This window comes from Capricornis sumatraensis, chromosome 19 (assembly GCF_032405125.1).
Source record: "Capricornis sumatraensis isolate serow.1 chromosome 19, serow.2, whole genome shotgun sequence".
Classification (NCBI taxonomy): Eukaryota; Metazoa; Chordata; class Mammalia; order Artiodactyla; family Bovidae; genus Capricornis; species Capricornis sumatraensis.
In genome coordinates, this window is record NC_091087.1 from 11,566,173 (window position 1) to 11,627,120 (window position 60,948).

At 41.1% G+C, this 60,948-nt stretch overlaps 1 protein-coding gene across 1 annotated transcript; it reads right to left on the reverse strand.

Annotated features, from left to right (window-relative positions):
- Nucleotides 1–15,968: 15,968 nt before the first annotated feature.
- Nucleotides 15,969–57,484, reverse strand: ASB7 (ankyrin repeat and SOCS box containing 7). Its single transcript, XM_068991458.1, has 3 exons — nucleotides 57,249–57,484; nucleotides 29,384–29,989; nucleotides 15,969–16,108 (listed from the first exon to the last, which is right to left on the reverse strand). The coding sequence occupies exons 1-3, from the start codon at nucleotides 57,457–57,459 to the stop codon at nucleotides 15,969–15,971; spliced, it is 957 nt and encodes a 318-aa protein (XP_068847559.1). The 5' UTR covers nucleotides 57,460–57,484.
- Nucleotides 57,485–60,948: the final 3,464 nt, after the last annotated feature.

Sequence of the window (60,948 nt, forward strand, 5' to 3'; positions counted from 1 at the left end):
GGGCTGTATCAGTGAAGAAGATAGGCAATGCCATTGATTTCATGGGGTTTGCAGTTTAACGTAGACAATTAAAACACACATTAAGCAAATTTCAGCCAGAGAAAACAAAAGCTCTTAATGACATAGTGACTGAGAAGCAGATTGGATACTTTGATTTCTAGAAAGAAATTAGCAAGAAACAGACAATACAAAATAGTTTCTGCTATAACTGCAATCCCTGAAGAAGCACCTGGCACATGGAAGGTGCTTAATATACATAAATGGAAAAAAACTGAATGCAGAATTTTATTAAGCCATTAGCAAGAATTAGGTACATCTATATATCTACATGTGGTAACATGAAAGGGTCTCTATGAGTAGACATAAACTGCAGAGAGATCATTTTTGTAAAACTATATTCATAGGGAAAGAGCTGTTAGAATTCATACTGCATAGTTACCACTGGGAGGAAAAGAGAAAGGACTTCCAGTTCTTACTTAACACAGATTTATTGTTTACATTTTAAGGGTGTACACTCATTTTGAAACACCAAGGACTTTTTGAAACATACACAAAATGATTGTAGGCATCAGGAGGGACAACCTGGAAATGTAGCATGAAAACTGGTGAGTAATTTGACCCAATCATGAAAACTTACACCAGATAGTCACTTTACCAGTGAGGACTCTTCAAACTTTTGGGTAAGCAAGCTCACCCACACTCAGTGCCATCAGCCAGGCTCCCTGATGCTCCCCAGGGCCCATCATGTGTTCAAGAAAATACCAGTGTGGAGCATGGTGCACTTTCTACACATGCATATGTGCTATCTCAGAAAAAGGGAGCAGAAAGCACAGTGTAAAACCAGAAAATAAAGAACACCATTTCAAGTTTCAAAGTACAGCATTTGGGTGGCACTGTTGAAATGAAATTGCCAGGATATACTGTATTTAAATTATCCAGATTGTCACCTTGAAGGAAGACTAGAGACTTCGATTTGATGAACTCTCAATCCAGGTGAATTCTCTTACGAGTTTACAACAAAGAAAGACGGGAAGGACGAGGCTGTCCGTCCTGGTTTCTCGGTATAGAGAGACCTGCCGCGTGGTGGGAATATCAAACACCTGGAAACAAAGGCATCTCGTGCCTTTTTGTGGAGGGATTAAAAAACTAACAAGCATGCGCTCCATAAATTCTCCTGTGCAGCGGTGGCCCAAGAGCCCCACCACGGACAGCTGCACACAAAAACGGGTGGCTGGGATGCCGGCAGGAGAGTGTCCAGGGGTGAGGGCTCCCTGACCCTGGAGGCTGAGCAGGGCAGTCACGGGGCTCAAGCTCCTAAAAGATCCTGTAATTTTCAGTTGACTAATGGGGGGGAAATCAACATGTGAATCACCTTTCAAGTATTTAATTTAATTAGACAAGGAAAATGAGGCTTCTTTAAAATTCTTACTTGGTATTAACTTCTGTCACAAAGCAGCCTAGCGTAATTGGTAAAAGTGAAAAAGTGATTACTGAGGCTTAAGCTTATTTATCACAGCTGTTGCACTTTTACAAAGTGAGTTTTATGGTGTTAAACCCTTCACCAGAGTGGTTCAGACCCCAGAGCATGGATTCCAGTGTTTTCAGAAAGCACCTCTAAGAAGCTGCAGTAAGTCTGGGTGGGGACGTGAGACGAGGAAAGGAACGCCCACCGCAGGCTGCAGCCCACGGCCGCTCTGTCGCCTGGGTGCCTATTCTCCCCGCTCTTGTCTTCTCTGCCGTTTTAGAATCGTGGCAGGTGAAGGAGCTCTCAGCTCGGTTCCTCTATCTTTGGCAAACAACTTGCCTAGGATCACACAACCAGTCACCAGCAAAGCCAGTTAAAGGTAGGCCGTGTGACGCCCAAGTCACAGACCTTTTCTGCTTCCAGCAAGCTAATCAGAAAGAAAGGGCAGCAGCATCTCGAGAGGTGAAACCAGCAGGACTCCTCCCCGGCGCTCTGTCTGGGGCTTTCCTGTGGCCTCCCTGCTCTCACTGCACTGGTCACTTGCGTTTCCCTCTTCTCCCCAGAGCTCTAAACATCGGGAAGGCAGCTTCCTGACCCCCTCCCGCTTCGATCACTAGAGGGCTGACTGCAGCGGTAGGAGGCACCAGGTCGAACTAACTGTGTGCCAAGAGAGACACCTCTCCACACTAACAACTGAAGAATTTTAGGAGGCACTTTCCTCAACTCAAATGGACAAAAACTTCCAGTAACGAGTGGTTGTTAGCAATGAGCCAGTCTCTGTGTGGGAATCCAAAAACTGAGGACAAAACAGACAGACCCAGTCTGCAAAGAATCTACCATCAAGGGGGCATGAAAATGACTTTTCTTTTTGATTATTTGGTAAAATGTTAAATGAAAGCTCAGGGAATAATAGCACAAACACCCATGTACTCATGACCTAGACATCTAGATTTTGTCATATTCATGTGGCCTCTCCCCAAGCCAGATCCCAAATAAATAAAACCAATATCACAGCAGGCCAGGGTCTTTGTGACTCTGGACCACGAGGCTGGGGATTCCCCTGCGTCACCCTTTAGGAAAAGACTAGATTAGACATAGTGGGAGATACAGGGGTTGGAGATTAGGACTTGTAAAATCCTTCCAAGAATTCAAAGGCCCTGTGTATTTCATGAAGCCTCTCCACCTGATACAGGATCTGGCCCTCTAATTCCACCTCAGCCACTGCACTCTCCTTAGGAGTCCATGCGGCTGGTAGGGGCCAGGCTGCCTGCAGTCACTGTCCCAAGACCTGCCCAGCCAGGGTTCAGAGGACGGAGCGGGCTGAGATCCCCTCGGGGAGATCCTCACTGGGGACACCACTCTGCGCTGTCCTTGCCTCGTGGCTTCCAACCTGTCTCTCCCCCCGACGGCCGTCCGCTCCTCAGGGCGGTAGCCTGGGCCGCTCCTTGCCTGTCTGCAGTGGCCTGTCACACTGAGGAGGCACTTGGGACATTTCCTTTCCTTCAAGTTCTGTTTTTCCACTTTCCAGTGATAACAATCAAACCTATCATGTTGTAAACAATAAAATGTGCAATTTTTCTATAATAATTACACCTCGATAAAACTTTTTTTTTTTTTTTTAAAACGTAACTGATTCTTCCTTTTAGCAGGCAGAGGACATCCCAGGATGACTCCATGTCGGTGGCTCTGAGTGGCTCCTGGGCCGGCAGCAGCCCCACTGGGTGCAAACCTACACTCATTTCCTAGCTGATTCGTTTGATTTCCTTTTTTAAAGCAGGGAACAACAGCTTAGCCCCCAAGAAGCCCAAGCTGCATCCACGGGCTGGGTTTCCCTCGGGCCACCCTGGGACCTCAGGCTGCACCCAGCCACCTGCCATCAGCACTTCGGAAAATGCTGCTTGTCCTCACATCTGTGAGACGCACCGCTGGCCGCCTGCCTTGTGGGCAGTGCCGAGGCGCATGCTGGCCAGAGCAGCCAGAGGCAGGCAGGGCTGTCATGATTAATGCTTGGCAGACATATTACCTACAAGCTGCTAAACTAGGCTGAAGAATAATAACGGCAGGACAATAGAACTACAGGCTACTGGTTTTGTCTGTGCCCAACTTAAATGAGGCAGTTGCAAAAGATAATGAGAGACATAAAGGCCTAGATGTACAGCCAGCTTGTCATGTGGTAGGAGGGATTTGTAGTCTTTGATCACATAACACACAGAGAGCTATGCAAGGCTACCCATAAGCTGGGTTGTTGTTCAGTCGCTAAGTCACGTCTGACTCTTTGCGACCCCATGGACTGTAGCACGCCAGGCTCCTCTGTCCTCCACCATCTCCCAGAGTTTGCTCAAATTCACGTTCACTGCCCATCATAGTTCCATGTCCAGTTTTAACTGTTGCTTCTTGACCCACATACAGGTTTCTTAGGAGACAGGTAAGGTGGTCTGGTACTCCCATCTCTAAGAATTTTGTTCATCCATTGAGTCAATAATCTTTTCTCATCCTCTGCTGCCCTCTTCTCCTCCTGCCTTCAATCTTTACCAGCATCAGGGTCTTTTCCAATGATTCAGCTCTTCACATCAAGTAGCCAAAGTATTGGAACTTCAGCTTCAGCATCAGTCCTTCCAATGAATATTCAGGGTTGATCTCCTTTAGGATTGACTGGTTTGATCTCCGTGCAGTCCAAGGGACTCTCAAGAGTCTTCTCCAACACCACAGTTTGAAAGCATCAATTCTTTGGTGCTCAGCCCTCTTTATAGTCCAACATTCTTACATCCATACATGACTACTGGAAAAACCATAGCTTTGACTAGACGAACCTTTGTTGGCAGAGTGATGTCTCTGCCTCTTAATATGCTGTCTAGGTTTGTCATAGCTTTCCTACCAAGGAGCAAGTGTCTTTTAATTTCATGGCTGTGGTCACCATCTGCAGCGATTTTGGAGCCAAGAAAATAGTCTCTCACTGCCTCCACTGTTTCCCCATCTATTTGCCATGAAGTGATGGGACCAGATGCCATGACCTTAGGTTTTGAATGTTGAGTTTTAAGCCAGCTTTTTCACTCTCTTCACCCTCATCAAGAGGCTCTTTAGTTCCTCTTCACTTTCTGCCATTAAAGTGGTATCCCCTGCCTATCTGAGGTTGTTGCTATTTCTCCTGACAATCTTGATTCCAGCTTGTGAATCATCCAATCTAGCCTTTAGCATGATGTACTCTGAATATAAGTTAAATAAGCAGGGTGACAATATCCAGTCTTGTTGTTCTCTTTTCCCAGTTTTGAGCCAGTCAGTTGTTCCGTGTCTGGGTCTAACTATAGATTCTTGACATGCTACAGGTTTCTCAAGAGGCAGGTCAGGTGGTCTGGAATTCCCATCTCTTTAAGAATTTCCCCGTTTGTTATGATCCACACAGTCAAAGGCTTTAGTGGAGTCAATGAAGCAGAACTCCCTTGCTTTCTCCATGATCCAGCGGAGGTTGACAATTTGATCTCTGGTTTCTCTGCCTTTTCTAAACCCAGCTTGTACATCTGGAAGTTCTCAGTTCACGTACTGCTGAAGCCTATAAAACAAGGGGACTCATTTCACATGTGGCTTCTAAAAATCACTAGAACTTCTCTACACACAACTATGGACAAGTAGGTAGGCGGTTTCTGTAACGTCTCATATTAACTGTCAGATTTTTCTCATTCTCTCCCATCTGCCATGGAAGAGCCTAGATTTAATACTCAAACACAGTGGTTCTAAGGGAGTCTCCAAACCAGCAGTATATACATTATCTGTATTAGAATCACAGAGTCTCAGGCTCCATCCCAGCCCTAAGGCATCAGAAACTCTGGAAGGCTCGGCAATATTTTAACTAGCCCTCCAGGGATGATGCCCATTCAAGTTTGAGCCGCACACCCAGTAATGCACACAGTGGCACACCAGAATTCCACACTCTGGAAATTGTGCACATTTTGAATTTAGAACGTGGAGGTCCTCAGTCACCCACAGCCCTACCCAGTCTCCACACACCTGGTCTCCCCACCACAGCCCCGCTTCTTTCTGCTCCCAGGCACACTCCTCATCATCTGGGCTCCCATGCTGGCTGCCTCTGGTGCTGGCATGATGCTGGCCCCTTTCAGGTGCTCCAAAAATGTGTTGAATGGGGAAGCAATCCTCCACTGATCATTTCCAAACTTTACCTGACTTTGTAAACATCTCAGTAAAGAACACGAGGGTGGAGTCCGTGAAGGTTGTGTCAAGAACCTCGCAGCAGCACTAGGCTGGGGTTTGGCTGTGTCAGGAAGACCAAAGAACTGTTCTCAGGAGCTTCATTACCGTTACCAGGGTCCAGTCTGACTGGAGGAACAGCTCAATTTACCTATCATGTAATGATGAGCTTCTACTAAGCAGGCATTTTATTTCTGTCCATTGAATCCATTGAAACAGAAGGTGATTGGAGAATATTTTAATTTATAAAAATTTTAAATGAAGAAGGTAGTAATGGTATTAGTTAATCTCAGGTCAGATCAGATTTTTTTTTTTCTGGAACCTCCTAATAACTTCCTAAACATCAAGCATTTCCATGAAACTAGGCAGTTAATTATAGGCTTTATGAGTAAGTTGCTTGTACAGAATAATATATGGTTTAGATGTTCCATACTGGAGCCTGTGTACTTGCCCTTTTATCTTAATGCACGGAAGTGTCAAGAACAAGGGGTTACATACTTTGGGGAGCCAACCCGTCTCAAGAGTGGGAACCGAGTTGCTGTCCCCTGATCCTGCTTGCCGTGGCCCCCTGCAGGGCCCATGCTGGCAACAGGGACCCTCTGGATGGCCTCAGGCAGATGAGTAACATCAAGGCTCACCCCAGGACCCTCCAGGTTGCTCCTGTTCCCATCCCAGCCCTGAGACAACATAGGAGCCCGCAGAGGACCGAGTGCATGGTGACCAGAGGCTGGCCCAGCCCACACCCCTGCTGCCAGGCCGCAGGCAAGGCTGGCAGCCTCTCCTCCTGGGTCTGTGGGATGGAACCTCCAGGTCCCCTCCAGCTTCACAGGTCTCTCTGCCCCTCCTCACTGCAGACAGACACTGGTCCAGGACCGATATGGAAACAGTTAAGCAAGGAAATGACAAGGTCGGGGAGAAGGGCGCCCAAGGAGCAGCCCCCAAGCCCTAGCCGTCAGGGCCCGAGGGGGACTCTGCGCCTGGGAGGCAGGAGGTCTGCAGTATGCTCGTCACTGACCTCAGCGTGGCCCTCGGGCAGGACCCCCAAGGTGGTAGGCGAGCTGCCCTTGGCACTTGGCTGGCAGGGAGACAGATGCTCAGAACTGCTCCAGGGGTCAGCCAGTGTGCTGGTTCTGACACTAGGGAGCTACATATCCCTCTGAGGACATGACGGCCCAGACCCTCCTCCCCAGAAGAGTCGTGTGTGCACGCACACATCTGCACTCCCTGAAGGGGGTTTCCTAGTTCTGCATGAAGAACTTGAGGAGCAGAGGCAGACAGGAAAACAGCAGCTGGTAGCTGTGATGAGAGAGGCAGGGAGTCTGGGGAAGGGGAGCCTCCTGTGGGGAGGCTCAGGGGAGCTCCTGTAGCGAGGAGACATGAAAACCTGGGCCCAGCAGAGCTGGGGGGAGACAGGAGTGGGAGCACTCCAGGTCAGCCTCTTCACTGTGAAAACGACCAAGACACCCACCGAGCAGAGGGAAGGTGAGAACTGAGTGAGAGTAAGTGCGGAGCAGCAGAGCCCACGCAGCAAGTTGAGTGTTGGTTCCCTTCCGGCTTTCTTACCTGGCCCCAGGGCTGTGAAGGGGCTATCTACCTGCCTCCTCACTCCCCAAACACCTGGGAACCACTGCCTGCCTCCTCACAGCTCTTGGTCCTGCTAGGCCACAAAGCCTAAGGCAAGCCCAGATCCCTGCCTTCCAGACGCTTCTGGTGTGGCAGATGGACACGCAGACCATGTTCTCCCCTGGAAAGAACTGCAGGGCGACCCCTTCAACTAGAACTGGGAGGGAAGGGCATCCTCATGGCTGGGACAGGAATGTCTTGGAGAAGCTGCCCCAAAGGACACCAGCCTGGGATAGGCTGAGCGCCCAGCAGGGTGGGACCCCTCCTCTGCTCCCACCAACCACAGGACTACCAGCTCCCAGGTACTCACACCTGGTACCAGCCCCCTCCATCACCTCCTTAGCTTCCCATCCCCTCCAGACGTGACCAGCCCAATTTATTGTAAGTCCACAAGCGGCCCTCAGCACAGAAGCCCTGCTACAGCTGACCTCTCTGCAGAGGGGCCACAGGCCCACACTCCTCCCTAAGGAGGAGGGAGCCATACTCCCCTCTCTAACACATTTCTTTCACCAGAACCTAATACTGCCAAGTTCAGGCATTCTTTCTAAGCCACACACACACACACACACAAACACACACACCTCTGGGCTAAATGGCATCACACACCTGTTCCACACACACACACACACACACACACACACACACACACCTCTGGGCTAAATGGCATCACACACCTGTTACACACACACACACACACACACACACACCTCTGGGCTAAATGGCATCACACACCTGTTATTTACATGTTATGGAGCAGATATACCTAAAGACGGACTTAACAGGATTCAGGACAAAAGACAAGTGTCCTGAACAGGCTCCAGCAAAGTTGCTGCTTCCTAGGCCACGCTGGGTTAGGACACGATAGCAAAGCTGTGCAGGCTCGGGCAAGGCAGTGTCCCGCAGTTTTTAAAGGGCCCAAGGCAAGGCTGCTGTGGCTACCAGTTCCACCTGGCTCAGAACCAGGCTCCTGGTGCACTTCTCTGTCATCAGACCGTGGCCACGGATCTGGTCCACTCCTCCCGAGGGGCCTGCTCTACCCGCATGGGGAGGCAGGAGGCAAGGGGCTTGCATCTCTCCATCACTGGCATCACATCCGTGGTGGAGGTCCTAACCCCCTACATCTCACGCTCTAGAGACACCTGCCAGGGATGGGGATATGTGGTGACTTTGACTGGGTTCAACAGGAAGCTGGAAGAGAAATGACTACCTGGATACTAACGTATCCACTGTAATTTTAACCATGAGACCTCAAAATGTTCTATGATAGTATATTTGAATCAGTTAACCTTAGCCTCAAGGACTGATAAATCAGGGTAAACTAACAAATGACGGCAGCTCCACTTAGCTTACCACATCTAAACAAACAAGTATTACTTTCTATTTGCTGGAGACCATTATCTGACAGATAAACTGATCAATCAGCTTCTTCCAGGAATTTCAGCTGAGGCCTCTAGGTAAGAAACATCTATTTTGAAGTGTACACAACAACTGCTATGTAACACAAGGATATTTATTTCAGTTCAACCTTAATTCTAAGTCAAAACGCCCAAGTTCCTCAATCTACTCCTCTCTCAAGGGAAAAATACACTGTGAATGTGAGGGATCATAATATATGATGAAAGGATGGTGGTGGATCAATCTCTTAGCTGCCTGTAATGAAAACTGAAACAAAAAAGCTGAGTATAAACACCACTGGCATCTCTGTGCAGCCTCATACACAGTTACTCAACTTGCTTTGTAAACACAGAATGAAACAAAACCAGAGGCTGGCAACGCTGTTCCTAAGGGTGTCCCCCAAACCTAATTCCTTACAGTCAAGATTACTCAAAAAGGCACAGTGAAGCCCAAGATGGAACTCTCAGCAAGTGTTTTGTAGGAAATTTGAGAGTCTTCTGGATGCATGGGTTTTAAATCCAGCAGGTATAAAGTCAGAAGGTATATGAGCCCTGCCAACTCTCGCCAAAACCTATCTCATTCCATCACTGCTGTTAACAAGTGACCGAGTTCCATTCCACAGAAACACCTGACGTGAGGGCTGAGCCGCTGGCAGGCCAGGATCGCGAGGACCCGGGGCTGGGGAGCTGGAGCCGAGCCTTCACCGCCCGCCACTGGGGCAGGGCCACAGCTCCCAGCCACCTCAGTCCTCCACCCGCGAGAAGGGCTCCCCTGCCTGTAAAAGAAAGGGTGTGGACTGGATTGACTCACGTGAAGAATACGTGAGCGCCCACTATACAAGAGGACCAGGCAGGCACAGCTGAAAGGAGCAACGGTGAGCCGCTGTAGCCAGCAGGGCTCCTCCGCTCCCCAGACAGGGAGGGCATCCACGCTGCCCACAGGAGAGGGCGAGGGCACACCCGGGGTGACGGGCTGGGCGCTGCACCTCAGTCCCCACCGAGCCGCCTGGAGACGCGAGGGGGTGCAGCCGTGACCCGTGGAGACACCTCAGTGCGCTGGACTCGCAAGGGGAGGCGGGGGAGCCTTCAGAGGCTCAGTGCACTGTGGGAGGGGGACTCCTGGCGGGAAGGATGCCCCACGACCAGAGTCCCGGGGCTTGTTTGGGAGTCTGCCACGCCGGTGCCCGCATGTCACGATCACAGGGGTCTGCTGCTCAGAGACCATGTCACCAAGGGGAGGGCTGAAGGGTGGGGGCGCAGCAGAGGAAGGAACAGCAAAACACAGTCCTGGCAGGAGGTGCCCGAGATCTGGAGCTGAGAAACGCTGATGCTGCCGTCCACACGGCCCTGGGCTCCTGGGAGGCTTGAGGAAATAAAGTAACTGGCTGACGACCAACTGCCACAGGTACCTATGGCTCTTTCAGCAAATACTGTGTGAGATCCAGGCAAATGAGGCCCAGGATCGGTCCTTAAGGAGGCTGCTGTGCAATGGACTTAAAGAAAATGACTTCTTCAGAACATTGGTGGTAAAAACAAAAAAACATCGGTAATAAACTAGGAAGAAATGCAGTTTGTTCTCTCTGGTGCTACCCAAGATGGAACACGGATGCAGCCCAGACTTATTAGTCTTCTTAAATGGTATTGCACTATATTTCCTAATGATATTAAGCTGCATTTCCATCCACCTAAGGAGGGAACTAAAAAATTAAAAAAAAAAAGCAACTGGGTGAGACCATGCTTTGTGCACGTGTGTACTTCACTAAAGGGTTAAGGGGACAGAAGCAAGAGAGAGAAAATTTAGAAAACCTCTAGAGAAATATAAAATGGTCATGTACAGCAAGTCCAGCCCTACAAGTGTTTTTTTTTTTTTCAGTAAAGAGAAAGAAAATTGAGTGGTGACCTGACCCAGAACTATCAGAGGAAGAAAAGCAACATTAGTTCAAGACCGAGAAGCAAGAAAAATCTGAGTCTGTTTGCCAGATAAAATAGGAAGTATCTGCAGCTGGATTCCCTCTGTGTCGGTCACAAAGCGTCACTCTACTCATCACATAACTGAGCTTCTCAGCTTCAACTGAGCCCCTTATCCAAATGCAGCCACCTCACTTCTGATTCATAAAATACTATTTCACAGAAAGTGAGTCACTTAATGACTACATAATGTAACATAAATTACTTTTATGCATTTAAAACAATTTCCTAATTACAAGGAAACATAAAAAAAGGTTCTGAGTGTGATTTTTAAGATGCTGGAACAAATCAAGATTTAATATAAAATATAATAACTACATATGATTTTTTTTTTTTTTGAGGCCGTATCTGCAACAGAGGAGAAATATTTCACTTTAACCTGATCCTTTACTTCTAATGGTTTATGGATCTTCAGAATTGATAAAGCACTTAGCCTGTGGATGCACAACTGAAACCCAGCACGAGACACTCTGGGCACAAAGAAAAGAAAGAAAAGAAGTCGCTCAGTTGTGTCCGACTCTTTGCGACCCCATGGACTGTAGCCTACCAGGTTCCTCCTTCCATGGGATTCTCCAGGCAAGAGTACTGGAGTGGGTTGCCATTTCCTTCTCCAGGGGATCTTCCCGACCCAGGGATCAAACCCGGGTCTCCCTCATTCCAGGCAGTCGCTTTAACCTCTGAGCCACCAGGGAAGCCCAGTCTGGGCACAGGTGAGTAAGAAATGGAAACAGCGATACTTGGTAGAAGACACTCCACAGGTAGACTTCACGCACTGCAACAACACCGCCACTTTTGGGTTTTATTCACACAATGATGATCTCTCATAGGACTTGTCTTTTCAAATGGGATTGAGCATTGTTAACTGTCACTCAAAAATCAGTTTTTCTGGAAGATAAGTATCTACAAAATGTACCATGATCTTAGAGAAATATAAGACTTTGATCACTATTTATCAGCAGAGCCATATGCTGGTTGACCTTTTTGTTTTTTATCTAAGAATTAAGAGACCTTACTATAAACCTTATAGGTAATGACAAAATAATGATAAAATAAAGACAAACTGTCTTTGTATCTTAGGAGTCTACATCAACCTAAATAACAGTATCTGGCAGTGGATATTTAACATCTTGACTGGTATTGAAGCTAATATAAATTCTAACATCAAAATTTCTAAGATGTGTTATGAGAACAAAAAGCCACACTGTTACATAAATACAAAATGATACAAGTCCACTTTTTTCTATCTTTGAAACCCAACTACATGGGACGTGGAAATTGTTTTTTATCAACTAGACAATCTGTTTTATCAATAGCTAGTAAGCTATTTTTGTAAATTGTCTTTCAGCTGAAAAAACAATACACTACTTACATCATATTGGAAAAGGAATGACCTCAAAATTTCCAAGCAACACAGCTATTTTTCACATCTGAACTCCCCTGCTGATCATTAGGAATAGTTTCAAATGTCCCATTCTTGGCTTCCATTTGTGCCAAATCCTGGACAAGTCTGTAACAAGGCTATGGCTGCAAAACACTGCGTTTCTGCACGAGGTGCTAAGTCGTCTGCCCTCCCTTCTTAGCACACCATCACTCATTAGTCTGAGGCCTCTCCTAAATCAAGCTGTGCTTATGGGATACAGAGGAAGCATGAAATCAAAGTTGTTTTGTTATATCTCTTGCAAGCTAATAAACTACCTCAAATTCATTGTTTAACTGAATATACTGTTCTGTGCTTAGAGATGCTGTGGTCCAAACTCTGTCCTCAGTCAGAGGAGGCAGAGGTGAATCTGGCCCCAAAAGGCTCAGTGCCCCATCAACACGCAGAAGAAGGGATAGACAGTCTTTTGTTGGAGGGTATTTGAAGAATGCGTTAAAAAGCAGCGTGGGGCAGGGGGGGTGGGGGGCGGGGATCTTAAATGATCTGAAACAGTGCTGTTTCGTGTATCACATTCTTACCCAATTCTTAATTATCTAAAATGCTGAGGAATAAAAGACAGAGTTCACTTCCTTTCTTTTGACCAAATAGCTGGAAGTATTAAAAAGTTAAGGCAGACTAGAAATAAAACACAGTTCCACTATGTTTTAAACCAGATTTAAGTGTTTTTTTTTTTTTAATTCAAACTGACCCAAAGCAAAACTTACATTACAAAGGAAGAACAAAATACATTATGATATAACACACTAGGAGTTACATGAGAGCTAAATTTGTGGGCCAAGGGCCTCACCCCAATGACACTCTGGGCTGATGAGCAATTCTGCACCAAAGTTAGAACCTCAGTTTTTGTATGGTCCACTGTGGTAGTTAAACTACACATCCTCGTCTCGTAGGGTGTGTATCTGACAAATCAAGCTAGACTCCCTCACGCTCCAGATGTGTACTCTTGCTACTGCCAGAACACTGAATTCTCTAGCGGAAATGCTGCTCCAAGCATGACTGATAATGAATTAAAAAAACAAAATTGTCAAGTCCTCCAAACTAACAAGTGTGGATTATTCTGTAGTAAATAGTTTAGAAGTGTGGAAATTAAATAATCTAAAAAACACCCTTACTCTGCTGTACATTTATAAACACAAATATTTACACACACAAAAAACATCTTCCATTTGCAAAAGATGAGGTTTGCAGTTCATTAATGATCATAATCTTTTATGAGCTGGTGTCTTTGGTGTACTTGCCAAATATATTTTTATAAAGGTTTAGTAACAGGCTTAAATAATAAGTTTCAAAAGAAACATAGAAGGATCAGTGACAAAAGTGATACTATTCTGAACATTTCAGTCAAGATTCTGGAAAAACCAGTCGATCTTCTGAAAACACTTGTTCTCATCATGTTACTACAGAGCGCTTCTCTGCCAACCAAACTGGAGAGCAGGCCTTGCACATTCACCCCTGTATTCTGCCAGTTACCGACTCTGAGACATTTTAGTTATTGTTAAAGACGGTATGTGACTGGGATTCTGGTAACAACAAAAATAAAACATTCTTTTCAAGCTTCCAGAAAAATCAAACATCAAACAAATAACAGAATTATACACTTCTTCATTAAACAGAAATTCTGATTCCAGGAAGAGCTCTCATAATTTTTTTTTTCTTTTCTGAAGTCTAAGCAGCAATACAGAACAAAGAATTTACCTTCATCTGATCTTTTTACTTGGAATTTCCTGACTCTGACTCAATGGTGAACTTAGTTTTGGAGACCTCTGAATGGCTGGGGAAAGAAAATCATTTTAAACTAACTGAATATATTAACAGACACATGAGGAGATGAGCCCTGTGCGAACGTAACACTGCTCAAAGTACAGAATTCTGCCTGCCTTCCCATGTCCTTGTCTCCCTGGCCCGGGTTCAGGGAGCAGCAACGCCATCCATTTCTGGCCACGCCAGGTGCCCGATGCCAAAAGTGTGTCTTAGCTCCGACCTGATTATCGGTTTCCAGAGGAGGACACAGCTCAGCTCCTAGCTTCACAAGGACTCTCTCTCAGAAGACAACTTTTTGGAGATATTTTTATGGAAAAAAAGTCAGAATACCCATTTCTATCTATCACATCCCAGTTACAGTTTTTGGATGGTTGCAAAACTGGCCACACTTTGAGTGGTTCCCTGCGGAAGAGGCTATGTACCCCAGCCGTGATCCCTCACATCACCCTCTCCCCGAAGCTGCCCACTGTTCAGAAACCTGCTCCCAGCCCAGGCCTAGCAGAGCAGGTATCTGATGCCAGAGCCACTCCACATCCAAGAGAATAAATTTTGTGCTTGAGGAAATATCACTGTCAGCTCTGAAAAAGGATAAAGCCAGAGGAGACTCCTAATTCTACTTAGTTATACTTTTCAGGTGAAATAACTTTATACTTAATGACTTAAAACTAGAAATTCAGACAAGAGAAGCCCTTTATTTTGTAAACTTCTGATAATAAATTTATTACTAGCATGTAAATATTCTGAAATTTCCCAAAGCACTAAGAACAATACTGGGATAGTTTTAAAGCTTCTTCTGGAACTAATACGATGACACGTCAAGCACAGGGCTCATTTCCAAGGGCATCTCCATAGATTGCTAATATCTCTGGAACCACTGTTACTGACACTTTATCATATTTATGTTTATACTGCAAACATATGCCGATCAACCCAGAAAATAACTGTTCTGAACAGCGTCACTGTGTATAACTTTAAAATAGATAGGAAATGCTTAATTAGCATATTAGAAATTAACCAGACTTACAAATATGCACCCATTAGAAATTTTACCCTTTAGACATTTTATTTCAACTGGGAAGAAATAAACACCATAAAACCATCCCAAATTATTTATCTATTAAAGCCAAATGATTTAACAGTATTTTGGCTAGTTTTAGGGAATACTCTACCACCAGGACATGAAATTTTCTGCTTAAACTGAAGTAAAAGACAAAGCTTAAAATGGAAATTGCAACTGACTCTATGTTCTGCAATTAAAACTGAAGCGGCAGTTCCTGTTCTCACAGGCATGTCAAAGCCAGCTGTGGAATGAGGAACATCAAGTGAAATAATGGATAAAATACACCAGAAAGAGTACTGCACTGGAGGCACTATTTTAAAAACAGAATACACGGGCTTTAGAAAGTTATTTTCTTTCCCATTAATTGTTTTAAAAGCACAATTCAACTAGAGACAGAAGCTGGGACTCAGTGTCTCCGGGTAGTGTACTACAGCTGTTAAAAAAGTAAGTTAGAAACGAGCACACCAACCAAAAGCAGAGGGACTGGGTTTAAGTCATCCAAAGCTACGTTAATTAGAAAAAGAACAGTTTGAAACAGCCAATTTGTACTCATTAAAATGAATGAGGTGACAGCAGTACTTAAAAATTTCTTAGGGCATTTTCCAGTAGAGCCCGGGATGCCCTGGGTGAAATTGTGCCTCCAAACTGTAACAAGTGCTCTGCTGGTTTGTAATATTGTGCACACCAATGAAACCATAAATTTGGAAAGGGTCAATTCTCCACTCCAAACCTGCTTGTGTCATTTTGGAAAAACAATTGTTTTAAATGCAATATTGTATAGAAAGCTTGGACCTCTTAAACTTGGACCAAGAAACCAAATTAAGACCTTCAAGCATGTGGGGTGTGTGTGTGTGTGTGTGTGTGTGTGTGTGTGTGTATAAAAAAATCTCTCCCCTACAATGAAAACCAACCAAACAAACAAAAAAACCTGTAAAGTGTATACCTGCTTTCTGACTTCACAGCAAATCAGAAATTGCATAGGATATACTTTGTGCAAGGCAAAAAGCCTTTTAAGTATCTGGAATATAACTCCTAATCTCGCTCACAGTTCTCTGTGTATCAGATATCATCAAATTTGTGTTTTAAGTAGTCTTTCATGACCTTGGCAATTGGCAGTTCATCAAGTAGTTTTAGGTTTTGAAGGCCTATACACTGTCGAATTTTAATTCGGCACAGGTCCTGCAAGTTTCTGGGCTGTCCTAAAAAGACAGAAAAAAGAAAATGTTACAAAGCTGCAAAACACAACATTTAAGGAGGGCTTTAAGGTTCTGAAAGGAGTACTTTATTTCACTGGGAAGTATCTCTCTGTGGACTTTACATGCAAAGGAGCGGAGAGACGAGCTAGGAGGATGCGTCCTGGGTACCATTACATGGAATCTCACTGATCCTTTTCACAGCCCTGGATGGTGGGTAGTTTCACTTCCATTTTACAAATAGGGACACTAAGGATCAGTGATTTTAGTCAACTGCTCAACATCAGACGACCAACTGAAGTGTTTGAGACTCAGACTAAAACCAGTTCTTCTGATTCTCAGCCTGGTATTCTTACCATTACAAATCGGAATGTCAGTTCTTGTCCCAGGTAGGCCTCTATTATGCGGGTTGAACCTGTGTGAGCAAATCCCTCTTCTGGGCCTCAGTGTCTCCACCTGAAAAGTGAGGGAACTAAGTTCCTCCTATCAGCTGCCTGTCCAGGGCACGGAACCCAACCCCGGGGAGCTCTCCCAAATGAGGTGTGCCCCTCTGTTCCCCATGATTCTAGACATAGCAGAACCCTGCTGTGGGGAGAAGGGAGCGGACTGGGAGGGCAGGCAGGGAGGGGGAAGAGGCAAAGCAAGCTATCCTGAATTTCCATGTCTTCAAACAAGCCATCCTGACCATCTGCCGATAAAAACCTATGCTATAACTGAACTCAAAAAAGAAAAAGAAATTACACATTGCAATTTCTTTCATCTTTGAATACTGTGTTTCACCAAAACAATGGAGATGACCACAAACAAGAGCAAAAGTTCTTTGACACAGAGCCTCAGAAGTGTTTGGATTCACGTAAATTTCTTCTTTCATATTAAATGGCAATAATGATACAAATTAACATATGTTCAATGTGTACTCTATGCCATGTAGTCTTATAGGCTCCTGACATACACTAACTTGTTTTTATCCTTTTACGAGGGAAGTACTTTGATCATCATCCCCATTTTACAGACTGCTTGCATCTCCAACATTAAGTAACATGCTTAAAGTCAAGAACAATGCCATACTTCAGCAGTTCTCAAACTTTTTGGTCTCAAAACCTCTTTACACTTTAATTACCATGTAAGAAGTTAAAACAGAAAGTTCAGAAATACGTATTAATTCATTTACAAATAATAAAGATAAGCCTATTACATGTTAACATAAATAACATTGTTATGAAAGTAACAGTATTTTCAAAAATAAATGAGAAGAATGGCATTCTTCCAATTTTCAATTTTTAAAAACCTTTCAAGTTTTTAAAGGTCTGGATGAATGGATGATCGCTGAAGTCTCATGTATGCTCTCATATCCAATCTGCTGTGATGAAACCACATCATCCAATCTCTGGGGAAGTTCATTTACTCTCATGAAAGAAGGAATGTGGAAAAGACAAATAATGTCTTAGTATTACAAAGAAAATCATTTTGATCTCGATATCCTGAAAGGGTCTGGTTAACTCCAGGAGTCCCCAGGCCATACGTGGAGGACTACTGCTATACTTAGTACTTATTACTTGAATTGTACCTGTTTACAGGGATCACCATTATTCACAACTATAAATGAAAAAGGGTCCTTAAAACTCAGACTTCTGCACTGTAGGGCCTGTATGATCAGGCGCTTTCCGAGAGGTACTAAATACATGGTCTCTGAACAGAATCACAGCTAAAGCTACTGCTTTCCTAAGAACGGCTGTAAGCCAGCGGCAGGTATCTCCATGGATGTCCGCCTGAGGATCTGTGCAAAGCTGCTGTATGCGCTCATGGGTCTCTTGGTGAGGCTATATCCTCTTCACCATCCAGATCTCTGCTAAAAAGCCCACTTCATTAGAGCAGACGAGGTCAGGTTCCCTATCAGGTACTTTCTGAGTTCCATTTCTCTGGAGTGCGGAACGTGGCTATGATTTCACATTCACTCGGTGATTGCCCCTTAAAGCCCATCTTCTTCCTTACATGTTCCACGAGGGTAAGATGATTTCTGGCTGCCAACGCCTGACATGATCAATACTCAACAAACACTAGCTGGACAAATGAATACTTAATAGGCTTTTCCTAAGAGTATAAAACAGACAACTAACTCATTGCAAAACACACCCATGTCAACAGCAAATCATTTCTTAATCTGTTTTGAAATATTTCTCATCACCATTCATGGGCTACCTTTAGGAACAGAATAAATTGTCAGCCATTTTTCAACAAATGCTTAAACTATTTGATCTACAAATGCAAACCAGAGTATGAATCATATTTGAATCTTTTTTTAAAGAATTTGATTTTCCTAAAAGATGGCAGGTTCTTTTGAAGTACAGCATTAATGAAAAGAACCACTACAATGTATTCAAGGCAAAACAGATGAGACAAAATTGACATATATAAATATACATGTATACGTAAATGAAAACATATCATCTAACAATGTGGAAAAATTATATTATTATATTATCGGAATTTGCTTAGCTAAGGTAGAAAAGATGGAGACAAAAGGTCTTCTTTTGTGGAAGATTACACTCTCCAAAGATGACTACAATATCTCCAAAAACCTCACGCTCTTCTTTAACAACGTGACTGGATACCTCAGTGTTAAGAGACGGTATCTGGGTTCCCTCTCCTAGAAACTGGGTGAGCTCCTGACTATGGTGAAACTCATAAATCAGAGCTCCCAACTGGCTCTTGAGACATTCACTCTTGGCACACAACTATCACCAGGACATTAAGTCTACAAAAAGGAGCTAAGGTCAAAAAAGGAGCTAAGGTCACGGCCCAATAGTCCAGGCTGAACTCCCAGCCACTGCCTGCACAACTAGCCAGCCATCAGAGTGAGACATTTGGAAGGTGGAAAGGCCCCAGTCAAGTGGCGTGGCCCCAGCAAGATGACATTGCTTGGCGCAGAGAAATAAAATAATCAACTATTATCATTTTAAGTCACTCAATTTTGCAGCATTAGATAACTGAGATTCTGGAATGTGGAAGTAGGGTGTTATCATTAAAAAAAAAAAAAAAATCTAAATTAGGTAGCTTTGTCATTGGGACCCAGCAGGGGGAAGAGCTTTGATGAGGCTGATGGTCAGGGCTAAAAGTTTTAAAAATGTTACTAGAAGGTGGAGGCAAGGGAAGATATAGTTTGGCAACATGTCACACGAGGTACTGGAAATGCCCTAACAATCTAGGTAAGAAAATTTCCCAGGCACAATATTACAAGTGCCACTGGCTCTCCTCATTGGCTGTGATAAATCGCAAGAGGGCCAAGATGAGCCAGCAATTTGAATTCAAGGGACACAGCTACAGAAAAGCCACCATCCGCAAGAGATACTGGAGCATGAGCCTTTCCAGGGGAAAATGTGCTTCCTATGCCTAAATATCAGAAAGCTTTACTCAATTTGCTACTGAATTCTCTTCTTCTTAAGCAGTATGTTGTAGCAGTCTCAATGTTCGGGCGGAATCTAATCTTTTGAAGATTTCTTAACCATATGTAACTGCTGTTTGCAGAAATACCTCGAATGGGAAAAGCCACAGTTAAACCATCAACTGTTAGACCCAGTAGCTCTTGGGTGAGCTACTTAGCCTTCTGCTTTGGTTTCCACATCTATGAACTGAGGATGACCTACACAATGGGCCTTACAAGCATAAGAAGAATTACTTTTGGTAAAGTGCTTACAACAGGACCAGGCATATAGTAAGAGTTATAGAGTATCTGGTATATGTTGAATCAGTAATTTTAAATACTGGAAGGATATAATGTTTTGCTTCTCTTTCTCAAAAAAGTAGAGGGCTCCTTCTTGGAAGGAGCTCTGTTTTCCTGCTGCTAAGATGGTTAAGAAAATGAGTTGACAGTTTAATAGTAAAGGAGCATGATGCCCAGTTCTGGGCAAACTGATGGAAATTATATTCTGGAAATCACTACGTGACTTGGATTAGGCAGAGATGGGGGAACTTTGTAGAAGAACTTATGGAGTGATGAAGTGAGGGGTGTCCACAAATACACAGCTATTTCCTCACCTTGGCAGGTAGTAGCACTAGATGAAAAGCAGGCTACATGATAAAAAGTAATAAAGACTACTCATTGTAATCACTGCTATTTCCAAGACTATTTAAGGAGCCATTTTTTCCCAGGAAAATCATTTTAGGAACAGAAGATTAGGACTGAAGAAAGAAGTACAAGCGTACCTCATTTTACTGCACTTTGTAGATACTGTATTTTTACAAACTGAAGGCTTGTGGTAACTCTAAGTTGAGCAAGTCTATCAATGCCATTTTTCCAACAGCATTTGCTCACTTCATGTTTTTGCACCACATTTTGGTAATCCTTACAGTATTTCAAATATTTTCACTATTATTGTACTATTATCTCTTGATTATTATTTTATTATTATCTGTGATCAGTGATCTTTTTTTTTGAAGTTACTACTACCACTGGCTAAATGCTCAGATAATGATTTGCATCTTCTAGTAATAAAGTACTTTTTAAGTTAAGGTAAGCATGTTATTATTACTTTTTTTTTTTTAGACAAAATGCTATGTTGCACACTCGGTATACTACAATGTAGTGTAAACGTAACTTTTCTATGAGCTGGGAAACCAAACAATTTGCCTGCCTCCCTGTACTGCAGTGGTCTGGAGTGGAACATGCAATATCTCCAAGGTGTGCCTGTACTCACTTTCTTGTCAACACATCACTCAAAAGTACTGACTGAGCACCTACTATGTGCTTAAAAATGCACTGTCCCAAAGATTAAAGGGGCAAAGGAAAGAAGGAGACAGAGGAAAAGAAGGCAGAGAAAGAGAATAAAGGGGACAACAACAACAAAAATCAATACACGTACATGCTGTTTACAAGGTGTCTCCTTCCTGTGCTGTTAAACAGCAACTGCCGTGTTCACGGGATTACAACAGGGTGGGCCTGGGGGAGACATCTCACACACACACACACACACAAAGTATAATTTAAGCAGCTATAAATGCTATGGGGGATGCAGAGACACTACAAACTATTATTCATACTGATGAATTACAATGGCATTACATAACACTTCAAAGGGTTATTAGTCTTTCCACTTGCTAAAGCAGCCCATCATTAGTAATAATTGGGCTGGTATAAAATAGGAAATCAGCTTTTGAAGGGTCTAGTCTAGAACAAATTACAAAACCAGGGCTGCAGCATAATTTCAAAAATTAAACACCCTAAAGCATTAAATATCTCCTTTTGACATGACCACCTCTGCATTTGCCTTAAGCCAAAGAAAAGCACATATTGCTTTGTAACAAATAACAGAAATCCTTAGAAGGCTACACAAGGAACAGAAAGTAATACAAATATGATAGAAATGGTACAGAATAAGGTCATACTTTCTATATCAAAGAACCTTAAAATGTAGTGTAATCTGACTTAGAACTGTGTACCGCATCATCCAAGCTGATGCTGTGTAATTCTGGATTGCATCCAAGAGCAAAATCAAAGTAGCCTTTTATTTTTCAATACCGTGATTCTTATTTTGAGGTGAGCTAGCAACTACCTTTGTCCTATAAAATAAGATTTAACACATTTCATACTAAGCCTTGTGATGGGGGTTCAGGGACAAGAGCAAAAGAATAAAACGTGCTCATGGTAGGATCTTAAAAGGGAAACAGATAAAACGGAGGTACCGGGAGACCACTGCAGATGTTGACCCAAGATGAAAAGTGCTAAGTAGATAGGTTAGCCCATTATAAATGCAGTGTACCATTTATTTCTAAAAGTAATTTTAATAATTGAGACTAAATAACCTAGGAAGACTACAATGCAGAAGTGCAGCAAAATCCCCAATTAGAAGAAAAATCAATAATCAAAAATAATCTTAGTTAAAATGTGTTACACAAATTATTTCTCCAAAGAGCTATAAAGTATCACTATTTTGGTAAGTCATACTAAAAAAACAAAAACAGTCAAAGAAATTGGTAACAGAAGCATCTCAAAGGAACACAGGCGTAAGGGTCCCCAGTGCAGAGGAGCTGTTATGATCTCCTGCTTACACACCTGTTGCTGTACTGGACTTAGCTGAGAAAGTCACAGCCTAAATTTCACTTTCTTAAAATTACTTTAAAAAGTAAATTCAAAATACTTAAAAAAGTACTTGACAGATTGTCATTGCAAAACAATTTATCCAACTCATTCCCATTTACCTAATTGTTTTTCTCTCAGAAACATGAGCCCTTTATTTTTCAAATTCCTTCTGATCAGTGTAATCATTAAAGCATTTTTATTTAAATAAAATATTTTAAAATAATAAAAGTACTTAAATTATCAAATACATTAAAATTATTTAAAATTTAAATAATTAATTCCTTTTATTAATTCTTTAAAACCTACATATCAAAATACAACAAGCACTACCTTTTACATACCACTAAAGCATATTTAGTGGCTGCTTCAAGTACTGTAACAGCAACTACTAGAAACACAGATCATTACATTACCTTTGACTCTTCTGAATATTAAACACACACCCAACTGACATATTCTCTGCCTTAAGAATAATTTATGCAAGAGCCTGCCATGCTATGTAAAATAAATAGATAGATAGATAGATAGATAAACAAGGTATTTAAAACCTTGTTAAGTGGTTGACTTACTCAAGGACTCCTTGGCACCTTTGATATGCTTCTGTGCATGGAAAATCACTGAAACTGCTATCTATAATTCAGGGTACTCATTTCCTGAACTGACAAATAATCAATCTGTTTTACCCCCAAGGCATCTGATGGAATGATCACTGATCTCTCTCTACAGATCCTAAGTAACAAGTATGCTGGCATCGACCAAGCAGTAATTTAAAACATTCCATCTTATTCACAGATTGTAACTGCAAATGGAAATATGTTAGAAAATCATTAAATCCTAGAACACCAGGTTAACAGGGTGTCCTTAAAATTTTGAATGCAGAAATTGAACGTTGCTAGGTCTCAACTTTTTTAGTTTGAGGACCTCTTTGCATTCTTAAAGTTGGCTGACCTCGAAGAATTTTCACTCACGTGTGTTGTTGTGGAACTGCTAAGTTGTGTCTGGCTCTCTGCAACTCCATGGACTGTAGCCCACCAGGCAAGGATTCTGAAGTGGGCTGCCATGTCCTTCTCTATTATGTGTGTTGTATCTATCTATATTTACCAAATCTAGACATTTTTAAAATACTGATTTCTTAAAGTAAGAGTTATAAAATTCATTATCAGTTGAAATAAACTTTTATGGGAAAAAAAAAAAAAGCTGCTTTCCAAAACAAGAAAGATTTCATGAGAAGAGTGGTGCTGTTTTACATCTTTGCAAATATCTCTTAGGTCTGGCTTCAGGGAAGACAGCTGGAATCAGAGACCTGCTTCTGCATACCATGTTATAAATAATATGCTGTCTTGATTGAAATAAATGAAGAAGATCCAGACTCACACTGGTAGTGGGAAAAGGAAGGGATACTTAATGGCCTTTATAGATAAATCATGGATCTTTGATACTACACCAAAACTCAACAAGAGGTGTTTTTTTTAAGGTTAGATTCAATATGGAATCTGACACCAAATCAGTGAACTTTTTTATACCCTTTCATATTAAAATCCATTGGTCTGTTTTGCCCTTTGAAGGGATCTTTTACCCAATGCATGATTGTGTAACACCATGCATTAGTCGTTTGGAAAACACTGATTACCTGAGTCATGTACATCTTTCCAATGGTGACCCAATTCATTGCATGATAGCAAAAAATTACTTTTGTTAACAGCTCTACTGACTTTGAAAAGTTGTACATATTGGTAAACTGTCAATGTCCTAGTGGCAAATATAAGCTTTTCAAAATTCTAACTTTCACTTGAAAGGACAAAATTTGTTGCTCATCATAAATACTTTCAGTTGTTTTCCTTAAGGTGACAAGTGAACTTTATTCATTTTCAAGAAAATGTCTACCAAATACCAAAGCCTACCTCGGCTATCCATCTCATATTTTAGGTAAATATGGTTATTCCATCAAAAAAAGTTGCGGTTCAGATCAATCACAGATGTACTTTCCCTTAATTCAATCCCACTTTGTTACAGAGCAAGAACACTTTCAATTTCCATCCCATAGAATATTAAAAAAGGTACACACTGAAATGGATAAGATTTACTAAAATTAAATCAAAGACATTCCTAAATGGATCTGGAACACTCTACTCAGACTGCCTTGTGGTGAAGAACACAACTGCTAGCAGCCTCTGGGGCCACTGCCTTCATGAATGCCTGCTGTTTCAGCCACCACTGCTTACACATCAGTGCAAAGTCAGTGCAGTCAAAGAGGCCAATAGTATCTTAGTACTCTTATGAAATTAGTTTTGATCTCATGTCTTGAGGACCCCTGAAAGTCCACACCATTCTGTATGAATCCAAAAACAAAATAAAATAAAACCACAAGCAGCAGGATATCATTGCCTTTATTCCCTTTAAGAGTGGTTATTGGCAAGAATTTTTAAAAGGAGAGACCCCACAGACTCTGATTCCCCCGATTTTCAGAGAAGGCCACAGACCCGTGGGGCGGGTGGGAGACTAGGCAGCCTGCCCAAGCCTATCAGGTAAGTCAGACGCTGGGGCAAGAGCCCATTGTCTGCTCTCCCCGCCACAGGATGCAGCTGATGCAACAGCAACCAGACACAGGCCCCGCTGAGAAACCGTCAGGGTGCCGAGAGGGAGACACGGGCCTCTGAACCCAAGCGGGCAAACGCTGCTCAGCCCTAGGGACTGCGGACAGGATGATTCTCACATTGTGGGTGATTTTCACAATATAAGTGAAAAATGATAAAAACAATGAACAGACTTCTAGTTTCAGCTCCAACATAAAAGAGAACTTGAAGTAATCATAATCACTCCAGTCCTTACAAGAAGAAAAAGCTGAACTGACTCATCAAGGGCATATCTAGGACCCATCAGTAAATGGATGTATAGGGCGAACCTCCACCACCGAATCTGGAGAAAGAGACAGACCTAGAATCAGAGCTGAAATCAGTGCAGCACTTGGGGCAGAAGCTACTGGAGCCACAAACTAGTAGGAACACTTAAGGGGTCTTTTAGACAAGCGGCCAAGCTCTGTGCGTGGCCCAGCCTGGAAGTGAAAGCCACAGTCGTAGGAACCGCTCACGTGTTCTGAGCTGTCCTTTCAGGGACCCTCTCAGCTTCTCACAGGGAGAGACCCCTGGCGGCTCTGGCAGGAGGAGGGTGTGAACACTGGCCTGACGGACACTCAGGAAACGGCACAACAAAGGTTTGCTCGCCAAGGGAGAGACGTCAGCAGAGTCCTAGCCCACCCGGAGAATAAATGTTTCCCTGATCCCCCCACCACAGTCCTCTCACCAAAGTGTGGGTATTTGGCGGGGGGTGGGCGCGGGTAGAGGGGTAAGGCAGGAAACAGCGGAAAGGGCAATACGTTTCTCATGGACTTTGTCTCTCTTTCCTAAAAGACTTTCATATTCTGAATACCTCTTTGACTAGGGAAATTTACACTGTAGGGCAGGGAGCTGACAAGGGGAAAAGAGCACCAGCTTACAATCCAATTGTTCAGGGAGGTTTCCCTTATTATTGAACGGTTTCCTTAAGGGAAGCTTTCCTTACGAAACCATCTTTCTTGAAGTTTTGGTGTTGTACCTCCGTTAACATTTTCTTGTGCTTGCCATTTATGCATAAATGTTAATTTTTTTCTTTTGCACTGAACAAACATTCCTACAGTCTCCGCTCTTCAGCTAGAGAATTTTTGCCCCTTCCTATAATGCCAGAATTTCCATGATCCTCTTAGTTCTATAATGGTGTTTGTGCAAACTACACATACAAATTACTCTAATTAATGGCATGCACTGGCACAACCCTCAGAATGAGTGTGCTCAGCAGGCCTCCGTAAGGGGTCTCCAGCAGGACGCCTGCTGCTGCCTGTCATCACCACCACTTCTTCCTGTCACCGGTCACATCTTCACTGCTCTCACTTACTGTGTCTTTAGTTTATTTGCTCCACTCTGCTTTTTCTTTTTTTCCTAGTAAAAGAACCAAGAGACCAAAAACTAGGTTCTCTAAGGAGGAAACAGCTTTCCCTCAGCAAGGTGATGCTCACGCTCTAGGTACGATCTTTGGCTCTTCTTGGTTGTATTCATTATTCCCGGGCACAAAAAAGTCGACTGGCTTTCTGGAGGAGACCACTTTGAGTTCCGGACATTCAAGGCAGAGGTTTCTGGAAGTCTGTAGAGTAAGAGCAGCTTTTTGTGGCTTCTCCCTCTACTGTGATCAACAAGGCACCTGCAGATACTACTCTGTAACCAAGCCACTTGACCTGCCCTGTTTTCATGGAGTAGGTATCAAAGGTTTTACAGCAATTTTTCTAAAAAGCCACAACAGCTTTTAGATTCTAAGATTATGACTGTTTTGAGCTCTTCCAATTTAAATAATGTGCGCTCTTGTCAAAATGGAACAATGAAAACTAATATGGCCCCGAACAAAGACCACCAAGTGCCTTCGCTGTTCTTACACCTCAGGAGTCTGAGTTCTCAGATCAGAGGCCGAGGACGTGGGGCTGAGGGAGCAGGGGCTCGGCAGCAGCACAGATGAGAAGGAGCTCAGGGATTTAACCTGACGCTCCCTGAACCACCCAACCGTCTTTCACTCTGGTTTTCAAGAGAGCCAGTACAGCGCTCCAGTGAGCCATCAGTTACAGTCGGTCCTTCCAGCACACTAGGAAAAAGAAAACCTCATAAATAATGCACAGGTGAAGCAGAAACACTGCATTTGCTTTTGGCAGAAAACACCACTGATGGCAAAGGCAAGAGGTACTGAATTACGTCGCAGCATCTGAAGACAGAGGCTAACTGCAGCCTTCCAAGGACAGGTGTTCCTTCACTTCTGAAAAGCATCCCAAGTTTGCTAAGCCACCGGCCTTATGGTTGCAGTCAGCCAATCCACCTTTTCTGCAGACTTACTAGGTGCACGGCTTTGCTCCAGGTGCAGCAGAGAACTCAAACACAAAGAGGCAGGCCTGTCAATTTTTCTATCCGCCCTAATTTTAAAGGTACATGTGAATCTCTTTTTAACTCATCACTTGCTCTCCAGCAGCACTCCATGGTGGAGCTGAGCAGCTCCAAAGGGCTGGGGACAAAGGGGCGGCTCCTCCCATCCCTCTGGCTGCCTGTCTCCACATGCAGACCGCACCACAGTTTAGAGAGCTGAAAACAGGCAGGGTAGAATAAGAATCTAAGGGATTTGATCTGTAGGTAGCAAGTCAGGCCCTGCTGTTCGTCCACCTTCATTTAATACTTTATTTTCTTAAAAAAAACAAAACAAAACACAGAGCACTTATAATGTGCCAAGTATTGTTTTAAGTGCTTTATACATATTAACTCATTCAATCCTCACAACAAGCTTGTAAGACAGATATGATTACCCTAATTTTAAGATAAGGACACTGAGGCACAGAGCAGTTAGCAAACCCACCCAAGGTCACAGGTAGTCTGTGGCTGAGTTAGGGCTGGAGTGAGTTGAGTCCTAGTCTATGCCATTGACCACTGATCAAAGTATTTAACAGGCTGTGGCATTTGTGTGTGTAACATGCCTTCCTGAAGGCAGCCAAGTAATCTAGTATCAAAGTTAAAGCAACAAAAACAAGAAGACACTCAGAATTTATGTATAAGATACACTGTATAGGCTATATACACGACAGAATTCTAACCTCAAGTCCAAGAGTAATTTTATCTTTCACCACACCAACACCCCATCAGTCTGTAACTGAAAACTACTAGAAAATTTGCTGAAAGAATCAGCAGTTGAACTTTTGCTGCAGTCTTTTCCTAAAATATGGCCTGGATCTGAAGCCAGCGGGGAGGAATCAGCACACACAGCACCTCCTGTCTCTGAGTACATCACTGCGTCTCAAAAGCTTTCTGCAAGGGCTCACCTACCAGACACCCCAAAATACCTCCCCCAAGGCAGGCACATCTGTGCTGAAGAAGACGACACTTGCGGATATTTAAATAATTTATAAGTACAATAAAATCCATTTCCTGTGTGGCACTTGCCACAAAATCAGTGCTCAACAGCCACATGGGGCTAGTGGCTACCACAGTGGCCAGCACAGAGGCCATTTCCATCATCACTGAACGCTCTGTGGACAGCACGGGTTAGACCCCAAGTGTCATTTTTTTATGCTTGAGTCTGAATATACTCAGTGGTAATAATTTCATCCTGTCTTTCTTATGAATAAACAAAATCCAAATTATACCTCATTTCTTCATAAATTTTCTACTCCCAAATTCAGTTCCAAGGACAGTGGATTATTTACAAGCAGGTCAGGTAAGCTCCTAATCCTCTACTACTTGGCACCTAGAATGTCTTTCTTCTTCTATAAGAATGAATGAAACATAAAAATTAGTTGAGGAAAGGGGAATTCATTAAAAAGTACGGTAGACAAAACGCTGCGTTTAGAGACAATAGCTTCATGTTGAATATGAAGCTCTGAGAGTACCCACGAGGAAGTCGGAGAGGAGAGGGTGGCTGCTCCACACAAACCAATTCCTCCATCCGAAAAACAACACACGCACCATTAACGCAGCAGGCCACACACTCTGCAGCTTAAAAATAAGGCACCTACACGAAAACAGGCTGGTTATACTGTCCTGTGTGGGCCAGGGACAGTGGCACCAAATTTCCTACTGGGAACAAACTTTTCCTTACAACCATTTCTAATATCTAGCATCCTTAATCTGTACTCCTAGGATGCCTAACAAATAACACTGCTATTCCATTCCATGTGTGTTCACACTGTAAAGAAGCAGAAACGGAATGATAAAACACGAGCACAGCTTAGGAATAAAGCACAAATTCTAAGACACTTCCATAGCTAAGGATGCTAAGATCCAAAATTCTCCTTCTAATTCCTCATTCTCAATTTCATGAAAGCCTGGAAAGACTATGTTTATGACTAGTAGGAAATGCCCTGTTCTAGTATTGATCTCTGTTTATTTAAAAAATTCCTCTCTCTGCATTCTTTTCGCCAATTTTTCTCTCATCCTATCTATGCCTATTTACTTTTAGTAACACAATTGATTATTTTTATGAAATCCTGTGATATAGAGCTTTCTTTTTCATTTCAGACGAGTGGAATGAGCAGGGCTAACAAGAATCATTAACGTCTGGTCATTTTAAGTTGTAAAAACACCTTAAGCTCCTCAGAAGAAGCAAAAATAAATTTTAAATGTAATAATAGCAATAATTAAATTACATACTTGTGACTTCTTGTAAGAAATCCAAACACGGTCGACTACTTCCAGAAATGCTTATTGAAACAGCCAATGGGGTCTGTCCTTCATAGTTCCTTGTGTTCGTGTCCGCTCCGTAATTATATAACATCCGTGCACAGAGCACATCGTCCCTAAGGGCAGACAAATGTAAAGGAGTCTGTCCATCTTCTAAGCGACCCAAGTTTGTGTCTGCTCCTCTCTGGAGGAACATTCGGCAATAAGAGTGATTGCTTTTAATCACAGCGTATCTCAACAGGAAACCGTTCTGAATGTCGATGTTGGCGTTGTGGTCCAGGAGGATTTTCACACAGCTTGACCGCTCTCGGATAATGGCGAGCTGAAGCGGCGTTGTACCTTTATCACTGAGCGGGTCAACCTCAGCCTTGAACTCCAGTAGGAGTCGGACAAATGAGTCCCTACCATAGTGAGCGGCCACATGAAGGGGAGTCCAGCCATCATTGCTTTTTGCATTAATAATGTCGCTCCTGTATTCAGATTCTAACATCAGGCGTGCAATCCGGGCCCGGCCATGCATGGCTGCATAATGAAGAGCAGTGAAGCCTCCGATTAAGTCCTTAACTGTGGGATCAGCTAGAGTTAAAACCAAAATGAAAACATTAGCAGACTCTGGGAGAGAAAGCAACAAATTCTGCCGTGGCACAGCATATCTTAGCCAATTCTCACATGAAATGCGGAATGATTAAACACATAATGAGCATCAAGTCCTTCTTGCTTCAGCCTAATTGAAGTAGTTTTAATGGAAAATAAATTTTAGTAGAAAGCCATCAAACCTGGATTAACAGGATGAGCATATGACTTACAAAGCATTTAAAAGATAAATACAGCCAACACAGAGCTCTGATCGCCACACCCCTTCGCTCTGCTAATCTAACCAGCTGCCCTTGGCCTCCCAACTCCCTCATCTCTGCACTGTTTCATGTTTCTCTTCTGTTTTGAACTTTTTGTTTTATTTTCTCTTGTGCTGCTTCTTGGTCTTAAAAAGAAGCATGTGTAGCAACATCTGCTGCTCTAAATTACGGATGTACTGTGGTCTGGCAGACTGTGTTATTTTAGGGTATATTAGGTAAAAAAAAAAAAGTTTTTTGTGGTCTATAAAAATTTCAAAGTATGTAAGGTATATGTTAAGTAATCTTGATAAATCATGTTTCTATAAGATAAAAGTCAATTCTGAATTCTTTGTTTTGTAAGAACTCTGGAGTTTTTAAGAATTAGGCAGCACACATTGAGTGAAAAATTGGGAGAAACTTCAGCACTGTGTAAATATTATTTTCTAAAACAGTTCCAAACCTCTCTTCTAAATCCACAGATTTCTCGAAATAAAAGAGAAGACAGAAACTAAAATGATTTATCAGCTATGTGTCTCCTCAAGCCAGAGACTTCTGTCCCCTGTTCCCAATCGTTCCTGAAGCTGAGAGTCAGTTCTGCACCGCTCTCATCCCACTGGCCTTCCTGGGTAGGGGGCAGAAGAGGGGAAAGAACCTTTATTCACTGCAGACAGGTCACTTACTTCCCGGAGGCCAGCAAGTCCATGTGAAGATAACTGGTTGGACCTAACTACCTAAGAGTAAAATGTTTTCTTCTTATAAAAGTCACCCTTAATTTTTCCTTTGTTCATGAAAGAGAAAAATTCATGAGTGTTTTTCAAATAAACAAATAAAAAGCCTCCACAGTTACGTGATTAAACACTCATGTATTGTTTAGCAAAAATAGTTTTTAGTTCTATAACATTTTATGACAGTTTCGGCTCTTAGAAAAACCTATGAGGCATAAAAGTATATGTAAAATAGTAATAATACTGTGGAAAATACAGATTTCAATTAAGAAGTAGTTACAACAAAAGCTATACAATGTTAGCACTTTTTAGGCAAGTTATATCAGTTGAATTTCTAAAATTATTTCATATAAACTGATATCACACAATAGTAATAAGACTTTTATGTGTTTAAAGAAAAAAAGGATATCGTATCTGTCCTGCCTTTCACTAAAAGAAAACTATATAGTATAGTTTCAAGTTGCGACTTAAAAAATAAATAAATAAAAGCAAGAACATTTAAACAAAGCACATTGCTGCCATCTACTGGTAAGATGTGAACACGGGCTCCTAATGTTTCCATTTTGACATAATGCCCTCAAGTTTTTTTTTCAGATACCTTATCTAGAGTGAGTGAGGACATGCATGAAATCTAAAAGAATCTTTACTATTCAAACAAAACTGTAAATCTTGTCAAGACAGTCATTTCTAATCTATATCCAACCAATCAACTGTTTCCAAACATTGTCTCTTATCTGTTAGTGAAATTCAAGAATACTTGCACTTCTCCCACCTTTCATCTACCGTGGGTGCCTTTAAAGGTACCAGCAAATAGTCTCATGTGTTATTTTACAGTGAAAATTATGTTACATGAACCTGCACTTGCATCTTTGGTTTTTCACTTTAGTTTTTCTTTTTGTTCTACTTATAACTTAGTACTATACTGAACTAGGAAAAACAAATATTAACAAATACAGCAATCATCTGTTTATTCTAAGTAAAACCCACAAAAATGCATTATTTGAGCACATACTGGAAACAAAGCATAGAATGAAGACTGTAGGTTAACAACATGTAAAATCTGTACAGTTAACTTTTCTCAAGAAATTAACATGGAAAATATAAGACAAAGATGAAAACAAAAATTATTATTAGCCAATGCAATAAGAAAAAATCTTAAATGTAGTAGTAGAAACTACAAAACATAAAATTCTATAAGAAACAGGCAAGACTTTCTTTGACTTAACTAAATTCACTTCATCTGTGTCTGTTCAAATGTTTCTTCATCAGAAAAGCTGTCCCTGAACACCAAACACAGCATCCCCATCAACCTTGTAACTTTGTTCACTTCGGCAACTTTCTCCCCCTAGGTGCACGTATTTAATACAAACTCCAGAATCTCAAGAAACCCATTTAAACTTATTGAAAAGTTTAGCAATATATATAAATAAGAGCAGAGAAACATTCCCTACAGTATTCTTTCCAACAGCTTTACCACAGTACAATAAAACTGAGACATTTTAAGCATACAGGTTGACAAACTGATGAATTAGACAGTCCTGTAACTACCACCACAACCACAATATTCCCATCCTCTTAAAACGTTCCTTCCTGCCCCTTTACAGTCAATTCCCCGCCCGGACTCTAGGCCCCAGGCAACTACTAATGCTTTGCCTTTCTCGAATTTCCTAGAGTATTAGGCTTTTGCATTTGACTGACTTCATTCATTGTAGTGTTTTTGAAATTCATCCCCATGTTGTTGTTGCTCATCAAAAGTTCATCCCTTTGTACTGCTGAACAATATTCCATACTATGGATATACAGTTTATTTATACAATCATTAGCAAATGGACAAATAGGTTATTTCTAGGCTATAATCAATAACACTACTGTGAACATTCACATAGTCTGTTTGTGAATATATGTTTTCACTTCATTTGAGAAACTACCTAGGAGAGAACTGCAGGGTCACATGTTAAATGTACATTTGCAGGATTCCACGGACAGAGGAGCCTGGCGGGCTGTGGTCCGTGGGGTCGCATAGTCAGACACGACTGAGCAACTAATACTTTCACTTTCACTTTTCAGTCGCTCACTTGTGTCCAACTCTTTGAGACCCCACAGACTGTAATGTAGCCCACCAGGCTCCTCTGCCCATGGAATTCTCCAAGCAAGAACACTGGAGTGGGTTGCCACTTCCTCCTCGAGGGGACCTTCCCGACTCAGGCATCGAACTTGCGTCTCCCACATCTCCTGCACTGGCAGAAGGATTTTTTTTTTTTTTTTTAACCACTGAGCCCCTTAAGAATCCCTTAATGTAAATTTAACCTAAAAAAGGTACCAAACTTTTTCTAAATGACTACACAATATTACAGTCCCACTAGCAGTGTATGAGAATTCCAAATGTTCTACATCTTCACTAACACTTGGCATTATTAGCAATGTTAATTTTACCAGTTCTGTTGAGTATAAGGTGGTAACTTACTGGGATTTTAACATACAATTCCCCAATGACTAGTGATATTGGGTTTATTTATATACTTTCTTTTTGTGGAGTGTCTCTTGAAATCATTTACCCATTTTTATTATGTACTTTTACTCATGACTGAGTTTGAAACCCAACTGTGCCTATATTCTGGATACAAGCCTTTTCGTCTTGTATTTTCTCCTAGTCTACTGCTTGCCTTTTCACTTTATATAATGTGTCTTTGGAAGAGCAAAAATTTTAAATTTTGATGAAGTCTACTGTCATTTGTTTTCTTTGACGGTTTGTGCATTTTGTGTCCTGTTTAAGAAATCTTTGCCTAACACAAAACAGATTTTGTGTTTTCTTCTCGAAGTTTCATAACTTTAACATTTATATTTAGAGCAATGATCCACTGCTAGCTGGTTTCGGTGCAGAGTGTAACATCAGATCAAGGTTCATTATTTTCCATATTAGTGGTTCAAGCACCATTTGTTTACAGGAAGCAAGAACTTTCAGATGTACAAGTTGAATTTAGAAAAAGCACAGGAACAAGATATCAAATTGTCAGCATCTGCTGTATCAGAAAAAGCAAGGGAATTCCAGAAAAACATTTACCTACTTCTGCTTATTGACTACAGGAAAGCCTCTGACTGTGTGGATCACAACAAACAGAGGAAAATGCTTAAAGAGATGGGAATACCAGACCATTTTACCTGTCTACTGAGAACCTGTACGCAGGTCAAGAAGCAACAGTTAGAACCAGTCATGGAACAACAGACTGATTCAAAATTGGGAAAGGAACACGTCAAGGCTGTACACTGTAACCCTGCTTATTTAACTTCTATATAGAATATATCATGCAAAATGCCAGGCTGGATGAATCACAAGCCGGAATCAAGATGTTGGGAGAAATACCAACAGCCTCAGATATGCAGATGATACCACTCTAATGGCAGAAAGTGAAGAGGAAGTAGTGAACTAAAGAGCCTCTCGATGAAGGTAAAAGAGGAGAGTGAAAAAGCTGGCTTAAAACTCAACACTGAAAAAACAAAGATCATGGCATCTGGTCCCATCACTTTATGGCAAATAGAAGGGGAAAAAGTGGAAACAGTGGCAGATTTTACTTTCTTGGGCTAAAAAAACTCACTGCGGACGGTGACTGCAGCCATGAAATTAAAAGATGCTTGCTCATTTCTATGATAAAACTAGACAGTATATCAAAAAGCAGAGAAATCACTTTGCCGACAAAGGTTTACATAGTCAAAGCTATGGTTTTTCCAGCAGTCATGTACAGATGTGAGCGTTGGACCATAAGGAAGGTTGAATGCTAAAGAATTGATGCTTTTGAATTGCGGTGTTGGAGAAGACTCTTGAGCTTCCCTTTGACAGCAAGGAGATCAAACTAGTCAATCCTAAAGGAAATCAATCCTGAATATTCACTGGGAGGACTGATGCTGAAGCTCCAACACCCTGATGCTGGGAAAGATTGGACAGGAGAAGAAGGGGGCGTCAGAGGATGAGATGGTTGGATGGCATCACTGACTCAATGGACCTGAGTCTGAGCAAACTCCAGGAGATAGTGAAGGAAAGGGAACCTGGGGCACTATAGTTTATGCGGTTGCAAAGCGTCAGACACAACTTAGCAAATGAACAACAAACAAATTTGTTTAAAAGACTACCTTTTCCTTAATTATTTATCCTGGTGCCTTTGCCACAAAATAGTTTACCATACAAGTGTGGATCTATTTCTGAACTCTATTCTGTTTCACCAATCTAAAAGTGTATCCATACACCAATACCTGATTATCTTGATTACTGGAGCTTTATAGTAAGTTTTGATAGCAGGTAACATCCTCAAACTTTCTTTAAAACTGTTTTGGCCAATAAATTTTAGAACCAACCTACCAATTTCTTCAAACAAGCCTGTAAAAATATTGATTGGAATATGCTAAATATTTAAAAAATGTAAACCTGTTCCAAATTATCTAAATACTATTTATTCTTCTAAACCGTGAATACAGAACACCTTTCTAATTACTAAGGTCGTCTTTAATTTCCCTCAGCAATGTTTTGTACTTTTCAGTGTATTAAGTACTGCACATCTTTCATTACATTTATTACTAAACTTTGTTGCTATTATAATTAATTGTTTTACATTTCACTCTCTAAATGTTATTTGCTGGTATAGAGAAATAAAATTGATTTTTGTGTATTGACCTGTATACTCTGTAATCTAGCTAAATTCACTTTTTAGTTCTAGGTATCTTTGTAGATTTCTTACAATTTGCTAAATACACAATTATGTTCTCTGCAAATAAAGACAGCTTTACTTCTTCCTTTCCAATTCCAGGACTTTTATTTGAATAACAAAATGCTGAATAAATGTAGTAAAAGTATATACACTTGCCTTGTTCCCAATCTTAGAGGGAAAGCATTCAGCAGTTCATTTACTATGATGTAATTCTGTAGTCTTTGGAAAACTTGTTTTCCACAAGTGCCTTTCCTTAGTGTTTGGAAGTTATCTTCTGCTTTTGGCTTGCTAAGAGTGTTATGATAGATGGGTATACTATATTGTCAACCCCTTCATGGATCACAGCCTTGTTGTGGTGAAGAGGCTTGCATAACTCAATGAAGCTATGAGCCATGCCATGCAGGAGGGCTACCCAAGACAGAGAGATCACTGTATAGAGTTCTGACAAAACGTGGTCCACCAGAGAAGCGGCAACTGACTCCAATATTCTTGCCTGGAGAACCCCATGTACAGTATGAAAAGGCAAAACGATATGACACTAGAAGACAATCCCCCTAGGCTGGAAGGTATCCAGTATCCTACTGGGGAAGAGTGGAGGGCAATTACTAACAGCTCCAGAAAGAATGAAGTGCCTGGGCCAAAGTGGAAATGACACACAGCTGTGGATGTATCTGGTGGTGAAAGTAAAGTCTGATACAGTAAAGAACAGTATTGCACAGTAACCCGGAACGTTAGGTCCACTGTTAAGGTAAATTGGATGTGGTCAAGTAAGAGATGGCCAAACAAAACACTGACATCTCAGGAATAAGTAAACTAAAATGGACGGGAATGGGAAAATTTAATTCAGAGGACCATTACATCTACTACTGTGAGCAAAAATCCCTTAGAAGAAACAGAATAGCCCTCACAGTCAACAAATGAATCTGACATGCAGTACTTGGGTGCAATCTCAAAAATGACAGAATGATCTCGGTTCATTTTTCAAGGCAAACCATCCAACTTCACAGTAATCCAAGTCTATGCCCTAACCACTGATGCCAAAGAAGCTGAAGTAGACTGGTTCTATGAAGACCTACAACACTTTCTAGAACCAACATGAAAAAAAGATGCCCTTTTCATCACAGGAGACTGGAATGCAAAAGTAGGAAGTCAAAAGGTACCTGGAAGAACAGGCAAGTTGGGCCTTAGAGTGCAAGGCAAAGATTAAGAGTTTTGCCAAGAAAACACACTGGTCATAACAAATACTTTTTTCCAACAACACGAGAGACAACTCTACACATAGACGTCACCAGACAGTCAATACCAAAATCAGATTTATGTTCTTTGCAGCCAAATATTGAGAAGCTCTATACAGTCAGTAAAAACAACTGGAGCTGACTATGGTTCATATAATGAGCTCCTTATTGCAAAATTTAGGTTTAAATTGAAGAAAGCAGAGAAAATCACTAGGCCATTCAGATATGACCTAAATCAAATCCCTTATGATTACACTGTGGAGGTGATGAATAGATTCCAGGATTGGATACAGTAGACAGAATGCCTGAAGAACTATGGATGGAGGTTCATAACAGGTTCAGGAGGCAGTGACCAAAACCATCCCAAAGAAAAAGAAATGGTTGTCTGAGGAGGCTTAACAAATAGCTGAGGAAAGAAGAGAAAAATATACCCAACTCAACGCAGAGTTTCAAAGAACAGCAAGGAGAGAAAAGAAAGCCTTGTTAAATGAACAATGCAAAGAAATTGAGGAAAACAACAGAATGGGAAAGACTAGAGATCTCTACAAGAAAACTAGAGATATCAAGTGAACATTTCATGCAAGGATGGGCACGATAAAGGACAGAAACGGTAAGGACCTAACACAAGCAGAAGAGTTTAAGAAGAGGTGGCAAGATTGCAGAGAACTATACAAGGTCTTAACTACCTGGATAACCATGATGGTGTGGTCACTCACCTAGAGCCAGACATCCTGGAATGTGAAGTCAAGTGGGCCTTAGAAAGCGTAACTATGAACAAAGCTAGTGGAGGTGAGGAATTCCTGCAGAGCTATTTCAAATCCTCCAAGATGGTGCTGTGAAAGCACTACACTCAATATGCCAGCAAATTTGGAAAACTCAGCAGTGGCCATAGGACCGCTGTGGAAAAGGTCAGTTTTCATCCCAATCCCAAAGAATGGCAATGCCAAAGAATGTTCCAACTACCATTTAACTGTGCTCATTTCACATGCTAGCAAGGTTATGCTCAAAATCCTCCAAGCTAGGCTTCAGCAGTATGTGAGCCAAGAACTTCCAGATGTACAAGCTGGGTTTAGAAAAGGCAGAGGAACCAGAGATCAAATTGTCAACGTTTGTTGAATCACTGAGAAAGCAAGCAAACTCCAGAAAAACTTCTGCTTCATTGACTATGCTAAAGCCTTTGACTGTGTGGCTAACAATAAACTGGAAAATTCTTCAAGAGACGGCAATACCAGACCACTTTACCTGTCTCCCAAGAATCCACAGGGTCAAGAAAACAAAAAAAGCACATAACCAATAACAAGTATCAGGTTTTCACTACAGATCCTATAGACACTAAAAGGATAATAACAAATATAATGAGCACCCTTGCGGTTCAAGAGTGTTTAAGTTAGAACCAGACATGGAACAACTGACTGGTTCAAAATTGGGGAAGCATTTCCCTGATGGCTCAGATGATCAAGAATCTGCCTGCAATGCAGGAGATCCGAGTTCAATCCCTGGGTCAGGAAGATCCCCTGGAGGAGGGAATGGCTACCCACACCACTATCTATTCTTGCCTGGGAAATTCCATGGACGGAAGAACCTGGCAGGTTACAGTCCACGGAGTCGTAAAGAATTGGACACAAGTTAGCAACTGGAAAACATATTGTCGATTCCGTTTTCTGCATCTATTGGAATGATCATTTGGTATTTACTTTTATTCTATTAACAGTGTAAACTACTCAATATATTTTCAGATATTAAGGAAAGTTTGCATTCCTGGGACAAACACTCTTTAGCTGTGATATACTCTTTTTTATATAATGGTGAATGAGACTTGATAGTACCATGTTAGGGGTATTTCTATCTGTTGTCATGAGGGACAGTGCTCTGTTGTTTTCATTCCTCGAAATATCTTTACTTGGTTTCAGGGAACTACAACCCTTATACAATTTAAATCTGGGATCATTTCCTCAGAGTTTGTTAATGTTTATGCCTTTATTATTTGAAATAATTCAACAGAAAAGGCAGCCGGGTCTAAGGTTTTTAGCATAGTTTTAGTTATGAACTAAGTTTCTTTGTTGTAAACTGATCAAATTATTCTGTTTTCCCCTTGGGTCAGTTCTGGCCATTTGTGTATTTCAAGCAAACTGTCCATTTCTTCTAAATGGCAGAAGGGTGCTCATTATGTTCCTTATTATCATTTTAGTGTCTACAGGATCTATAGTGAAAGCCTAATACTTGTTATTGCTTATGTGCTTTTTTGTTTTCTTCATCAGTCTACCTTGAGGTTTATCAATTTTATTGATCTTTTCAAAGAACCAGCTTTTTCTTGGTTTCATTAATTTTTCCTGTGATTTGTCTATTTTCCATTCCACTGATTACTTTTCTTCTGTTTATAATTTCATCCCTATTCTTACTTTGAATGTAATTCTAGCAATACAGAGAAACTGTACCGAGAGCCCCGTTTCCTCTCCCTTCCTTTGCACTATTACTGTCATATACATTACATCTTTATATAAGCCCAACAACCGTTTTGTAATTATTTATGTTGTCTTTTAAGAGATGAAAAGGGGGAAACATATTTACATTGTATGGCAGCACGCTCCTAAGGGGGTCCCTCCCATAATCCCTGCCTCTTGATGCTCATGCCCCTGTGTAAATCTCTCCCCATGCATATGAGCAGGACCTGGACTTCCTGCTAACCCAAACAACCTGGCAAAGGTGATGGAATGCCACTACTGTGTATGTTATGATACACGAGGCTCCATCTTGCCAGCAGACTCAATGCAGCAACTCTCCCTGCTGCCTTCATGAACTAAGGGGTCTTGCTGGGAAAGCCCACAGGACAAGAATCTGCAGTTTACCTCTAAGAACTACTGGCAACCTTCAGCTACCGCCCTCAGTCCTATACAACCGAGGGAATTAATCTGATGACAACCTGAGTGAGCTTGGAAGCAAATTCTTCCCCAGTTAAGTCTACAGATGAGAACAGTCTGGCCAACACCTTAAAACTGGGAGGTAATAAAAGCAATAGGAATGAACACACTGTTTTTTACATGCATAGTTACCTTTACCAGTGATTTTTATTTGTCCTGTGAATTTGGATTACACGTGGTACTTTTCTTTCAGCTAAAAGGACTTCTTTCTTTGCATGTGTTGGTATGCTTAATAATATTCCACAGATCTGTGGGGCCCCTGAGTGAGGCTCTGACACTGCTTACAGCAAGCAAGAGAATCACTTCACATGTAACAGGAGACCTGGCAAATGAGACAGCTATATGGGCTTCAATAAGCTGCCACATATTCCTGGAAATTTGGAAGGCTGATACATGCTTAAGAAAGACCAGAGAGGACTCCAGTTATCTACTCATCTCTGGTTAAACATGAGGCCAGAAAATGAAAGTTGGGGCATACGTGTAAGTTATCTGATTACTGAATGTGTCTAAACCTAATACACAGATCTCATTGGCAAAGTAAAAGTTTTACTGACTCAAACTGCTTAAGCACAACCTCTGACCAGTTACTGGTCAAACATGTTATTTTGACCATAAGCTATCTTAAATATCTTATTGTCATTTTTTTTCAAAAGTCTTTTTTATGTATGTTCCTCAGACTGGATAATGTTTATTGATCAATTTTCAAAGTCACAAATTCCTTCTTGAGCCAGCTCAAATCTCTGTTAATCACTCTAATGAATTCATTTATTATTGTACTTTCAATTCTAGAATTATATATATATATATAAATATTATATATATATATATATATATACACACACACACACTCCCGTATATATATTGTTGTTGTTCAGTTGCTCAGTCTTGTCTGACTCTTTTACAATCCCATGGACTGCAGCATGCCAGGCCTCCTATCCTTCACCATCTCCTGGAGTTTGCTCAAACTCACGTCCATTGAATCGGTGATGCCATCCAACCATCTCGTCCTCTGTCGTTCCCTTCTCCTGCTCTCTTCAATCCTTCCCAGCATCGGGGTCTTTCCTAATGAATCAGCTCTGCCCACCAGGCGGCCACAATACCAGGGCTTCAATTTCTTTACTGATCATCTCTATCTGATGAGTCACTGTCACATGTTGTCATTTCATTCTTTGAACATGGTTTCCTTAGTTCTCTGAACACCTTTATAATAGCTATCCTGAAACTTTGTTAAATGTAGCATCTGCCTCTTCAGACACATTTTGTATTAGCTAGTTCCATTTCCTATGTATGAGCAATACATTCCAGTTTATTAGCAAGTCTTTTGATTTTACTGAAAATGGAACATCTTAGACTGTATCACAGCATCCCTGGATTTTGATCCTTACGTCTTCCAGGTTGGCTGCTGTCATTATTAGTTTTAGTGAATTGCCTAAACTAATTCTACATAGTTTGTCTTCCTTAAGAGTATACAGTGTCTCTGTCAAAGCAGGGCTTCTAGGGGCTGCTCCTAGGAATAACTTATACTTGACCAGTAACTGGTTAGAGATTGTGCTTAAGCAATTTGAACCAGTAAGGCTTCCATCTTTTGCCAAGGAGATCTGTGTGTAGGTTGATACATACATTTAATAATCAGACAATTTACAAATATGTCACAGCTTTCATTTTCTGGCTTCAAGTTCAACAAGAGATGAGTTGATAACTGGGGTCCTCTCTGGTCTTTCTTAAGCATGCATCAGCCTTCCAAATTCCCAAGAATACACAGCAGCTTATCAAAGTCCACATGGCTATCTCATTTGTCAGGTCTCCTGTGAAGTGTGAGTCTGCTCTGTTGCTTGCCCCAACTGGTATTAGAGCCTCAGTCACGTAGCTGTGCTGCAAGTCAAACAAGCTTGCAGTTTGTTTACCACCTAGATCAAGACGAGGGTTATTTTCAACAGCAGTCCAAGCAAGGGGCATTTCCATGGGCTCCAAAATCAGGTCAGTCCCTTCTGCCATCAAGCAGGATTCCAGCTCTCATGATACTGTGACACAGAGCTTGTTGGAGAACAGAAAGAGTAAAATGGGAATAGCCACTTTGGCCTCAATTTCTTCTTTTTCAAATTTAAGTTAAAAAATAACTGATTTATGATGGTTTGCCTTTCCTGTTCAAACATTTAAAGCTATAAATTCCTCTCTAAGCACTGCTCTAGTATACCCCACAAACTCTGGTATGCTGTGCTTTCACTATCATTCAGCTCAAAATCTGACTTCCAAACATCTGAGGCTGTCCTAGATATGTTGATGTTGTTGATTTCTAATAGAATTCTGTTGCAGTTAGGGAATATACCCTTAAGATTTCAGCCTTTTAACCTTTACTGACACTTATTTTACTGCCAGCATATGGCTTATCCCAGTGGCCATAACATACACACACAAAGAATGCATATTCTGAAAGTGCTGGATGCTATTTTCAAAAACAATATGTTAATGTGTTTAATAATGTTTTTAAGATTTTCTCTAGATATTGATATTTTAAATCTACTTGTTCTATCAATTGCTGAGAAATGTTAAAACATTCAGGATCGTGAAATTGTCCATTTCTCCCTTTCATTGTCAATTTTTTGCCTCACGTATTTTGAAGTTCCCTTTCCGGGCAAATTTTACGAGTGTTACTCCTCCTAGTGAAGTGCCCCACTTGTCACTGTGAAATGCCTCTGTTTAGTTCTGACAGTAGTCTATGTCCTGGAATCTATTTCATACGCCACTAACGTAGCCGCTCCGGCTTTCTCATGCTCGCTATTTGCATGGTATATTTCCAGGACATGTACCATCCATCTACCTACTTTCAACCCACCTGTACCTTTAAAGTGTATCTTTGTAAGCAGCATATAATTTAGTTTTGTCTACTTACCTTTCTGATAATTTCTAGATTTTCATCAGAGTGTTTTGTCCATTAATGTTTAATGTAAATATTGATATAATTGCTTTAATTTACCATTTCATTATTTGTTTTCCATTTGCCTCCTAGTCTCTCTTCTTTCCTTTATAACTTTTAAAAAATAATATCAGAACAGTTTTTAGCATTCCATTTTAATTTCTCCATTGATGTTCTAGCTATGTCTTTGCATTATCTTTTTTTTTTTTTAAACTGGTTGCTCTAAGGATTAAAATATATACACTAATTTGGTCAAAAACATTACCAGAATATTTACAGAGGTTATTACATGCTTCCCATCTGTGTTTAAAAGCTCAAATACTCTTGGACATTATAATATCCTAAAAGTGGGAAACTCAGAATTTTACAAAATATATGTATAAGCACTGCACCTTAACTTGCTATTTATGGGATTACTCTTCTTAAAAGTTTTAAAAGTACTAAATGCAAAGTGAAGTGGCACAGGAAAAGACACTGCTTCGAGGTCTAAAAACAGCTATGCGATGTGCCGTAAGTGTCATTATAGGAAAAAAAAAAGCAACAGTGATGGAGGAAAAAAATCTAAACAAATCCTTAAAACTTGACTAATAATCCACCACAGAACAAAGAAGAGGAAAGTCAGGTGGTGTAATGTTCCCAAATAGGATTTCCGCAAGAAACATTACTTTTTTGCTAATGAAAAACTGAAAATTTAGAAAAGCAGCAAAGCAAAAACAGCATTCCTCAATAACTACTGTCCACAGTGATGGCAGAAAGCTTTCAGCTTTCCTTTTATATGTTTAAAATATATATATAACTGTAATCATAGTCTAATTATTTTTGCCTCTATATTTAGGCACTGAACATGCCTCCATTTTTAAAATTACATATAATAAAGGGTAAAATTTTCATACAGGAAAAAATTCCTGCATTTAAGCTGCTTCTTGGAATAAATAAATACAAGTAGATTTACTGGCAAAAAGAGCTCCCATTTCTCAGGATCTAACACATACTACTAAACTTCTTTCCACAAACGCTTTCATAAATGTCTACCATCAACATCCCCATTTCTCCATATTTGGGATTACCATTTGCAAAATCTTTCATTTTTGAAAAATGAAAATTAATTTCTCATGATCATGCTATGAATTTCTTTGACCAATCCCTTATCTCCCATTTATTTTCTTATGTTTCAGCAAGAGGATTTTATCTTCTGTACCGAGAGGAGACCTGAGACACTTTTCTCAGTTTACTCTGGGGATCTGCTTTATGAAATTAACTTCTAGAGCTTCAGCTTACTGCCCTCCAGGTCTGTTTGCATAAACACCAAATCTGAAGATAAATAAACACACCGGCTAATACAGGGTCTCTTACTGTTACACTCTTGAAATGTTCAATGTAGTATTAGAATTTTTAGAAAGATTCAAAATGGGAAAATGAATACAATACTGGGTTTCTTAAAATTTGCACTCTTGTGGTAAACACTCTTCCCCACAATTCAAACGGCACACTAACCTCATCAGAAAGACCACCGGGACGAGGACAAAGATACAATCATATGCATCACATTTGTGTTTGGAAACACTGATATTTTTGGACTGTATAAAACCCTAAGCGTTCATCATTTTGAAGCAGGATATTTGAAAGTAAAAGAGCAAAATATCACTTACTTATATGCACAGGCCAACGTTTTATGTTCTACTAGTCACACGTGGCTACTGAGCACCTTAAACAGGGATAGTGTGACTGTGGAACTCAACTTTTTTAACTTAACTGTAAATACAGGCATATATTTTACTGCACTACACTTTACTGCACTTAGAGATACTGACTACGTTTTTTAAAAATTGTAAGTGGGCAACATCACCTACAGCAACTAAATCAGTGCCATTTTCCAACAGTATTTGCTCATTTTGTCTCCCTGTATCATATTAGGATAATTCTTGAAATATTTCAAACTTTTTCATCATTATTATATTTGTTATGGTGATCAGTTATCTTAGCTGTGACTATTTCAATTATTTAGGGTTGCCACAAAACACACCCATAATAAGACAGTCAACTTAACGAATGTTTTGTCCTGACTGCTCCACCAACCCCAGTCTCTCTCTCTTCTCAGGCCTCCCTATCTCCTGGGACACAAGTGATCAGGCCTTTAACTGTTGAAAATGAACAGTCACATGTCTCTCATTTTAAATCAAAAGCTAGAAATGATTAAGCTTAGTGAGGAAGATGTTGAAAACTGAGACACACCAAAAGCTAGCTTCTTGTGCAAAATAGTTAGCTAAGATGTGAATGCAAAGGAAATATTCTTGAAGGAAATTAAAAGGGCTACTCCAGTGAACACAGGAATAATAAGAAAGTGGAGCAGCCTTTTTTATGATATGGAGAAAGTTTGAGTGCCAAACAGAAGATCAAAACAGCCACAACATGCCCTAATTTAGCCAAAGCCTAATTTGGAGAAGGCCCTAACTTGCTTCAGCTATATGAAGGCTTCAAGAGGTGAGGAAACTTCAGAAAAAAAAAAGAAAAAAGTCTGAAGCTAGCAGAGGTTGATTCATGAAGTTCCAGGAAAGAGGCCATCTCCACACATCACAATGTAAGACAAAGCAGCACGTGCTGATGGAAAAGTTGCTGCAAATTCTCTAGAAGACAATTAATGAAGATGGCCACACTAAACAACAGTGATTCGATGTTATTGGAATAAGAGGCTACCTAGGACTTTCATAGAGGAGTGAAAGTCTGGCTTCAAAGCACAGGCTGACTCTTGGTAAAGCAGCTGGTGACTTTAAGTTGAAGCCAGTGCTCATTTACCATTCCAAAATCCGAGGACACTTAGGAATTATATCAAACTACCCTGCGTATGCTCTATAAATGGAACAACAAAGCCTGGATGACAGTACATCTGTGTATAATACAGTTTACTGAATGTATAAAGCTCAAAGTCAAGAACTGCTGCTCAGAAACAAAGATTCCTTTCAAATATTACTACTGCTCACTGACAATGCACCTAGCCATCCAAAAGCTATGACAGAGATATAAATAAGATTAATGCTGTTTTCATGCCTAACATAATATCCATTCTGTAGTTCATAGGTTAAGGCGTAATTTCGACTATGAAATTTTATTACTGAAGAAATGCATTTCCTAAGGCTACAGATGCCATAGATAGTGATTCCTCTGATGGATGTGGGAAAAGTAAATTGAAAAATTTTTAGAAAGAACTCACCATTCTACACGTCATTTAGAACATTCATGACTCACAGGAAGGGGACAAAATATCAATATTAAGAGCTGGAAGAAGTTGATTCCAACTCTCATAGATGATGCTGAGAGGGTCAAGACCAGTGCAGGAAGGAAGTGCGGATTACTTAGTAAGAGAACTAGAATTAGGAGTGGAGCCTAAAGATGTGAGTGACTGAACTGCTGCAATCTCATGATGAAATTTTAACAGATGAGGAGTTGCTTCTCATGGACAAGTAATGAAAGTGATTTCTTAAGATGGAATCTCAAGTGAAGATGCTGTGGAGGTTGTTGAAATCACAACAAAGACTTCAGAATATTATATAAACTTAGTTGATAAAACAGCAATAGCGTTTGACAGAATTAACTCCAATTTTGAAAGCAGTTCTGCTGTGAATAAAATACTATCAAACATTTGTGCAGGCTATAGGGAAGTCATTTGTGAAAGGAAGAGTTAATTGATGGTCAAACTTCATTTCTGTCATATTTTAAGAAATTGCCACAGCCACTCCAGCCTTCAGCAGCCTCCACTTTGATGAGTCAGTAGCCATCACCATGAGGAAAGATCCTCCACTGGCAAAAGGATTATAACTCACTGAAGGCTCAGATGACGGCTAGCAATTTTTTAGCAATAAAGCATTTTGTAACTCAAGTATGTACATTGTTTCTTTCGACAGTTTCCAGACTACAGTATAGTATAAACATAACTTTTACATGCACTGGGAAACCAAAAAATTCGTGTGACTCCCCCTACTACACCATTCGTTTTCCTGTGATGGTCTGGGACAGAACCCTGAGTGTCTCTGAGGTATGCCTGCTGCGACACATGCTATAGACAGCACAGGTTTAGACTGAACTAAAGACAGCCTCATATCACTTCTACCCCCTTCTGGAATACAGACAGTATTAATAACACAGACTTGCTCATAAGCACATGTCACAAAGCTGCTCGCCAGCCAGGATGCCTTCTGCGGTCACATCGCTGTCAGCACAGCACAGAGAGGGCAACTTCTGAGCTCTGAGTTTTGACAGATCTGTGTGCTCACTCACTGGTAGTTTCACTGTGCAGGTGAACAGATTTACCTGAAAGATCCAATCCTTTAATGCACTTGAGATTAAAAATTTCGGGTAGGGTGAAAGGCTTAAATTAAACATCTATGTCTGCCCCCCCACACCCCCCCACCAATTGCTTTGGCTAACTTTCTCCTGCTCATTCAGTAAATGACAACTCTTTTCTTCCAAACCCTCAGCCCCCCAAACCTTAGTTATTCCCCTTAGAAACCCCTTAGAAACCTTAGGGTTTCCTTCCCTCTCACTTCACAGTCAATCTATCATCACATCGTGTTGTCTCCATTTTCAAAATATATCCAGAATCTGACCACTTCTCAACACATCCACTGCTATCATGTAGCCCAAGCCATGGATATCTCTCATCTGAACTATTTCAAAGTACTGGAGAGGTTTTCTGATTTTTCCCCTGCTCGTCTACAATCTGTCTTTCTCAGAGCAGCCAGAGTGAGTCATTCAGGAAGTTCGCATCATTCCTCAGTTGAGAAGTGGTCAATGGCACCCTCCCTTCTCACTCAGAGCAAAGTTAAAGGTCTAGGAGCTACAGGACACGTTGGCTGACTCTCTTGAGCCCTGTTTGGTCCCCTCTCCCATCATTTTGCTCCAGCCACCATCTTCCTGGCTTCTTCTTGAAAGTGCTAAGATGTTCCCAACCTAGAGTTTTACTTAACACTTTACTCCCATATACCTACATGGTTTGGTCTTCATTTCTTTCAGGCCTCAGCTAACATGTCACGTCAGAGGCCTTCCACGAATACCTAATTTAAAACAGCAGTCTGTACCTCTTTACCCCTTCTCTGATTCTTTTCTCTTCACAGTCTGATATCGTATACTGTCAGTTACTGGAACGTAAGTGTCACGACAGTAGAGACTTTATTTTGTTACTGTAGTCCCAGCCCTCCGAACAGTGCCTGGCACAAAGCAGGTGCTCAGGAAACACATGTGGTGTTCAGGGAGATGAGGCTGCAGTCCTGATCAGGCAGCAAAGCCTGAAGTCTTGGGCCGTTTCACTAAGTTCACAATGCTACAACCAGTGAGCTTTTCCACAGCACACATCTGTTTCTCCCACTCCTCTCTCTCACACGGCTCACCACTGTCCCCAAAATAAATGACTGGATGCGCTCCAATCACGCTGAATCTCAGCTCCTAGAACCAAACATGCTCCCTTTTTCCTTCAACCCTTCATCAGTGTCCTCTGAGTTTGGAATAACTCCACAACACCAACCTTCCAGCATCCTGCATGGCCTCACCTTTCAAGACCGCAACCAAACCACGCTTGCTCCCGCAGGCCTTCGCTGCCTCTCCCGCCACCTCCACCCCAACCACAGGGGGTGGTGGTTTATGAACAGTGCTCAGCTCAGTCTCTCGATCCTGCACTGTCTTCTTATAGGTCATACAGAATCAATTTACAAGGTGAATTGATGGTGAGCAAATTACTTACCATTCTGTGGCTCAGTTTTCTCAGTGGAAAAAATACTCCTTACTTACTTAACCTCGTGAACAGTTGTGCAGAATCAGGCTGATACTAAATGTTCAACAAATGCTGGCTATAAATCCATCCCCCCAGTAGACTGTGGAGTATCAGAAGCGGAACATAATGATTAGGTCCACATCTCAGGGCCTGGCCAGAGCCTAGCATATGTCAGGCACTCAATAAATACCTGCTGAATAAATACCTGAACAAGTGGCCAACTGGCCGCCTCCCCCTCCTCTATCTGTGTGGATTCTCTCTCTCTGCGCAGAGGTCGGGGAAGAAGGAGGGAGAGACGAAAGCAAATCCTGTTTCTGTGCATTTCTCCCTGCCCCATATTTGAATTTTTGACTTCATTTCATCTTAATGTCCAGCACAAAATAAGCTTATAAACAGGATAGGGCCAACCTAACTCAAAGTTTAAAAGCTCTTAAAGAAACGGTGGTTTAAGGAAAAGAGCAGGTATGAAGAATTCAGGCACTCTTCTAATCCTACCAGAAGACTGGCCCATTTCAATCAATATTTTTTAATAATAATAATAATAATAATAAAGAATCAGCCTTGTCTCTGTAAAGTTGGGGAACAATTATCTTAGGTAACTGGTGCTTATTTCTTCTTTCTCTCTCTCACTGAGAATACAGACATGGGTTCTGTCCTCACAAAGCCTCAAACTAGTTCTCTAGAAGAGAACTAAATAGAATACTACAAAAATAATTTATTATTTTATTATTATATTACTAATAAAATAAATTATTATTTCATTGCTTGTGACAGGAGCTACAGTACAAAGGTACAGAGCCTAGCAGTACCATATCACAGAGAGATCTGACCGAGCCCGGATGGTGAGGGGAGGCTTCCCTGAGAAGAGTGCGGAGAGGCGAGTGAGGCAGCAGGGGCCAGGGGAAGGGGCAGCTCAGAGACAAACTGGGAGACACTGCAGACGAGCAGACGCTGCAGGGCCATGAGGTCACCTGAGGGACTCAGAACTACCCCAAGAGAAGGGGGAAGCCACTGATGGATTTTAAGAAGACATACTTTAACTGTCATTTTTAAGAGGTCACTCCATTTGGAGACTGGCCGGGAAGGCGCTGACTGGAAGCAAGATGAAAGAGACATTTCAGAGTTCTGGTGAGGAATAAGGTTTCCTTACCCAGAGGTAGGACAGTGCCTCCAATGAAAGGAAGTGAAATGATCTGACAACTATTTAGAAGGATAGTTTTGAGGTTTCTGGCATAGCTTTGGTGCCATTTACTGCAGAAGAACACGGTCAAGCAGCAGCTCATGCTGTACCGTGAGCCATGAGCGTGGAGACCATGAACAGGCAGCACCGGTCTGAGATCAGAAGCCAGGCCAAGACAAAATACAGAGCGTGTCTAACATCACGAGGGGCCAAGGCGAGCAGAGAGCAGGAGGAGGGCTCCACTCCTATTTATGTTCCCCAATTGACACATTATGTGCTCTTAAAAACTATTCCATAAAGTTCTTATTCTACCAAGGAAATGTGAAAAAGGAGGACGTAAAAGGTGCTATACAAGAATGAGTGAGGGATTTCTGCAAAGTATGTAATTTTGTTGTTTTAAAATTTTATATGGAAATGCAAAGTGGTAAGATTAGCCAGGGCTTCCCAGGCGGCTCAGTGGTAAAGAGTCTGCCTGCCAATGCAGGAAATGTGGGTTCAATCCCTGGGTTGGGAAGATCTCCTGGAGAAGGAAAGGAAAACCCACTCTTGGTCTGGGAAATCCCACAGACAGAGGAGCCTGGCAGGCTGTAGTCCATGGGGCGGCAAAGAGTCAAATACAATGTAGCAACTGAGACAATAACAACAAAAAAGAGTAGCCAAGACATCCCTAAAGAACAGGGAGAGGAGGTCTGCTCTCCCAGATACTAAAGCTTATTAGAGAACAACAATTTACAACAATACCATTACTTTGCCAACTAAGGTCCGTCTAGTCAAGGCTGTGGTTTTTCCAGTAGTCATGTATGGATGTGAGAGTTGGACTGTGAAGAAGGCTGAGCACCCAAGAATTCATGCTTTTGAATTGTGGTGTTGGAGAAGACTCTTGAGAGTCCCTTGGACTGCAAGGAGATCCAACGAGTCCATTCTGAAGGAGATCAGCCCTGGGATTTCTTTGGAAGGAATGATGCTAAAGCTGAAACTCCAGTACTTTGGCCACCTCATGCGAAGAGTTGACTCATTGGAAAAGACTCTGATGCTGGGAGGGATTGGGGGCAGGAGGAGAAGGGGACGACAGAGGATGAGATGGCTGGATGGCATCACGGACTCGATGTATGTGAGTCTGAGTGAACTCCGGGAGTTGGTGATGGACAGGGAGGCCTGGCGTGCTGCGATTCATGGGGTCGCAAAGAGTCGGACACGACTGAGCAACTGAACTGAGCTGATACTCACCTAGGGACATACTGACAACAGAATTAATGGAACCATGCATGTCGGCAGGGCACAACAATGAGAAAGAAGGGATGATGTAGGCTTCCTTTACGTATGAAATTGTAACCGTGTGATACACCAAAACCAACTCTGGATAGATTAAGGTCCTAAACTTCATGAAACTTTTTAGAACAAAGTATAGGCAAATAATTACCTTGTGGTATGATGTACAAGACCCAGAAAGCACAACTCATAAGGCAAAAGAAAAACACAATTTACTTAATGTAAACTTCTGCCCAATAAAAACAAGCACAGCAAGAAACTGAAAAAGCTACCAACTGGGAGAAGACTGTTGCAACATGTAACTACCAGCAGAGAATATATAAACAGCTCCTGCAAGCAGTCAGAAAGAGACACGCAAAGAGCCCAGCCCCACAAGGCTCTGCTAGTCATCTCACTTTTGCCATGGGCGGGGGAAGAAGCGAGCACGTCACACAGAAGAGCAAACCACCTAGCAACATACTCCTGGCAAAGGCAGGGGCCTGGGCCCTTTCACACCAGCTAGGGACAGAGCCATTAATGACCTTCTTTGGAAGACAATTTGCCAATGTCCATTAAAGAGCAAACAAACAAAAAACGAACGATCCTTTGCTTGTACTCCCAGGAATTATCCAAGAGATAAACTCACACATGTAAAAAGATTAGTCAAGGACATTCTCTGTAATACTGTTCCTAGAAGAAGAAAAATGAAAAATTAGAATGTCCAAAACAGAGAATAAGTTTAAAGAAATTACATCCATACAATGGAATCAGTGACTGAAACTGTTATGAAAAAATCAAGATGCAGATCCAACGATTAACAAAAGGGAAGCAGGTGAGAAGGTGGCCGGTAGAACACTATGCATTTGTAGATGCAGACGGTCTCTTCAGGGACACAGCAGAATCCAGTGAGCGTGCCTCTGGGCAGCAGAGGAAGAGACCAGCGCCGAGGGGCAGACGTTTCCCTCCAACAGTCTGTTCCTTACACCTCTCCTTTAGGTGTTAACCATGTATATGGATGTATCTGTTACTTTCTCAACAAATAAAATGTCCTACTGAGAAACATTCAGCCTCTCTCAAAAAATAAAAAAGCTTGATTTAAACAAATGATATTATATCCATACTAATAAACACTACCTAGCAGTTGAAACAGGAGATGGCCAAGACTGAACGTCGACATCCTAGGAATCAGCGAACTGAAATGGACTGGAATGGGTGAATTTAACTCAGATGACCATCATATCTACTACTGTGGGCAGGAATCCCTTAGAAGAAATGGAGTAGCCATCATGGTCAACAAAAGAGTCTGAAATGCAGTACCTGATGCAATCTCAAAAATGACAAAATGATCTGTTTGTTTCTAAGGCAAACCATTCAATATCACGGTGATCCAAAAAGCTGAAGTTGAATGGTTCTATGAAGATCTACAAGACTTTTTAGAACTAACACCCAAAAAAGATGTTCTTTTCATTATAGGGGACTGGAATGCAAAAGTAGGAAGTCAAGAAACAGGCAAATTTGGCCTTGCAGTACGAAGTGAAGAAGGGAAAAGGCTAATAGAGTTTTGCCAAGAGAATGAACTGGTCATAGCAAACACCCTCTTCCAACAACACAAGAGAAGACTCTACACATGGACATCACCAGATGGCCAACACCGAAATCAGACTGATTATATTCTTTGCAGCCAAAGATGAAGAAGCTCTATACAGTCAGCAAAAACAAGACCCGGAGCTGACTGTGGCTCAGACCATGAACTCCTTAATGCCAAATTCACACTTAAATTGAAGAAAGTAGGGAATACCACTAGACCATTCAGGTATGACCTCAATCAAATCCCTTATGATTATACAGTGGAAGTGTAAAACAGATTTAAGGGACTAGATCTGATACACAGAGTTCCTGATGAACTATGGACTGAGGTTCATGACACTGTACAGGAGACAGGGATCAAGACCATCCCCATGGAAAAGAAATGCAAAAAAGCAAAATGGCTGTCTGGGGAGGCCTTACAAATAGCTGTGGAAAGAGGAGAAGGGAAAAGCAAAGGAGAAAAGGAAAGATATAAGCATCTGAATGCAGAGTTCCAAAGAATAGCAAGAAGAGATAAGAAAGCCTTCCTCAGTGATCAATGGAAAGAAATAGAGGAAAACAACAGAATGGGAAAGACTAACGATCTCTTCAAGAAAATTAGAGATACCAAGGGAACATTTTGTGCAAAGATGGGCTCGATAAAGGACGGAAATGGTATGGACCTAACTGAAGCAGAAGATATTAAGAAGAGGTGGCAAGAATACATAGAAGAACTGTACAAAAAAGATCTTCATGACCCAGATAATCACGATGGTGTGATCACTCACCTAGAGCCAGACATCCTGGAATGTGAAGTCAAGTGTGCCTTAGAAAACATCACTACAAACAAAGCTAGTGGAGGTGATGGAATTCCAGTTGAGCTGTTTGAAATCCTGAAAGATGATGCTGTGAAAGTGCTGTACTCAATATGCCAGCATACAGGGAAAACTCAGCAGTGGCCACAGGACTGGAAAAGGTCAGTTTTCATTCCAATCCCAGAGAAAGGCAATGCCTCCAAAGAATGCTGAAACCACCGCACAATTGCACTCATCTCACATGCTAGTAAAGTAATACTCAAAATTCTCCAAGCCAGGCTTCAGCAATACGTGAACCGTGAACTCCCTGATGTTCAAGCTGGTTTTAGAAAAGGCAGAGCAACCAGCGATCAAATTGCCAACATCTGCTGGATCATGGAAAAAGCAAGAGAGTTCCAGAAAAACATCTATTTCTGCTTTATTGACTATGCCAAAGCCTTTGACTGTGTGGATCACAATGAACTGTGGAAAATTCTGAAAGAGATGGGAATACCAGACCTCCTGACCTGCCTCTTGAGAAACCTGTATGCAGGTCAGGAAGCAACAGTTAGAACTGGACATGGAACAACAGACTGGTTCCAAACAGGAAAAGGAGTATGACAAGGCTGTATATTGTTACCCTGCTTATTTAACTTCTATGCAGAGCACATCATGAGAAATGCTGGGCTAGAAGAAGCACAAGCTAGAATCAAGATTGCTGGGAGAAATATCAATAACCTCAGATATGCAGATGACACCATTCTTATGGTAGAAAGTGAAGAAGAACTAAAGAGCCTCTTGATGAAAATGAAAGAGGAAAGTGAAAAAGTTGGCTTAAAGCTCAGCATTCAGAAAACGAAGATCATGGCATCTGGTCCCATCACTTCATGGGAAACAGATGGGGAAACAGTGGAAACAGTGTCAGACTTTATTTTTCTGGGCTCCAGAATCACTGCAGATTGTGACTGCAGCCATGAAATTAAAAGACCCTTACTCCTTGGAAGGAAAGTTATGACCAACCTAGATAGCATATTCAAAAGCAGAGATATTACTTTGCCAACAAAGGTCTGTCTAGTCTAGGCTATGTTTTTTTCAGTTGTCATGTTTGGATATAAGAGTTGGACAGTGAAGAAAGTTGAGCGCCAAAGAATTGATGCTTTTGAGCTGTGGTGTTGGAGAAGACTCTTGAGAGTCCCTTGGACTGAAAGGAGATCCAATCAGTCCATCCTAAAGGAAATCAGTCCTGGGTGTCCATTGGAAGGACTGATGCTGAGGCTAAAACTCCAATACTTTGGCCACCTCATGGCAAAGAGTTGACTCATTGGAAAAGACTCTGATGCTGGGAGGGATTGGGGGCAGGAGGAGAAGCGGATGACAGAGGATGAGATGGCTGGATGGCATCACCGACTCAACGCACATGAGTTTGGGTGAACTCTGGGAGTTGGTGATGGACAGGGAGGCCTTGTGTGCTGTGATTCATGGGGTCACAAAGAGTCGGACACGACTGCTGAACTGAACTGAATTGAAGTGAACTGAGCAGTTGAAAAGAACAGAGAAAACCTATATATGCTTCCCAGGTGGCAAAGTGGTAAAGAATCTGCCGCCAATGCAGGAGAATCAAGAGATGTGGGTTTGATCCCTGGCCAGGAAGACTCCTGGAGGAGGAAATGGCAACCCACTCCAGGATTCTTGCCTGAAGAATTCCATGGACAGAGGAGCCTGGCAGGCTACAGTCCATGGTGTCACAGCGAGTTGGATGTAACTGAGTGACTAAACACACACACACAAACCGGTATGTATAACTATAGGATAGGTACAAGACTTCTTTGTGGGGACAAGACTTCTTTTCGGGGTAATGGAAATGTTTCAAAGTTGGTTGTGGTGAAAGATGCGCAACTCTATGAATACATCAAAATCTACTAAACTGTATACTTGAAAAGGGCAAATTGTAAGGTTTGTGAATTATCTCTCAATAAAAGCTGTTAAAAAAATATCTATATACACATATATATAGAAACAGAGAGTAGGGTTTGGGGGGAGAAATAGAGCTCAGCAAACTGGACCCAGAGGCCAAATCTAGACCATCACTGGTATTTATAGATAAAGTTTAACCAGCACACAGCTACATTCATTCCTTCACACTGTATATGACAGCTTTCATGCCACAAAGGCAGAGTTGAGCAGCTAACAACAGAAAAAGAAGGGCTTGCAAAGCCCCAAATATTTACTATCTGGCCTTTTACAGAAAAAGTCTGCCAACCTAACATTTAAAAAATTCTTAAGTTACATATAGCTGAGCAAAAAATAACAGTTGCAGAATTTTAACACAGTCAGTATATAATTTATATTCTAAAACCACAGACAACACAATAAGATGTATTTTCTAGAAGTATGTTAGGAAATGATCTAGAAAAATTGGACCAAACCAAACTTAGAGCCATGAGTTACTTCTGGGCAGGGGTGGGCAGACATGGGTTGGGAGCTGACCAAAGGGGACTTTGGCTTTATTTATAATTTATTTGAAATTGTGTTTTATTTGTTTTAAGGAGACAAGTTCATATATTACCCGAGTAACTGACCTTTCTTTTTTAATTAGTTTGTTAAAAGCAAGGCTGGCTGATGCAGAAAGTAACACAACTAGGTAGAATTTAAAAATCTGAGTTCTGTTCCTTATTTTGCCGAAGCAGTATCAGAATTTTAACTATTCTGACTCTACACCCACTTCTTAGTTTTTCCAGATCTTTCTTCTGGCATTCCTCGTACAGTACTCCTTCACGGCCTTCCGCACTGACGTTTTCAAGTTTGAAGGTGAAATGAGGCATGAGCAAGGGCCACGGGGAGGGGCAGAGGACAGCCACAAAAGAGGCCCAGGCCAGCAAATGGTGGGGTCCTGTCAATGGCCAACTATTTTGGGGACTTAATTCTTATTTCAGGGCCACTAAGACATGTGATGATTCCTAGTCTCAGTTTAGCAGTGCCCAGCAGTTAGTCCACGCTCACAGCCTTCATATTCCTATCTTCACATAATTCACAAGACCCTAATTGGCAGCTGCGCGACTTCTAACATTTTCCGTACTTCAAAACAGTTTCCAAGTTTGACTAGTCAAAAGTACAGCACAGAAATGGAACTAAATGATTGTTAATAAGCAATCCAGGCCCTAGAGTAGTACATAATGAATCCTGAGTTCCAACTAAGCTGCTTTACATCATAATTTAAGAAAATAATATGAGTACAAAAAAATATGTTTGTTCATCTTGTACACTTGTACAAGTGTAAATCTAGGAAAATAAATTAAGTGGAAATCTAATAGGGAAACAAGTGAGTTTAAGACAATTATTAGTTACTATTAACTATGGGAATGGACAGTTTTTCAGAGCAAAAACATAAAATGGTAAATGTAGCTTCCAACTGCATATAAAATTAGACCTCAGATAATCTTGTAGGATATCTAGAAACTATGTACAATTCTAGAAAAGGCAAGAGCTAAAACAGTAATAAAAGCATCTAAAAATGCTTTTAGAAGAGGTAAATTCAAAAGATAGGGTATCATGAAGGCCATGGTATTTATAGGGGCCTATGGTATCTCTGTCTGCTTGAGCAATTCTCAACAGGGGGAACTTGAGCAATTCTTAGTTGTTGGGACCACAGCCACTTCTGCTTCTGAAACAAAGCAAGTGGACGACCTGAAGAAGGGTTGCTTTTAGTTGAAATAATCTGGGGAAATCTGGCTATATAGAAACTAGAGTTACAAGGGGAAAAAAAGCACATTCATCAAACCAATTTTTTAGACAACCTGGTTTTAAACAAAACTCAGCATAATTATAACACAGGAGAGAAGAAGAAGTCGAGTATTAGAAAAAAGAAGCATTGGAAATTATATACACATGCACACATTACTTTAAACTAAACAGAATTTCATTTGTTTCTTCTTGGGGAAAAAAGGTTTGCTCCCAGTAAACTCACCTCCATGCTCTAGAAATACTCGAACACATCTTTCCTTTCCTCTTGCTGCAGAGAAATGAAGCAGGGTCCAGCCATTAGCATCCCGGCCATTTGGAGAGTAGCCTTGCTCTAACATCTTCCGCACTGTGTGAACATCCCCGGCAGCCACTGCAGCTTGAATCTGCAACTCTTCCTGGAGTTCAGGGTTCCTTCGACAATGGTGGTGTAACATCCTAGCTGAGTCCACGTTTTTTTACAAAGGATTCATTAGGTCACAGGGATCAGCCTTGAAGGGTAGGCACAATACATAAAATTTAGAATACCTGACACCTGACAGTGTGTTCATTAAATACCCCAGAATTTCCCACTGCTAACTCATGTAAGGCTCAGTGATGACATTTCATACCATAACAAATTAACATGTATCTGTTTTGCCCAGAACTTGCAGCAATTTCCCTAAGATTATAAAAGATTTCAAAAAGAAAGCAAGGCATAAAGTCCTAAAATGCTATAACAGGAAATTTCCTCTTTACAGCCTTTTGTAAACTCAGAGCAAGTATCAGTGAATACAACATAAAAGGGAAGGTGATGCTGGGCAGCTGAAGATGGCTACAACAGAGGAAGCAAATGAGTACTTGTTTTAGGATTTCACATTTACCTAAAGCACATGGAAAATTTAATTTATAAACTATTCAAGAAATCTATCACACATCAATAAATACCGAGTATCAAATGGACAATTCATAGACTAGCAAGACTAAAGACCTTCAACTATGAGAAGCAGTTTAACATTTAAAAAAAAGGCGAAGACCTTTAGGCTGGTCTCCCAAAAATATTTCAATAATATTTTATTTTTAGCCCCAAAGAGTGGAAAGCTGGAAGGGGGGAAAGGGGAAGTAGGTGGGGTTAAGCAAATTAGAGAAAAAAAAAAAGTGCAGATTATATTTACATTCCTTTCATTTCTGTTTCTCTATCTATCCTTTCCACTTTAGGAAACAAGATTTACTACTCCTTCTTTTCTGCCACATTTCTTGGGCACTTTTCTAATTTCCATTTTCCAGAAGTTTTATTCTACAAATATTCAAAGTAGCAACATCATAAAAAATATTTTAAAAGAAAAGAAGTCTAAAGAATCTGCTGATTAACCACATGAAAAAAGTAAAAGTAGTGTACTGAATTTCTACACTTTCTAATAGGTCAAAAGAGGTGTGTACTCAAACTCAATATAAAATGAGCTTCCCTTCATGCAAACAGGAAAAGTTCACATTGAACTGATGAAAAGTTATATCCTACATGTGTGCATACAAAACTTTTTTTAGTGTGTTTGTAAGTTTTTAAATACACACAGAAACTTAAACTAACATAATTCTAAGAAGCCATTCCACCTGGGCTAACTTTAAGGACTAGATTAGACTCATCCCCTAATGAGTAGCTTCCATTTCAAAAAAAAAAAAAATTATGTGAAAGTCCCTTAAAGACATTCTGGTCTCATACGTAGGTTAGACATCTTGGGACAATCTTGTTACCAATAATAGTTACCTTGGAAGACTTACCCCTATAGATGGTACAAAGGTCAACTTAAGGTAACTTAGGTCATAACTTTGATCATGTTATCACAGCTCAACTGTATAATCAAATATCCTACCTTGTTTATACACAGAAAATGGTTATTATTGATACAAACTCCTAAGTATCATTACAAAGTAATGTAATTTAAAAAATATCAGATCACTGCTACAAAGAACTGTTTCCTTAAGAAAAAGTGGAAAAGGAGAAATTTCCTGACAATTTCTTAAGAAACATGATATCCTCTTATCTTTCCACTTAATTACTTTAAGTGGACATTAAAATTAAGTCTCTTGCCTTACAAATTTTAAAACCAAGAATTCTTCTGGCTAGGTTTTTGCTTCTTTTTAGCGTTATAAGGGAAGGTTAAGACCATTAGAAGAAATTCACAGAAACTACTACCATATACTCAAAACAATTACCTTTAACAGGTATTTTTTTTTTTAAACTGGGATGATTACCTTGGCACTTAAACAAGGCATTCTATATGAAGAAAAATATTTAAACAATATCAAAACAAACCCAGATTTTCTTTTAGCAAGTGTTGTGTTTTAGTATACATTAGGTAATCTGAATGAGAAATAAAAACTAAATGGATTTTCCCCTAGAACAACACAGACATCCTATGTCAGTCAGTCACTTACCTTATGAAAGAATGTCCCTTTTCCTGATATGTGGATTGCCTAATAATCATCGTGCACATACAGCATTGTGAGTTGGGGCTTAAGAGTGTCTCCAAATTCTGGTGTTAATGAACTCTTTCTTAACCTGAAAACAGATGAAATAATAATCATGGAAAATTTTCTAAAAATAATAAAGAACCATAGCTACCTTAACAGTCTACCTTTTGATGAGCTAACATTTCAGCACATTACAACAACCTACAGAGCAAAGAACGAACTCAAAGCAATTCTTAGAAGAAATTATCTCAACATCTCCATTAATCTCCAACGTAGTATAGGATATGATATCTTGGGCGAAATTTTTTTTTTCTAAAAAGGTATTTTTTTTTAATTAATAAAGAAAATAATAAATCTCATACTTGGAATTTGGATGCAAACAAATTTTGGGGGGGTCTATTCAGAATATATTTTCAGAACTGAATTACTTTTAAAGTGACATCATTAGCTTCTTGCTCTTTCTAAACAATGAAAATACATGTACACTCAATACAGTAGGTAGCCAGGGCCAAAATGGGATCCATGACAACTAAAAGGAGGTTGTCTTTAAGTGCTTGTTTTCATATATGCAAAAGACATCATTGTTAATAATTCTGAAACTGTTATGCCATTATGCATACAGCAAACTAGCCAAAAGATTAACAACAGTCTTGCTGGCTTCTCCATATGAATTCGGAAAAAATTCTCTACAACTAAAAGAAAAGGGATCTTTCCTCACATCCATTAAATCCTAGATCTATGAATTCCATTAGGGTTAAGAACACATGCAAAGTGACTTCCACACATTACACCAGAAACCCTCATTGAGAGAACTGCCATCCCATTCTAGTGGGGTTTGTGTGCCAAGCTTTCTGTCACTGAAACAAGGAAAGGTCATACTGCCCAGCACCTGGATGAGCTATGGGGAAAAGTGGCAGTCACAGGTGGTGGTGTCTGCAGATCAGAATTTTCAACCAATCCAAATTAGTGCAGACTACTTTGACCCTTATCTCTTTTCACAATCTATTTTTCCTTGTCAATTTCTTCAAGAAAGCCAAAGACTCTGCAAACATGCACTTGGAAATAAATAATATTTGGCTTAAAACTACCTAACACTTTTAAATAAACAAACTAGGCATGATCAGGACTCCTACACGGCAAGCTATAAAAACTGCAAAGCCCAGGAGATAGTGAAGGACAGGGAAGCCTGGAGTGTTGCAGTCCAGGCGGTTGCAAAGAGTCAGACACAACTTAGATATTGAACAACAACAACTTGTATGGAGGTGAGAGTTGGACCATAAAGAAGGTTGAGTACCCAAGAACTGATACTTTCGAACTGTGGTGCTAGAGAAGGTTCTTGAGAGTCCCTTGGACTGCAAGGAAATCAAACCAGTCAATCCTAAAAGAAATCAATTCTGAATATTCATTGGAAGGACTGAAGCTGAAGCTCCAATACTTTGGCCACCTGATGCAAAGAGCCGACTTACTGCAAAAGA

Coding starts and splice junctions, on each gene's coding strand:
- ASB7 (XM_068991458.1), bottom strand. CDS start 57,459: ATGTTACACCACCATTGTCGAAGGAACCCTGAACTCCAGGAAGAGTTG. Junction 29,990..57,248: donor AGTATTTCTAGAGCATGGAG/GTGAGTTTACTG, acceptor TTTTAACTCTAG/CTGATCCCACAGTTAAGGAC. Junction 16,109..29,383: donor TTTCTTACAAGAAGTCACAA/GTATGTAATTTA, acceptor CTGTCTTTTTAG/GACAGCCCAGAAACTTGCAG.